This window comes from Chiloscyllium plagiosum, unplaced genomic scaffold, assembly GCF_037043375.1.
Source record: "Chiloscyllium plagiosum isolate Xiang-an unplaced genomic scaffold, Cpla_swu_hap1 HiC_scaffold_13, whole genome shotgun sequence".
Classification (NCBI taxonomy): Eukaryota; Metazoa; Chordata; class Chondrichthyes; order Orectolobiformes; family Hemiscylliidae; genus Chiloscyllium; species Chiloscyllium plagiosum.
The window spans coordinates 22,581,978-22,653,459 of record NW_028270151.1 but is presented as its reverse complement, the minus strand read 5'-3'; positions in this window follow the sequence as shown (position 1 = coordinate 22,653,459).

Below are 71,482 nucleotides of genomic sequence, written 5' to 3'. Positions count from 1 at the left end.
CCAGATTATCCCTCCCCGAGAGTCACACACCGAATTATTCCCAAACTCACTCCCAAAATCACACACTGAATCACTGCCAGACAATAGCTCCCAGAGAATAATTCACTTACAAAGAATCTCTCTAAGAATCATTTCCATAATCTCTCCCAAAATCACTCCAGAATCAATCCCAGAGAATCCTCCGAGAATCATTTCAAGGTCACTTCCAGCGAGCCCAGACAATTGGTGCCAAACCATTTCCAAAATCACTCCCAGAATTACTCCCAGATTCATTCCCAGAATTATTTGCAGAAACATTTCCAGTATCTCTCCCAGACTATCACTCCCAGTGATTCACGCCATAGATCATTTCCACAGTCATTCCCAAAATTGGTCTCACAGAATCACTCTGAGAATAACTCTGAATCTTCCCCAGAGAATTACTCCGGCAATAATTCCCAGAACCACTCCCAGTATAACTCCCAGAATCATGCGTAGAGAATCCCAGAATCAGTCGAGAATCACTCCCAGGTTATCCCTCCTGAAGTCACACAAAATTATTCCCAGAATCACTTGGTGGGCGGCACGGTGGCACAGCAGTTAGCACTGCTGCCTCACAGCGCCAGAGACCCTGGTTCAATTCCCGCCTCAGGCGACTGACTGTGTGGAGTTTGCACATTCTCCCCGTGTCTGCGTGGGTTTCCTCCGGGTGCTCCGGTTTCCTCCCACCATCCAAAAAGATGTGCAGGGTCAGGTGAATTGGCCATACTAAATTGCCTGTAGTGTTAGGTAAGGGGTAAATGTAGGGGTATGGGTGGGTTTCGCTTCGGCGGGTCGGTGTGGACTTGTTGGGCCGAGGGGCCTGTTTCCACACTGTAATCTAATCTAATCTAATCTAATCTATCACTTCAGATTCACTGCCAATAGTAAATACTAGAGAATCATTGTGAGGCTTATTCCCAGGAAATTGCTATCAAAGTATCATTTCCAGTGAATCACTCCCAGAATCATTCCCAGACATTCACTGCCATATAATCTCTCCCAATAATATCTCCCAGGATCACTTCAGAGAATCCCTCCATAATAATCTTGCTGACATTCATTCCCAGAATCACTCCCATAATCACTCCCAAAGAATCACTCCCAGAATTATTTCAAAAGCATCACCTCCAGTAACACTCTCAGATACATTCCCATTGAATCACTCTCACCATCATTGTCCGAATCAGTCCCAATATCATTCCCAGAGTCACTCTCTAAATCACTTTCACAATCGTTGAGGAGACTGTTATTGGACAAATAATCAAGAAACCCAGGCTAATGTACTGACGAACATTTATTCAAATCCCACCATACAATTAAAAATTAAGAATCTGAAATGAATGTGAGTCTGACCCCTAAAGGGAAGGAAATCTGTGCTCCTTACCAGATCTGGTCTACATGGGACTCAGATTCACAGAAATGTGGTTGATTCTCAACTGACCTCTGAGTAATCAATGCTGGCCTCGGCAGCAAAGCTCCCATCCCATGATCAAATTGAAAAAATAACCTTTCATAATCACTCATAGTATAATTGCCAGGGACAGACTCCCAGAAAATCACTCTGAAAGAGCCCTCATCCCAGATACTGATCACTCAATACACAATCCACCGCAGGTAGAGAATCATTCCAGACAATCAATCCGATTTAATCACTTGTAGATAGGGAATCACATTTCCCCACCTTCCCCGTGCAGTTTTCCAGGCCGGATACAAAGGGAATTCAGCTGATGAAGCATAGAGTCCGATGCTTTGGAATTTTCTAACTGCTCTCAATTCTCTGGTAGAAATTTGTGTTGAACTTACGAAAACAACATTTCATCACAATAATTCAAATCACCGGGCTCATGCAATTAATTCGGAAGGAAGGCTTTCTCCTACCTGCAGTATTTTGGAGAGATGACTAAGCTGCAGATGGGAGTGGATTCATGGCACAGATAGAGCACCTTACAGCTACCGAATTAGCACAAGCTTGCATCATTGAGATATCAAACTAAAGCCAGAGAGTCGTACAGCATGGAAACAAACTCTTCAGTCCAACTAGACCACGTCCCCTAATTAAACTCCTGAACATTAAGATATCCTTCAGTGATTGTTGTGAGCACAACAGCAAAAAGGAAAGCCAAACAAACTATAAAAATTGCGCTGCCAAAATATTCGAATATTAGCAATTGGCTATGCAGACAGCCAGTGACTTGCCAGGTTTGTTGGCTGAGATCTTTGATTATTTTCCTCAACACGGCTAATTTCACGCTGCTTTTTTTCAATGAAGGATAAAGTTAATTCGCTCAACAATGCCACAGCTGGACTTAAGTATACCCCTCGTCGCATGTGTTCAGTGAGCTGATCATCGACACCCTTGAGGGTCTTAAAACCTGTCTTCATTCTCCAGTGCCCTGCAGAGTGCAGTTGCTGGTAAGGCCCTTCCTTAATTATGAACATATGCTGCCACCTTGTTTGATTCACTCACAGGCAAGGTGTTCGGAACTAAGGTGGTGTGAGCTAAGGGGCAAACTGGGAGGAGGCAGTTTGCGGAGGGGTTGCGGGGGGTGTTGGGAGGGTGGTTGGAGAGATAAGGTGGGGCCGAATTTACATTTACAAAGCCCCAGGGCTGCTTACGGGCCTTGGCTTCAGCCCATTGTCAGCAAACAGCATGTTGTTTTGGGAACAGCTTGCTAATGACATTGCCTTTCAGAAGTCGAGATGTTGTGGTTGTGACTGGCACAAGCCGCTGAAGTCGCATGGTCAGGCTGCCCTGAATAATTGGCATCGCTCTTTATTTTCGCAGGAGGGGATCAAGTGAGGTAAAGATACACCTTGATATGTGGCGCACGCGGTGATTGGCCAGCACATGGGCTAGTGAACAGATGTCTCACTTCTTAATAGCCGATGTTCAATGGAGAAGGTCTTCTTTCGTTCGATTATCATGGGGTTAATTGGGAGAGTTGGGCTGTAGAGAATAAGTGGGTGCAGAGGAGAGGGTAGAGTTGGGGTTCCTCTTTGTGACTGAGCCCACTGTGATAAAGGAGCCTCAGAAAAGCATAATATAATTAATGAGTGGAAAAAATTAAAGTGGACAATAGTTGTCAGGAAACATGTGTGGCGGGGCACCTGTACTTATGAGGAACAGGCTATTTACTGAGACATTTGAGAACGGTTCATTTGAAAGGAATGTCTTGGCAGCTGTCAGCAATGTGGTGCAACAGGTGATCGCCCACAATGCAGGATGTTTGCTGAAAACATGGGGATTCGAAACCACTAACGACAGCTAAAGCTCCCCCCACCTCCCTCTCCTCACTGCCAACATGCGCCACCCCTCCAGTCATTAATCTGCAACACAGATATACAGGACAACAAAGGTAGAAAATACTGGGAGGGAGACTGGGAAGAAAGCTTGCCAGAAAATCAGCGGAGCTGAGGACATTCCATTTTCCAATTTACCGGAGATTACGTTTGCACAATCTTTACCTCTTTTGGAAAGGAACTGCATTCACACAGAATCCTTCACAGCCTCAAAAACACCTCAAAGCAGCTCACAGCTGAAGGCAGCTCATGGAAATGCTGTTATTGGTGTCATGCAGTCATCCCATTGGTGCACAGCAAGCCCCCACAGTATAGCAATGTGGTGATGACCACGCCATCTCTGGGCATTACTGGGCAAGCCAGCTTTTATTGCCCAATCCTTGCTATCCTTCAGGACATGGTGGTGAGTTACCTCCTTCAACCGCTGCAGTCCATGTGGTGAAGGGACAACCATGAGGGATGGAGTTCCAGGACCTTGACCCAGCTGCACTGAAGGAAACGCCATACACTTCCAAGTCAGGATGGTGGAAGACTTGGAGAGGAAGTTGCAGTCGGTGGTTCCTAGTATCTTCTGCCCTTGTCCTTCCAGATAGTTTTGGGTGTGGGTTTGGAGGAGCTTTAGTAAGGAGATCAATCGTTATGGGGAGAAGACAGGAAATGTGGTTGAGGATCATATCAGCCCTGATCGAGTGGCGGAGCAGACTCGATGGGCCAAATGGCCTAATTCTGCTCCTTTCTCATCTGCTTTTAAGGAGCCATGGTGTTTTACAGCAATGCATCCTGTAGATGGTACACGCCAATGCCACTGTGCATTTGTGGTTGAGGGAGTGAGCACTTGAGTTGTTGGATGTGGTGCCAGTCAAAGTCATGGCTTTGTTCTGGATGATCTGACGTTTCTGGATTGTTATTGGAGCAGCGGTTGCCCAGACAGTCGGAAATGTACTGCATCATTCCCCCAACTTGTGCCTTGTAAATGATGGTCAAATGTGAGGAGAATAGAATTCCCAGCCTTTAAGCTGCTGTTGTAACCATCATATGCAAGATGGCAGGTCAAGTTCAGTTCCTGGTCAATGGGAACCTCCATGATGTTGAGAGTGGGATACTCAGTGATATTAATGTCATTCAATAGCCAAGGGACAATGTTAATTTTTCTGTTTTGTTGGTTGTAATTATTGTGGTATAAATGCTACTTGAAACGTGTCAGCCAATACTGAATGTTCTCCAGGTCTATTGGAAGTGACTGGTGGAATTCAGACTGGTGGAATAGTGATCATTACCCCCGATAGACAGGGGGATCTGACAGTGAGCCAGAGAGGATGATGATTCCCACTGGCAGTGGGATGATGAAAGGGGATGAAGATAGATTCAATATTAATTTTCGATAAAATTTGGAGGCGATGAACCACTAAGGCATGGAAGACAAGACAGATTAATTGCCAACCCCTTTTAGTTCGTGTAGTCATGTCCTGTTCCTGCCAGCTCCTGCTCTCTCCCCATGCCCCTGCTCTCTCCCCATGCCCCGGCTCTCTCCCCATGCCCCGGCTCTCTACTCATGTCCCTGCTCGCTCCTACTGTGCTCCTTCTCTCTCTCCCAATGCTCCTGCACGCTCTCCCTGTGCTCCTGCTCTCTCTCCCTGTGCTCCTGCTCTCCCAATGCTCCCAATGTGGGCGGCAGGGTGGCAGAGTGGTTAGCACTGCTGCCTCACAGCGCCAGAGACCCGGGTTCAATTCCCGCCTCAGGCGACTGACTGTGTGGAGTTTGCACGTTCTCCCTGTGTCTGCGTAGGTTTCCTCCGGGTGCTCCGGTTTCCTCCCACTGTCCAAAGATGTGCAGGGCCAGGTGAATTGGCCATACTAAATTGCCCGTAGTGTTAGGTAAGGGGTAAATGTAGCGGTATGGGTGGGTTGCGCTTCGGCGGGTCAGTGTGGACTTGTTGGGCAGAAGGGCCTGTTTCCACACTGTAATGTAATCTAATCACTCTTTCCCTGTGCTCCTGCTCTCTCCCCACGCTCCTGCTCTCTCTCTCCCTATGCTCCTGCTCTCTCCCTGTGCTCCTGCTCTCTCTCCCTGTGCTCCTGCTCTCTCTCCCTGTGCTCCTGCTCTCTCCCAATACTCTGGCATCCTCTCCAAATGCTCCTGCTCTCACCCCACGCTCCTGCTCTCTCTCCCTGTGCTCCTGTTCTCTCTCCCCAGGCTCCTGCTCTCTCTCCCTGTGCTCCTGCTCTCTCTCCCTGTGCTCCTGTTCTCTCTCCCCATGCTCCTGCTCTCTCCCAATACTCTGGGATCCTCTCCAAATGCTTCTGCTCTCTCCCCACGCTCCTGCTCTCTCCCTGTGCTCCTGCTCTCTCCCTGTGCTCCTGCTCTCTCTCCCTGTGCTCCTGTTCTCTCTCCCCAGGCTCCTGCTCTCTCTCCCTGTGCTCCTGCTCTCTCTCCCTGTGCTCCTGTTCTCTCTCCCCATGCTCCTGCACTCTCTCCCCCTGCTCCTGCTCTCTCTCCCTGTGCTCCTGCTCTCTCTCCCTGTGCTCCTGCTCTCTCTCCCAATGCTCCTGGCCACTCCCCATGCTCTTGCTCTCTTTCCCCATGCTCCTGATCTTTCTCCCTATACTCCTGCTCTCTCCCCATGCTCCTGCTCTCTCTCCCTATATTCCTGCTCTCTCCCCCTGCTCCTGCACTCTCTCCCTATGCTCCTGCTCTCTCCCTGTGCACCTGCTCTCTCTCCCTGTGCTCCTGCTCTCTCTCCCTGTGCTCCTGTTCTCTCTCCCCAGGCTCCTGCTCTCTCTCCCCGTGTTCCTGCTCTCTCTCCCTGTTCTCCAACTCTCTCCCTATTCTCCTGGTCTCTCTCCGCGTGATGCTGCTCTCTCCCCATGCACCTGCTCTCTGCCTGTGCTCCTGCTCTCTCCCCATGCTCCTGCTCTCTCTCCCCGTGCTCTCGCTCTCTCCCCATGCTCCTGCTCTCTCCCCATTCTTCTGCTCTCTCACCATGTTCCTGCTCTGTCTCCCCATGTTCCTGCTCTCTCTCCCCATTATCTTGCTCTCTTGCCGCATGCTCCACCTTTCTCCCCATGCTCCTGCTCTCTCTCCCATGCTCCTGGCTTCTCTCCCCATGCTACTCCTATCTCTCCCTATTCTCCTGGTCTTGTCCCATGCTCCTGCTATCTCCCCGTTCTTCCACTCTCTCTCCCCATGCTCCCACTCTCTCCCCATCCTCCTGCTTGCTCTCCTGGTTCTCCACCTCTCTCACTGATCTCCTGCATTCTCTCCCCATGCTACTGCTCTCTCTCCCTGTGCTCCTGCTCTCTCTCCCTGTGCTCCTGTTCTCTCTCCCCATGCTCCTGCACTCTCTCCCCCTGCTCCTGCTCTCTCTCCCTGTGCTCCTGCTCTCTCTCCCTGTGCTCCTGCTCTCTCTCCCAATGCTCCTGGCCACTCCCCATGCTCTTGCTCTCTTTCCCCATGCTCCTGATCTTTCTCCCTATACTCCTGCTCTCTCCCCATGCTCCTGCTCTCTCTCCCTATATTCCTGCTCTCTCCCCCTGCTCCTGCACTCTCTCCCTATGCTCCTGCTCTCTCTCTGTGCACCTGCTCTCTCTCCCTGTGCTCCTGCTCTCTCTCCCTATGCTCCTGCTCTCTCCCTGTGCACCTGCTCTCTCTCCCTATGCTCCTGCTCTCTCCCTGTGCACCTGCTCTCTCTCCCCGTGTTCCTGCTCTCTCTCCCTGTTCTCCAACTCTCTCCCTATTCTCCTGGTCTCTCTCCGCGTGATGCTGCTCTCTCCCCATGCACCTGCTCTCTGCCTGTGCTCCTGCTCTCTCCCCATGCTCCTGCTCTCTCTCCCCGTGCTCTCGCTCTCTCCCCATGCTCCTGCTCTCTCCCCATTCTTCTGCTCTCTCACCATGTTCCTGCTCTGTCTCCCCATGTTCCTGCTCTCTCTCCCCATTATCTTGCTCTCTTGCCGCATGCTCCACCTTTCTCCCCATGCTCCTGCTCTCTCTCCCATGCTCCTGGCTTCTCTCCCCATGCTACTCCTATCTCTCCCTATTCTCCTGGTCTTGTCCCATGCTCCTGCTATCTCCCCGTTCTTCCACTCTCTCTCCCCATGCTCCCACTCTCTCCCCATCCTCCTGCTTGCTCTCCTGGTTCTCCACCTCTCTCACTGATCTCCTGCATTCTCTCCCCATGCTACTGCTCTCTCTCACCGTGTTCCTACTCTCTCCCTGTGCTCCTGCTCTCTCTACCTATGCTCCTGCTCTCTCCCCATACTCCTGCTCTCTCACCCCATGCTCCTGCTCTCTCTCCCAATGCTCCTGCTCTCTCTCCCTGTGCTCCTGCTCTCCCAATGCTCCCAATGTGGGCGACATAGTGGCACAGTGGTTAGCACTGCTGCCTCACAGCGCCAGAGACCCGGGTTCAATTCCCGACTCAGGCGACCGACTGTGTGGAGTTTGCACGTTCTCCCCGTGTCTGCGTGGGTTTCCTCCGGATGCTCCGGTTTCCTCCCACTGTCCAAAGATGTGCAGGTCAGGTGAATTGGCCACGCTAAATTGTCCGTAGTGTTAGGTAAGGGGTAAATGTAGGGGTATGGGTGGGTTGCGCTTCGTTGGGTCGGTGTGGACTTGTTGGGCCGAAGGGCCTGTTTCCACACTGTAATGTAATGTAATCACTCTTTCCCCGTGCTCCTGCACTCTCTCCCCACGCTCCTGCTCTCTCTCCATGTGTTCCTGCTCTCTCTCCCTGTGCTCCTGTTCTCTCTCCCCACGCTCCTGCTCTCTCTCACTGTGCTCCTGCTCTCTCTCCCTGTGCTCCTGCACACTCTCCCCATGCTCCTGCTCTCTCCCTGTGCTCCTGCTCTCTCTCCCCATGCTCCTGTTCTCTCTCCCCACGCTCCTGCTCTCTCTTCCTGTGCTCCTGCTCTCTCCCCATGCTCCAGCTCTCTCTTCCCATGCTCTTGCTCTCTCCCCAAACTCCTGCTCTCCCCATGCTACTGCTCTCTCCCCATGTTCCTACACTCACCCCATGCTCCTGCTCTCTCTTCCCAAGCCCCTGCTCTCTCCCCATGCTCCTGCACTCTCCCCATGCCCCAACTCTCTCTTCCCAAGCTCCTGATCTCTCTCCAAGCTCCAGCTCTCTCCCCATGCTCCTGCTCTCTCCCCATGCTCCTGCTCTCCGCACATGCTCCTCCACTGTCTTCCCATGTTCCTGCTCTCTCTCCCAATTCTCCTGGTTTCTCTTCCATGCCCCTCCTCTCTCTCCCCATGCTCCTGCTCTCTCTCCCCATGCTCCTGCTCTATCTCCCCTTCCTCCTGCTCTCTCCCTGAGCTCCCAATCTCTCTCCACGTGTTCCTGCTCTCAGCCCATGCTCCTGGTCTCTCTCCCCGTGCTGGTACTCTCTTTGTCCCTGTGTTCCTGCTCTCTCTCCCCATACTCCTGCTCTCTCCCCATACTCCTGCTCTCTCTCCCCATGCTCCTGCTCACTCCCCATGCTCCTGCACTCTCCCCATGCTCCTTCTCTCTCTTCCCAAGCCCCTGCTCTCCCCATGCTCCTGCTCACTCCCCATGCTCCTGCTCTCTCCCCATGCTCCTGTTGTCTCTTCCCAAGCTCCTGCTCTCTCTCCCCCATCTCCTGCTCTCTCTTCCCATGCTCCTGCTCTCTCTTCCCAAGCTCCTCCTCTCTCCCCAAGCTCCTGCTCTCTCCCCATGCTCCTGCTCTCCCCACATGCACCTGCTCTCTCTCCCCATTCTCCTGCTCTCTCTCCCTATGGTCCTGCTCTCTCTCCCTGTGTTCCTCCTCTCTCCCCATACTCCTGCTCTCTCTCCCAATGTTCCTGCTCTCTCTTCCCAAGCACCTGCTCTCTCCCCACGCTCCGACACTCTCCCCATGCTCCAGCTCTCTCTTCCCAAGCTCCTGATTTCTCCCCATGCTCCTGCTGTCTCCCCATGCTCCTGTTCTCTCCCCATACTCCTGCTCTCCCCACATGCTCCTCCTCTCACTTCCCATGTTCCTGCTCTCTCTCCCAATTCTCCTGGCTTCTCTCCCATGTCCATCCTCTCTCTCCCCATGCTCCTGCTCTCTCTCCCCATGGTCCTGCGCTCTCTCCCCTTCCCTCTGCTCTCTCTCTCTCCCCAAGTTCCTGCTCTCTCTCCACATGCTCCTGCTCTCAGCCCGTGCTCCTGGTCTCTCTCCCTGTTCTCCAATATGCTCCCTGTTTTCCTGCTCCCTCTCCCCATGCTGCTCCTCTCTTTGTCCCGGTGTTCCTGCTCTCTCCCCATTCTCCTGCTCTCTCCCCATACTCCTGCTCTCTCTCCCCATGCTCCTGCTCTCTTTCCCCAGGCTCCTGTTCTCTCTCCCCATGCTCCTGCTCTCTCTCCCCACGCACCTGCTCACTCTCCATGCTCCTGCACTCTCCCCATGCTCCTTCTCTCTCTTCCCAAGCCCCTGCTCTCCCCATGCTCCTGCTCACTCCCCATGTTCCTGCTCACTCCCCATGCTCCTGCTCTCTTTTCCCAAGCTCCTGCTCTCTCTCCCCATGCTCCTGCCCTCCCCACATGCACCTGCTCTCTCTTCCCAAGCTCCTGCTCTCTCCCCATGCTCCTACACTCTCCCCATGCTCCTGCTCTCCCCACATGCACCTGCTCTCTCTCCCCATTCTCCTGCTCTCTCTCCCCATGCTCCTGCTCTCTTTCCCCAGGCTCCTGCTCTCTCTCCCCATACTCCTGCTCTCTCTCCCCACGCTCCTGCTCTCTTTCCCCACCCTCCTGTTCTCTCTCCCCATGCTCCTGCCCACTCCGCATGCTCCTGCACTCTCCCCATGCTCCTTCTCTCTCTCTCCCCAAGTTCCTGCTCTCCCCATGCTCCTGCTCACTCCTCATGCTCCTGCTCTCTCTCCCCATGCTCCTGCTCACTCCCCATGCTCCTGCACTCTCCCCATGCTCCTTCTCTCTCTTCCCAAGATCCTGCTCTCCCCATGCTCCTGCTCACTCCCCATGTTCCTGCTCACTCCCCATGCTCCTGCTCTCTCTTCCCAAGCTCCTGCTCTCTCTCCCCCATCTCCTGCTCTCTCTTCCCATGATCCTGCTCTCTCTCCCGATGCTTCTGCTCTCTCTCCCTGTTCTCCTGGTCTCTCTCCCCGTGCTGCTGCTGTCTTGTCCTGCTCTTTCTCCCCATGCTCCTGCTCTCTCTCCTCATTCTCCTGCTCACTCTCCCCATACGCCTGCTCTCTCCCCAAACTCCTGCTCTCTCTTCCCAAGCTCCTGCACACTCCCCATGCACCTGCACTCTCCCCATGCTCCAGCTCTTTCTTCCCAAGCTCCTGCTCTCTCCCCATGCTCCTGCTCTCTCTCCCCATGCTCCTGCACTCTCCCCATGCTCCTGCTCTCTCTTCCCAAGCTCCTCCTCTCTCCCCAAGCTCCTGCTCTCTCCCCATGCTCCTGCTCTCCCCACATGCACCTGCTCTCTCTCCCCATTCTCCTGCTCTCTCTCCCCATTCTCCTACTCACTCTCCCCATTCTCCTGCTCACTCTCCCCATTCTCCTGCTCTCTCTCCCCATGCTGCTGCTCTCTCCCCATGCTCCTGCTCACTCTCCCCATGCTCCTGCTCTCTCCCCATGCTCCTGCTCTCTCTTCCCAAGCTTCTGCTCTCTCCACATGCTCCTGCACTCTCCCCATGCTCCTGCTCTCTCCCCATGCTCCTGCTTTCTCTCCCCATGCTCCTACTCTCACCCCATGCTCCTGCTCTCTCTTCCCAAGCACCTGCTCTCTCCCCATTCTCCTTCTCTCTCTTCCCAAGCTCCTGCACACTCCCCATGCTCCTGTTCTCTCCACATGCTCCTGCTCTCTCCCCATGCTCCTGCTCTCTCTTCCCAAGCTGCTGTACACTCCCCATGCTCCTACACTCTCCCCATGCTCCTGCTCTCTCTCCCAAGCTCCTGCTCTCTCCCCAAGCTCCTGTACTCTCTTCCCAAGCTGCTGTACACTCCCCATGCTCCTACACTCTCCCCATGCTCCTGCTCTCTCTCCCAAGCTCCTGCTCTCTCCCCAAGCTCCTGTACTCTCCCCATGCTCCTGCCCTCCCCACATGCACCTGCTCTCTCTTCCCAAGCTCCTGCTCTCTCCCCATGCTCCTACACTCTCCCCATGCTCCTGCTCTCTCTTCCCAAGCTCCTCCTCTCTCCCCAAGCTCCTGCTCTCTCCCCATGCTCCTGCTCTCCCCACATGCACCTGCTCTCTCTCCCCATGCTCCTGCTCTCTTTCCCCAGGCTCCTGCTCTCTCTCCCCATACTCCTGCTCTCTCTCCCCACGCTCCTGCTCTCTTTCCCCACCCTCCTGTTCTCTCTCCCCATGCTCCTGCCCACTCCGCATGCTCCTGCACTCTCCCCATGCTCCTTCTCTCTCTTCCCAAGCTCCTGCTCTCCCCATGCTCCTGCTCACTCCTCATGCTCCTGCTCTCTCTCCCCATGCTCCTGCTCACTCCCCATGCTCCTGCACTCTCCCCATGCTCCTTCTCTCTCTTCCCAAGATCCTGCTCTCCCTATGCTCCTGCTCACTCCCCATGTTCCTGCTCACTCCCCATGCTCCTGCTCTCTCTTCCCAAGCTCCTGCTCTCTCTCCCCCATCTCCTGCTCTCTCTTCCCATGATCCTGCTCTCTCTCCCGATGCTTCTGCTCTCTCTCCCTGTTCTCCTGGTCTCTCTCCCCGTGCTGCTGCTGTCTTGTCCTGTGCTACTGCTCTTTCTCCCCATGCTCCTGCTCTCTCTCCTCATTCTCCTGCTCACTCTCCCCATACGCCTGCTCTCTCCCCAAACTCCTGCTCTCTCTTCCCAAGCTCCTGCACACTCCCCATGCACCTGCACTCTCCCCATGCTCCAGCTCTTTCTTCCCAAGCTCCTGCTCTCTCCCCATGCTCCTGCTCTCTCTCCCCATGCTCCTGCACTCTCCCCATGCTCCTGCTCTCTCTTCCCAAGCTCCTCCTCTCTCCCCAAGCTCCTGCTCTCTCCCCATGCTCCTGCTCTCCCCACATGCACCTGCTCTCTCTCCCCATTCTCCTGCTCTCTCTCCCCATGCTCCTGCTCTCTCTCCCCATTCTCCTACTCACTCTCCCCATTCTCCTGCTCACTCTCCCCATTCTCCTGCTCTCTCTCCCCATGCTGCTGCTCTCTGCCCATGCTCCTGCTCACTCTCCCCATGCTCCTGCTCTCTCCCCATGCTCCTGCTCTCTCTTCCCAAGCTTCTGCTCTCTCCACATGCTCCTGCACTCTCCCCATGCTCCTGCTCTCTCCCCATGCTCCTGCTTTCTCTCCCCATGCTCCTGCTCTCACCCCATGCTCCTGCTCTCTCTTCCCAAGCACCTGCTCTCTCCACATTCTCCTTCTCTCTCTTCCCAAGCTCCTGCACACTCCCCATGCTCCTGTTCTCTCCACATGCTCCTGCTCTCTCCCCATGCACCTGCTCTCTCTTCCCAAGCTGCTGTACACTCCCCATGCTCCTACACTCTCCCCATGCTCCTGCTCTCTCTCCCCAAGCTCCTGCTCTCTCCCCAAGCTCCTGTACTCTCCCCATGCTCCTGCCCTCCCCACATGCACCTGCTCTCTCTTCCCAAGCTCCTGCTCTCTCCCCATGCTCCTACACTCTCCCCATGCTCCTGCTCTCTCTTCCCAAGCTCCTCCTCTCTCCCCAAGCTCCTGCTCTCTCCCCATGCTCCTGCTCTCCCCACATGCACCTGCTCTCTCTCCCCATTCTCCTGCTCTCTCTCCCTATGATCCTGCTCTCTCTCCCTGTATTCCTCCTCTCTCCGCATACTCCTGCTCTTTCTCCCAATGCTCCTGCTCTCTCTCCCCACGCTCCTGCTCTCTTTCCCCAGGCTCCTGCGCTCTCTCCCCATACTCCTGATCTCTCTCCCCACGCTCCTGCTCTCTTTCCCCAGGCTCCTGTTCTCTCTCCCCATGTTCCTGCTCTCTTTCCCCAGGCTCCTGTTCTCTCTCCCCATGCTCCTGCTCTCTTTCCCCAGGCTCCTGTTCTCTCTCCCCATTCTCCTGCTCTCTCTCCCCATTCTCCTACTCACTCTCCCCATTCTCCTGCTCACTCTCCCCATTCTCCTGCTCCCTCTCCCCATGCTGCTGCTCTCTCCCCATGCTCCTGCTCACTCTCCCCATGCTCCTGCTCTCTCCCCATGCTCCTGCTCTCTCTTCCCAAGCTCCTGCTCTCTCCCCATGCTCCTGCACTCTCCCCATGCTCCTGCTCTCTCCCCATGCTACTGCTTTCTCTCCCCATGCTCCTGCTCTCTCTTCCCAAGCACCTGCTCTCTCCCCATGCTCCTTCTCTCTCTTCCCAAGATCCTTCTCTCCCCATGCTCCTGTTCTCTCCACATGCTCCTGCTCTCTCCCCATGCTCCTGCTCTCTCTTCCCAAGCTCCTGCTCTCTCCCCATGCTCCTACACTCTCCCCATGCTCCTGCTCTCTCTCCCCAAGCTCCTGCTCTCTCCCCAAGCTCCTGTACTCTCCCCATGCTCCTGCCCTCCCCACATGCACCTGCTCTCTCTTCCCAAGCTCCTGCTCTCTCCCCATGCTCCTACACTCTCCCCATGCTCCTGCTCTCTCTTCCCAAGCTCCTCCTCTCTCCCCAAGCTCCTGCTCTCTCCCCATGCTCCTGCTCTCCCCACATGCACCTGCTCTCTCTCCCCATTCTCCTGCTCTCTCTCCCTGTGTTCCTCCTCTCTCCCCATACTCCTGCTCTCTCTCCCAATGCTCCTGCTCTCTCTCCCCACGCTCCTGCTCTCTTTCCCCAGGCTCCTGCTCTCTCTCCCCATACTCCTGCTCTCTCTCCCCACGCTCCTGCTCTTTCCCCACGCTCCTGTTCTCACTCCCCACACTCCTGCTCTCTTTCCCAACCCTCCTGTTCTCTCTCCCCATGCTCCTGCCCACTCCGCATGCTCCTGCACTCTCCCCATGCTCCTTCTCTCTCTTCCCAAGCTCCTGCTCTCCCCATGCTCCTGCTCACTCCTCATGTTCCTGCTCTCTCTCCCCATGCTCCTGCTCACTCCCCATGCTCCTGCACTCTCCCCATGCTCCTTCTCTCTCTTCCCAAGATCCTGCTCTCCCCATGCTCCTGCTCACTCCCCATGCTCCTGCTCACTCCCCATGCTCCTGCTCTCTCTTCCCAAGCTCCTGCTCTCTCTCCCCCATCTCCTGCTCTCTCTTCCCATGATCCTGCTCTCTCACCCGATGCTTCTGCTCTCTCTCCCTGTTCTCCTGCTCTCTCTCCCCGTGCTGCTGCTGTCTTGTCCTGTGCTACTGCTCTTTCTCCCCATGCTCCTGCTCTCTCTCCTCATTCTCCTGCTCACTCTCCCCATACTCCTGCTCTCTCCCCATGCTCCTGCTCTCTCTTCCCAAGCTCCTGCACACTCCCCATGCTCCTGCTCTCTCTCCTCATGCTCCTGCACTCTCCCCATGCTCCTGCTGTCTCTTCCCAAGCTCCTGCTCTCTCCCCATGCTCCTGATCTCTCCACATGCTCCTGCTCTCTCACCATGCTCTTGCTCTCTCTTCCCAAGCTCCTGCTCTCTCCCCATGCTCCTACACTCTCCCCATGCTCCTGCTCTCTCTTCCCAAGCTCCTCCTTTCTCCCCAAGCTCCTGCTCTCTCCCCATGCTCCTGCTCTCCCCACATGCACCTGCTCTCTCTCCCCATTCTCCTGCTCTCTCTCCCTATGATCCTGCTCTCTCTCCCTGTGTTCCTCCTCTCTCCCCATACTCCTGCTCTCTCTCCCAATGCTCCTGCTCTCTCTCCCCATACTCCTGCTCTCTTTCCCCAGGCTCCTGCGCTCTCTCCCCATACTCCTGTTCTCTCTCCCCACACTCCTGCTCTCTTTCCCCACACTCCTGCTCTCTCTCCCCATGCTCCTGCTCTCTTTCCCCAGGCTCCTGTTCTCTCTCCCCATGCTCCTGCTCTCTCCCCATGCTCCTGCTCTCTCTTCCCAAGCTCCTCCTCTCTCCCCAAGCTCCTGCTCTCTCCCCATGCTCCTGCTCTCCCCACATGCACCTGCTCTCTCTCCCCATTCTCTTGCTCTCTCTCCCTATGATCCTGCTCTCTCTCCCTGTGTTCCTCCTCTCTCCCCATACTCCTGCTTTCTCTCCCCATGCTCTTGCTCTCTCCCCATGCTCCTGCTCTCTCTTCCCAAGCACCTGCTCTCTCCCCATTCTCCTTCTCTCTCTTCCTAAGATCCTTCTCTCCCTTCCTAAGATCCTTCTCTCCCCATGCTCCTGATCTCTCCACATGCTCCTGCTCTCTCACCATGCTCTTGCTCTCTCTTCCCAAGCTCCTGCTCTCTCCCCATGCGCCTGCACTCTCCCCATGCTCCAGCTATTTCTTCCCAAGCTCCTGCGCCCTCCCCATGCTCCTGCTCTCTCTCCCCATGCTCCTGCTCTCTCTTCCCATGCTCCTGCTCTCTCTTCCCAAGCTCCTGCTCTCTCCCCATGCTCCTGATCTCTCTACTTGCTCCTGCACTCTCCCCATGCTCCTGCTCTCTCTCCCCATGCTCCTGCACTCTCCCCATGCTCCTGCTCTCTCTTCCCAAGCTCCTGCTCTCTCCCCATGCTCCTACACTCTCCCCATGCTCCTGCTCTCTCTTCCCAAGCTCCTCCTCTCTCCCCAAGCTCCTGCTCTCTCCCCATGCTCCTGCTCTCCCCACATGCACCTGCTCTCTCTCCCCATTCTCCTGCTCTCTCTCCCTATGATCCTGCTCTCTCCCCCTGTGTTCCTCCTCTCTCCCCATACTCCTGCTCTCTCTCCCAATGCTCCTGCTCTCTCTCCCCACGCTCCTGCTCTCTCTCCCCACACTCCTGCTCTCTCTCCCCATGCTCCTGCTCTCTTTCCCCACACTCCTGCTCTCTCTCCCCATGCTCCTGCTCTCTTTCCCCACGCTCCTGCACTCTCTCCCCATGCTCCTGCTCTCTTTCCCCACGCTCCTGCTCTCTTTCCCCAGGCTCCTGTTCTCTCACCCCATGCTCCTGCTCTCTCCCCACAATCACCTGCTCTCTCTCCCCATTCTCCTGCTCTCTCTCCCTATGATCCTGCTCTCTCTCCCTGTGTTCCTCCTCTCTCCCCATACTCCTGCTCTCTCTCCCAATGCTCCTGCTCTCTCTCCCCACGCTCCTGCTCTCTCTCCCCACGCTCCTGCTCTCTCTCCCCACGCTCCTGCTCTCTTTCCCCATACTCCTGCTCTCTCTCCCCACACTCCTGCTCTCTCTCCCCATACTTCTGCTCTCTCTCCCCATACTCCTGCTCTCTCTCCCCATACTCCTGCTCTCTTTCCCCATGCTCCTGTTCTCTCTCCCCATGCTCCTGCTCTCTCTCCCCACGCTCCTGCTCTCTTTCCCCAGGCTCCTGTTCTCTCTCCCCATGCTCCTGCTCTCTCTCCCCATACTCCTGTTCTCTTTCCCCACGCTCCTGCTCTCGCTCCCCACGCTCCTGCTCTCTTTCCCCAGGCTCCTGTTCTCTCTCCCCATGCTCCTGCTCTCTTTCCCCAGGCTCCTGTTCTCTCTCCCCATACTCCTGCTCTCTCTCCCCAAGCTCCTGCTCTCTCTCCCCATACTCCTGCTCTCTCTCCCCAAGCTCCTGCTCTCTCTCCCCATACTCCTGCTCTCTCTCCCCACGCTCCTGCTCTCTCTCCCCACGCTCCTGCTCTCTCTCCCCACGCTCCTGCTCTCTTTCCCCAGGTTCCTGTTCTCTCTCCCCATGCTCCTGCTCTCTCTCCCCATACTCCTGCTCTCTCTCCCCACGCTCCTGCTCTCTTTCCCCAGGCTCCTGTTCTCTCTCCCCATGCTCCTGCTCTCTCTCCCCATACTCCTGCTCTCTCTCCCCACGCTCCTGCTCTCTTTCCCCAGGTTCCTGTTCTCTCTCCCCACGCTCCTGCTCTCTTTCCCCAGGCTCCTGTTCTCTCTCCCCATGCTCCTGCTCTCTCTCCCCATACTCCTGCTCTCTCTCCCCATACTCCTGCTCTCTTTTCCCAGGATCCTGTTCTCTCTCCCCTTGCTCCTTCTCTCTTTCCCCATGCTCCTGTTCTCTCTCCCCATACTCCTGCTCTCTCTCCCCATACTCCTGCTCTCTCTCCCCACGCTCCTGCTCTCTTTCCCCAGGCTACTGTTCTCTCTCCCCATGCTCCTGTTCTCTCTCCCCATGCTCCTGCTCTCTCTCCCCATACTCCTGCTCTCTCTCCCCACGCTCCTGCTCTCTTTTCCCAGGCTCCTGTTCTCTCTCCCCATGCTCCTGCTCTCTCTCTCCCCATGCTCCTGCTCTTTCTTCCCATGCTCCTGCTCTTTCTTCCCACGCTCCTGTTATTTCTCCCCATACTCCTGTTCTCTCTCCCCATACTCCTGCTCTTTCTCCCCACGCTCCTGTTCTCTCTCCCCATGCTCCTGTTCTCTCTCCCCATGCTCCTGTTCTCTCTCCCCATGCTCTTGTTCTCTCTCCCCATGCTCCTGCTCTTTCTCCCCACGCTCCTGTTCTCTCTCCCCATGCTCCTGTTCTCTCTCCCCATGCTCTTGTTCTCTCTCCCCATGCTCCTGCTCTTTCTCCCCACGATCCTGTTCTCTCTGCCCATGCTCCTACTCACTCTCCCCATTCTCCTGCTCTCTCCCCATGCTCCCGCTTACTCCTCGTGTTCCTGCTCTCTTCCCATGCACCTGCTCTCTCTCCCCGTGCACCTGATATCTCTCCCCGTGCTCCTGATATCTCTCCCCGTGCTCCTGATATCCCTCCCCGTGCTCCTGCTCTTTCTCCCCACGCTCCTGTTGTCTCTCCCCATGCTCCTGATCTGTCTCCCCATTCTCCTACTCACTCTCCCCATTCTCCTGGTCACTCTCCCCATTCTCCTGCTCACTCTCCCCATGCTCCTGCTCTCTCCCCATGCTCCTGCACTCTCCCCATGCCCCAGCTCTCTCTTCCCATGCTCCTGCTCTCCCTTCCCATGCTCCTGCTCTCTCTCCCCATGCTCCTGCTCTCTCTTTACAAGCTCCTGCTCTCTCCCCATGCTCCTGCTCTCTCCCCATGCTCCTGCTCTCTCTTTACAAGCTCCTGCTCTCTACCCATGCTCCTGCTCTCTCCCCATACTCCTGCTCTCTCTCCCCATGCTCCTGCTCTCTCTCCCCTTGCTCCTGCTCTCTCTCCCCATGCTCCTGCTCTCTCCCCATGCTCCTGCTCTCTCCCCATGCTCCTGCTCTCTCTCCCCATGCTCCTGCTCTCTCTCCCCTTGCTCCTGCTCTCTCTCCCCATGCTCCTGCTCTCTCCCCATGCTCCTGCTCTCTCTCCCCATGCTCCTGCTCTCTCTCCCCATGCTCCTGCTCTCTCTCCCTGAGCTCCTGCTCTCTCTCCCCATGCTCCTGCTCTCTCCCCATGCTCCTGCTCTCTCTCCCCATGCTCCTGCTCTCTCTTCCCATGCTCCTGCTCTCTCTTTACAAGCTCCTGCTCTCTCCCCATGCTCCTGCTCTCTCTCCCCATGCTCCTGCTCTCTCTCTCCATGCTCCTGCTCGCTCTCCCCATGCTCCTGCTCTCTCTTCCCAAGCTCCTGCTCTCTCCCCATGCTCATGCTCCCTTGCCCTGTGCTGTTGCTCTCTCCCTGTGCTCCTGCTCTCTCCGCATTCTCCTGCTCTCTCTCCCCCTCGTTGTTGCTCTCTCCCCATGCTCCTGCTGTCTATCCCAATGCTCCTCCTCTATCTCACCCCTTATTCCTGCTCTCTCCCCATGCTCCTGCTCTATCCCCATGCTCCTGCTCTATCCCCATACTCCTGCTCTCTCCCCATGTCCTTGCTCTCGCTCCCCATGCTCCTGCTCTCTCTCTCCCCGTGTTCCTGCTCTCTCTCCCTGTGCTCCTGCTCTTTCTCCCCATGCACCTGCTCTCTCTCCCCGTGCTCCTGCTCTCTCTCCCCGTGCTCCTGCTCTCTCCCTGAGCTCCCACTCTCTCTCCAAGTGTTCCTGCTCTCTCTCCCCGTTCTCCAATATGCTCCTTGTTCTCCTGCTCTCTCTCCCCGTGCTGCTACTCTCTTTGTCTCGGTGTTCCTGCTGTCTCTCCGCATACTCCTGCTATCTCTCCCCACGCTCCTCCTCAATCACCCCATGCTCCTGCTCTCTCTTTACAAGCTCCTGCTCTCTCCCCATGCTCCTGCTCTCTACCCATGCTCCTGCTCTCTCCCCATACTCCTGCTCTCTCTCTCCATGCTCCTGCTCTCTCCCCATGCTCCTGCTCTCTCTTTACAAGCTCCTGCTCTCTCCCCATGCCCCTGCTCTCTCCCCATACTCCTGCTCTCTCCCCATCCTCCGGCTCTCTCTCCCCATGCTCCTGCTCTCTCCCCATGCTCCTGCTCTCTCTCCTCATGCTCCTGCTCTCTCTTCCCATGCTCCTGCTCTCTCTTTACAAGCTCCTGCTCTCTCCCCATGCTCCTGCTCTCTCCCCATGCTCCTGCTCTATCCCCATGCTCCTGCTCTCTCCCCATGTCCTTGCTCTCGCTCCCAATGCTCCTGCTTTCTCTTCCCCAGTGTTCCTGCTCTCTCCCCATGCTCCTGCTCTCTCTCTCCCCGTGTTCCTGCTCTCTCTCCCTGTGCTCCTGCTCTTTCTCCCCATGCTCCTGCTCTCTCTCCCCATGCTCCTGCTCTCTCTCCCCGTGCTCCTGCCCTCTCAGCCCTTCCTCCTGCTCTCTCTCTCACCAAGCTCCTGCTCTCTCCCTGAGCTCCCACTCTCTCTCCAAGTGTTCCTGCTCTCTCTCCCCGTTCTCCAATATGCTCCTTGTTCTCCTGCTCTCTCCCCGTGCTGCTTCTCTCTTTGTCCCTGTGTTCCTGCTCTCTCTCCCCATACCCCTGCTCTCTCCACATACTCCTGCTCTCTCTCCCTGTGTTCCTGCTCTCTCCCCATACTCCTGTTCTCTCTCCCCATGCTCCTGCTCTATCTCCCCAGGCTCCTGCTCTCTCTCCCCATACTCCTGCTCTCTCCCCCCATGCTCCTGCTCTCTCCCTGAGCTCCCACTCTCTCTCCACATGCTCGTGCTCTCAGCCCGTGCTCCTGGTCTCTCTCCCTGTTCTCCAATATGCTCCCTGTTCTCCTGCTCTCTCTCCCCGTGCTGCTACTCTCTTTGTCTCGGTGTTCCTGCTGTCTCTCCCCATACTACTGCTCTCCCCATACTCCTGCTCTCTCCACAAACTCCTGCTCTCCCTCCCCATACTCTGGCTCTCTCTGCCCACGCTCCTGCTCTCTCTCCCCATACTCCTGCTCTCTCTGCCCACACTCCTTCTCTCTCTCCCCAGGCTCCTGCTCTCTCTCCCCTTGCTCCTGTTCTCTCTCCCCATGCTCCTGCTCAATCCCCATGCTCCTGCTCTCTCTCCCCATGCTCCTGCTCTCTCTCCCCATGCTCCTGCTCTCTCTCCCTGAGCTCCTGCTCTCTCTCCCCATGCTCCTGCTCTCTCCCCATGCTCCTGCTCTCTCTCCCCATGCTCCTGCTCTCTCTTCCCATGCTCCTGCTCTCTCTTTACAAGCTCCTGCTCTCTCCCCATGCTCCTGCTCTCTCTCCCCATGCTCCTGCTCTCTCTCTCCATGCTCCTGCTCGCTCTCCCCATGCTCCTGCTCTCTCTTCCCAAGCTCCTGCTCTCTCCCCATGCTCATGCTCCCTTGCCCTGTGCTGTTGCTCTCTCCCTGTGCTCCTGCTCTCTCCGCATTCTCCTGCTCTCTCTCCCCCTCGTTGTTGCTCTCTCCCCATGCTCCTGCTGTCTATCCCAATGCTCCTCCTCTATCTCACCCCTTATTCCTGCTCTCTCCCCATGCTCCTGCTCTATCCCCATGCTCCTGCTCTATCCCCATACTCCTGCTCTCTCCCCATGTCCTTGCTCTCGCTCCCCATGCTCCTGCTCTCTCTCTCCCCGTGTTCCTGCTCTCTCTCCCTGTGCTCCTGCTCTTTCTCCCCATGCACCTGCTCTCTCTCCCCGTGCTCCTGCTCTCTCTCCCCGTGCTCCTGCTCTCTCCCTGAGCTCCCACTCTCTCTCCAAGTGTTCCTGCTCTCTCTCCCCGTTCTCCAATATGCTCCTTGTTCTCCTGCTCTCTCTCCCCGTGCTGCTACTCTCTTTGTCTCGGTGTTCCTGCTGTCTCTCCGCATACTCCTGCTATCTCTCCCCACGCTCCTCCTCAATCACCCCATGCTCCTGCTCTCTCTTTACAAGCTCCTGCTCTCTCCCCATGCTCCTGCTCTCTACCCATGCTCCTGCTCTCTCCCCATACTCCTGCTCTCTCTCTCCATGCTCCTGCTCTCTCCCCATGCTCCTGCTCTCTCTTTACAAGCTCCTGCTCTCTCCCCATGCTCCTGCTCTCTCCCCATACTCCTGCTCTCTCCCCATCCTCCGGCTCTCTCTCCCCATGCTCCTGCTCTCTCCCCATGCTCCTGCTCTCTCTCCTCATGCTCCTGCTCTCTCTTCCCATGCTCCTGCTCTCTCTTTACAAGCTCCTGCTCTCTCCCCATGCTCCTGCTCTCTCCCCATGCTCCTGCTCTATCCCCATGCTCCTGCTCTCTCCCCATGTCCTTGCTCTCGCTCCCAATGCTCCTGCTTTCTCTTCCCCAGTGTTCCTGCTCTCTCCCCATGCTCCTGCTCTCTCTCTCCCCGTGTTCCTGCTCTCTCTCCCTGTGCTCCTGCTCTTTCTCCCCATGCTCCTGCTCTCTCTCCCCATGCTCCTGCTCTCTCTCCCCGTGCTCCTGCCCTCTCAGCCCTTCCTCCTGCTCTCTCTCTCACCAAGCTCCTGCTCTCTCCCTGAGCTCCCACTCTCTCTCCAAGTGTTCCTGCTCTCTCTCCCCGTTCTCCAATATGCTCCTTGTTCTCCTGCTCTCTCCCCGTGCTGCTTCTCTCTTTGTCCCTGTGTTCCTGCTCTCTCTCCCCATACCCCTGCTCTCTCCACATACTCCTGCTCTCTCTCCCTGTGTTCCTGCTCTCTCCCCATACTCCTGTTCTCTCTCCCCATGCTCCTGCTCTATCTCCCCAGGCTCCTGCTCTCTCTCCCCATACTCCTGCTCTCTCCCCCCATGCTCCTGCTCTCTCCCTGAGCTCCCACTCTCTCTCCACATGCTCGTGCTCTCAGCCCGTGCTCCTGGTCTCTCTCCCTGTTCTCCAATATGCTCCCTGTTCTCCTGCTCTCTCTCCCCGTGCTGCTACTCTCTTTGTCTCGGTGTTCCTGCTGTCTCTCCCCATACTACTGCTCTCCCCATACTCCTGCTCTCTCCACAAACTCCTGCTCTCCCTCCCCATACTCTGGCTCTCTCTGCCCACGCTCCTGCTCTCTCTCCCCATACTCCTGCTCTCTCTGCCCACACTCCTTCTCTCTCTCCCCAGGCTCCTGCTCTCTCTCCCCTTGCTCCTGTTCTCTCTCCCCATGCTCCTGCTCAATCCCCATGCTCCTGCTCTCTCTCCCCATGCTCCTGCTCTCTCTCCCCATGCTCCTGCTCTCTCTCCCCATGTCCTTGCTCTCTCTCCCCATGCTCCCACACTCTCTCCCTGTGCTCCTGCTCTCTCCCCATGCTCCTGCTCTCTCTCCCTCTGCTCCTGCTCTCCCCATGCTCCTGCTCTCTCCCCATGCACCTGTTCTCTCCCCGTGTTCCTGCTCTCTCCCCTTGCACCTGCTCTCTCCCCATGCTCCTGCTCTCTCTCTCCCCATGTCCTTTTTCTCTCTCCCCATGTCCTTGCTCTCTCTCCCCATGCTCCCACACTCTCTCCCTGTGCTCCTGCTCTCTCCCCATGCTCCTGCTCTCTCTCCCTCTGCTCCTGCTCTCCCCATGCTCCTGCTCTCTCCCCATGCACCTGTTCTCTCCCCGTGTTCCTGCTCTCTCCCCATGCTCCTGCTCTCTCACCCCTTCATCCTGCTCTCTCTCTCCCTGTTCCTGCTCTCTCCTTGCTCCTGCTCTCTTCCCATGTTCCTGCTCAATCCCCATGCTCCAGCGCTCTCCCCATGCTCCTGCTCTCTCTCCCCATGACCTTGTTCTCTCTCCCCATGTCCTTGCTCTCTCTCCCCATGCTCCTGCTCTCTCTCCCTATGCTCCTGCTCTCCCCATGCTCCTGCTCTCTCCCCTTGCACCTCTTCTCTCCCCATGCTCCTGCTCTCTCCCCCCACGCTCCTGCTCTCTCCGCTTGCTCCTGCTCTCTCTCCCTGCTCCTGCTCTCTCTCCCCATGCGCCTGCATTCTCCCCATGCACCAGCTCTCTATTCCCAAGCTCCTGATCTCTCCCCATGCTCCTGCTCTCTCCCCATGCTCCTGCTCTCCCCACATGCTCCTCCATTGTCTTCCCATGTTCCTGCTCTCTCTCCCAATTCTCCTGGTTTCTCTCTCTCCCCATGCTCCTTCTCTCTCTCCCCACACTCCTGCTCTCTCTTCCCAAGCCCCTGCTTGCTCATGCTCCCTCGCCCTGTGCTGTTGCTCTCTCCCTGTGCTCATGCTCTCTCCGCAATCTCCTGCTCTCTCTTCCCTTGTTCTTGTTCTCTCCCCATGCTCCTGCTCTCTCTCTCCCTATATTCCTGCTCTCTCTCCCTTTGCTCCTGCTCTACTCCCCATGCTCCTGCTCTCTCTCCCCATGCTCCTGCTCTCTCTCCCCATGCTCCTGCACTCTCTTCCCAAGCTCTTGCTCTCTCCCCATGCTCCTGCTCTCTCCCCATGTTCCTCATCTCTCCCCGTGCTCCTGCTCTCTCTTCCCAAGCTCCTGCTCTCCCCCCCATGCTCCTTCTCTCTCTTTCCATGTTCCTGTTCTCTCTCCCAATTCTCCTGGTTTCTCTCCCCCTGCTCCTGCTCTCTCCCCTTCCTCCTGCTCTCTCTCTCTCCCCGTGTTCCTGCTCTCTGTCCCATGCTCCAGCTCTCTCACCCCATGCTCCTGCTCTCTCTCCCCATTCTCCTGCTGTCTAACCCATTACTCCTGCTCTCTCCCCATGCTCCTGCTCTCTCCCCATGCTCCTGCTCTCTCACCCCATTCTCCTGCTCTCTCCCCATGCTCCGGCTCTCTCTCCCCCTGCTCCAGCTCTCTCCCCTTTCTCCTGCTCTCTCTCTCTCTCCCCGTGTTCCTGCTCTCTCTCCCTGTTCTCCAACTCTCTCCCTATTCTCCTGGTCTCTCTCCGCGTGATGCTGCTCTCTTCCCATGCACCTGCTCTCTGCCTGTGCACCTGCTCTCTCTCCCCATGCTCCTGCTCTCTCTCCTTGTGTTCCAGCTCTCTCCCATACTCCTGCTCTCTCCCCCCATGCTCCTGCTCTCACTCCCAATGCTCCTGCTCTCTCTCCCTGTTCTCCTGGTCTCTCTCCCCGTGCTACTGCTCTCTTGTCCTGTGCAACTGCTCTTTCTCCCCATGCTCCTGCTCTCTCTCCCCATGCTCCTTCTCTCTCCCCACACTCCTGCTCTCTCTTCCCAAGCTCCTGCTCTCTCTCTGTGCTCATGCTCTCTCCGCATTCTCCTGCTCCCTCTCCCCTTCTTCTTGTTCTCTCCCCATGATCCTGCTTTCTCTCCGTACTCCTGCTCTCTCCCCATGCTCCTGTCTATCTCCCCCTGCTCCTGCTCTCTCCCCTTCCTCCTGCTCTCTCTCTCTCCCCGTGTTCCTGCTCTCTGTCCCATGCTCCTGCTCTCTCACCCCATGCTCCTGCTCTCTCTCCCCATTCTCCTGCTGTCTCACCCCATACTCCTGCTCTCTCTCCCCCTGCTCCTGCTCTCTCTCCCCATGGTCCTGCTCTCTCCCCATGTTCCTGCTCTCTCCCAATGCTCCTGGCCACTCCCCATGCTCTTGCTCTCTTTCCCCATGCTCCTGATCTTTCTCCATATACTCCTGCTCTCTCCCCATGCTCCTGCTCTCTCTCCCTATACTCCTGCTCTCTCCCCATGCTCCTGCTCTCTCTCTCCCTATATTCCTGCTCTCCCCCCCTGCTCCTGCTCTCTCTCCCTGTTCTCCAACTCACTCCCTATTCTCCTGGTCTCTCTCCCCATGATGTTGCCCTCTCCCCATGCTACTGCTCTCTCTTCCCAAGCTCTTGCTCTCTCCCCATGCTCCTGCTCTCTCCCCATGTTCCTCATCTCTCCCCGTGCTCCTGCTCTCTCTTCCCAAGCTCCTGCTCTCCCCCCCATGCTCCTTCTCTCTCTTTCCATGTTCCTGTTCTCTCTCCCAATTCTCCTGGTTTCTCTCCCCCTGCTCCTGCTCTCTCCCCTTCCTCCTGCTCTCTCTCTCTCCCCGTGTTCCTGCTCTCTGTCCCATGCTCCAGCTCTCTCACCCCATGCTCCTGCTCTCTCTCCCCATTCTCCTGCTGTCTAACCCATTACTCCTGCTCTCTCCCCATGCTCCTGCTCTCTCCCCATGCTCCTGCTCTCTCACCCCATTCTCCTGCTCTCTCCCCATGCTCCGGCTCTCTCTCCCCCTGCTCCAGCTCTCTCCCCTTTCTCCTGCTCTCTCTCTCTCTCCCCGTGTTCCTGCTCTCTCTCCCTGTTCTCCAACTCTCTCCCTATTCTCCTGGTCTCTCTCCACGTGATGCTGCTCTCTTCCCATGCACCTGCTCTCTGCCTGTGCTCCTGCTCTCTCTCCCCATGCTCCTGCTCTCTCTCCTTGTGTTCCAGCTCTCTCCCCATACTCCTGCTCTCACTCCCAATGCTCCTGCTCTCTCTCCCTGTTCTCCTGGTCTCTCTCCCCGTGCTACTGCTCTCTTGTCCTGTGCAACTGCTCTTTCTCCCCATGCTCCTGCTCTCTCTCCCCATGCTCCTTCTCTCTCCCCACACTCCTGCTCTCTCTTCCCAAGCTCCTGCTCTCTCTCTGTGCTCATGCTCTCTCCGCATTCTCCTGCTCCCTCTCCCCTTCTTCTTGTTCTCTCCCCATGATCCTGCTTTCTCTCCGTACTCCTGCTCTCTCCCCATGCTCCTGTCTATCTCCCCCTGCTCCTGCTCTCTCCCCTTCCTCCTGCTCTCTCTCTCTCCCCGTGTTCCTGCTCTCTGTCCCATGCTCCTGCTCTCTCACCCCATGCTCCTGCTCTCTCTCCCCATTCTCCTGCTGTCTCACCCCATACTCCTGCTCTCTCTCCCCCTGCTCCTGCTCTCTCTCCCCATGGTCCTGCTCTCTCCCCATGTTCCTGCTCTCTCCCAATGCTCCTGGCCACTCCCCATGCTCTTGCTCTCTTTCCCCATGCTCCTGATCTTTCTCCATATACTCCTGCTCTCTCCCCATGCTCCTGCTCTCTCTCCCTATACTCCTGCTCTCTCCCCATGCTCCTGCTCTCTCTCTCCCTATATTCCTGCTCTCTCCCCCTGCTCCTGCTCTCTCTCCCTGTTCTCCAACTCACTCCCTATTCTCCTGGTCTCTCTCCCCATGATGTTGCCCTCTCCCCATGCTCCTGCTCTCTCTTCCCAAGCTCTTGCTCTCTCCCCATGCTCCTGCTCTCTCCCCATGTTCCTCCTCTCTCCCCATGCTCCTGCTCTCTCTTCCCAAGCTCCTGCTCTCCCACCCCCATGCTCCTTCTCTCTCTTTCCATGTTCCTGCTCTCTCTCCCAATTCTCCTGGTTTCTCTCCCCCTGCTCCTGCTCTCTCCCCTTCCTCCTGCTCTCTCTCTCTCCCCGTGTTCCTGCTCTCTGTCCCATGCTCCAGCTCTCTCACCCCATGCTCCTGCTCTCTCTCCCCATTCTCCTGCTGTCTCACCCCATACTCCTGCTCTCTCCCCATGCACCTGCTCTCTCCCCATGCTCCTGCTCTCTCACCCCATTCTCCTGCTCTCTCCTCATGCTCTGGCTCTCTCTCCCCCTGCTCCAGCTCTCTCCCCTTTCTCCTGCTCTCTCTCTCTCCCCGTGTTCCTGCTCTCTCTCCCTGTTCTCCAACTCTCTCCCTATTCTCCTGGTCTCTCTCCGCGTGATGCTGCTCTCTTCCCATGCACCTGCTCTCTGCCTGTGCTCCTGCTCTCTCTTCCCAAGCTCCTGCTCTCTCTCTGTGCTCATGCTCTCTCCGCATTCTCCTGCTCCCTCTCGCCTTCTTCTTGTTCTCTCCCCATGATCCTGCTTTCTCTCCGTACTCCTGCTCTCTCCCCATTCTCCTGTCTATCTCCCCCTGCTCCTGCTCTCTCCCCTTCCTCCTGCTCTCTCTCTCTCCCCGTGTTCCTGCTCTCTGTCCCATGCTCCTGCTCTCTCACCCCATGCTCCTGCTCTCTCTCCCCATTCTCCTGCTGTCTCACCACATACTCCTGCTCTCTCTCCCCCTGCTCCTGCTCTCTCTCCCCATAGTCCTGCTCTCTCTCCCCATGTTCCTGCTCTCTCCCCATACTCCTGCTCTCTCCCATACTCCTGCTCTCTCCCCATGCTCCTGCTCTCTCACCCCATATTCCTGCTCTCTCTCCCCATGTCCTTTTTCTCTCTCCCCATGTCCTTGCTCTCTCTCCCCATGCTCCCGTTCTCTCTCCCCTTGCACCACTTCTCTCCCCATGCTCCTGCTGTCTCTCTCCCCATGCTCCTGCTCTCTCCCCAACGCACCTGCTCTCTCTCTCTACCCGTGCTCCTGCTCTCTCTCCCCATGCTCCTGCACTCTCCCCATGCACCAGCTCTCTCTTCCCAAGCTCCTGATCTCTCCCCAAGCTCCTGCACTCTCCCCATGCTCCTGCTCTCTCCCTATGCTCCTGCTCTCTCTCCCTGTGTTCCTGCTCTCTCCCTGTGCTCCTGCTCTCTCCCCCCATGCTCCTGCTCTCTCCCAATGCTCCTGGCCACACCCCATGCTCTTGCTCTCTTTCCCCATGCTCCTGATCTTTCTCCCTATACTCCTGCTCTCTCCCCATGCTCCTGCTCTCTCTCCCTGTATTCCTGCTCTCTCCCCCTGCTCCTGCTCTCTCTCCCTGTTCTCCAACTCTCTCCCTATTCTCCTGGTCTCTCTCCCCATGATGTTGCCCTCTCCCCATGCACCTGCTCTCTCCCCATACTCCTGCTCTCTCTCCGCATACTCCTGTTCTCTCTCCCCATGTTCCTGCTCTCTCCCCATACTCCTGCTCTCTCCCCACGCTCCTGCTCTCTCTCCCCATGCTCCTGCTCTCTCTCCCCATGCTCCTGCTCTCTCCCCATACTCCTGCTCTCTCCCCACGCTCCTGCTCTCTCTCCCCATGCTCCTGCTCTCTCTCCCCATGCTCCTGCTCTCTCCCCACGCTCCTGCTCCCTCTCCCCACGCTCCTGCTCTCTCTTCCCATGCTCCTGCTCTCTCTCCCCATGCTCCTGCTCTCTCGCCCCACGCTCCTGCGCTCTCTCCCCATTCTCCTGCTCTCTCTCCCCATGCTCCTGCTCTCTCTCCATGCTCCTCCTCTCTCTCCCTGTGCTACTGCTCTCTCTCCCTATGCTCCTATTCTCTCCCCGTGTTCATGCTCTCTCCCTATGCTCCTGCTCTCTCTCTCTCCCCGCGCTCCTGCTCTCTTTCCCTGTGCTCCTATTCTCTCTCCGTGTTCCTGCTCTCTCCCCATGTTCCTGCTCAATCCCCATGCTCCTGCTCTCTCTTCCTATACTCCTGCACTCTCCCCACGCTCCTGCTCTCTCCCCTTGCTCCTGCTCTCTCTTCCCAAGCTCCTGCTCTGTCCCCAAACTCCTGCTCTCCCCCTATGCTCCTCCTCTCTATTCACATGTTCCTGCTCTCTCTCCCAATTCTCCTGGTTTCTCTCCCTTGCCCATCCTCTCTCTCCCCGTGCTCCTGCTCTCTCTCCCTGTGCTCCTGCTCTCTCCCCATGCTCCTGTCTATCTCCCCCTGCTCCTGCTCTCTCCCCGTGCTCCTGCTCTCTCTCCCTGTGCTCCTGCTCTCTCTCCCCATGCTCTTGCTCTCTTTCCCAATGCTCCTGCTCTCTCTCCCTGTTCTCCAACTCTCTCCCTATTCTCCTGGTCTCTCTCCGCGTGATGCTGCTCTCTCCCCATGCACCTGCTCTCTGCCTGTGCTCCTGCTCTCTCCCCATGCTCCTGCTCTCTCTCCCCGTGCTCTCGCTCTCTCCCCATGCTCCTGCTCTCTCCCCATTCTTCTGCTCTCTCCCCATGCACCTGCTCTCTGCCTGTGCTCCTGCTCTCTCTCCCGATGCTCCTGCTCTCTCTCCCCGTGCTCCTGCTCTCTCTCCCTTTGCTCCTGCTCTACTCCCCATGCTCCTGCTCTCTCTCCCCATGCTCCTGCTCTCTCTCCCCATGCTCCTGCACTCTCTTCCCAAGCTCTTGCTCTCTCCCCATGCTCCTGCTCTCTCCCCATGTTCCTCATCTCTCCCCGTGCTCCTGCTCTCTCTTCCCAAGCTCCTGCTCTCCCCCCCATGCTCCTTCTCTCTCTTTCCATGTTCCTGCTCTCTCTCCCAATTCTCCTGGTTTCTCTCCCCCTGCTCCTGCTCTCTCCCCTTCCTCCTGCTCTCTCTCTCTCCCCGTGTTCCTGCTCTCTGTCCCATGCTCCAGCTCTCTCACCCCATGCTCCTGCTCTCTCTCCCCATTCTCCTGCTGTCTCACCCCATACTCCTGCTCTCTCCCCATGCTCCTGCTCTCTCCCCATGCTCCTGCTCTCTCACCCCATTCTCCTGCTCTCTCCCCATGCTCCGGCTCTCTCTCCCCCTGCTCCAGCTCTCTCCCCTTTCTCCTGCTCTCTCTCTCTCCCCGTGTTCCTGCTCTCTCTCCCTGTTCTCCAACTCTCTCCCTATTCTCCTGGTCTCTCTCCACGTGATGCTGCTCTCTTCCCATGCACCTGCTCTCTGCCTGTGCTCCTGCTCTCTCTCCCCATGCTCCTGCTCTCTCTCCTTGTGTTCCAGCTCTCTCCCATACTCCTGCTCTCTCTCCCCATGCTCCTGCTCTCTCTCCCGATGCTCCTGCTCTCTCTCCCTGTTCTCCTGGTCTCTCTCCCCGTGCTGCTGCTCTCTTGTCCTGTGCAACTGCTCTTTCTCCCCATGCTCCTGCTCTCTCTCCCAATGCTCCTTCTCTCTCCCCACACTCCTGCTCTCTCTTCCCAAGCTCCTGCTCTCTCTCTGTGCTCATGCTCTCTCCGCATTCTCCTGCTCCCTCTCCCCTTCTTCTTGTTCTCTCCCCATGATCCTGCTTTCTCTCCGTACTCCTGCTCTCTCCCCATGCTCCTGTCTATCTCCCCCTGCTCCTGCTCTCTCCCCTTCCTCCTGCTCTCTCTCTCTCCCCGTGTTCCTGCTCTCTGTCCCATGCTCCTGCTTTCTCTCCCCCAGTGTTCCTGCTCTCTCTCCCCATACTCCTGCTCTCTCCCCATGCTCCTGCTCTACATCCTCCCATGCTCCTGCTCTCTCCCCATTCTTCTGCTTTCTCTCCCCATGCTCCTGCTCTCTCCCCATGCTCCTGCTCTCTCTTCCCATGCTACTGCTCTCTCCCCCTGTGTTGCTGCTTTTTCTTCCCCCTACTCCTGCTCTCTCCCTATGCTCCTGCTCTCTCTTCCCATGATCCTGCTCTCTCTCTGTACTCCTGCCCTCTCCCCATGCTCCTGCTCACTCCCCATGCTCCTGCTCTCTCCCGATGCTCCTGCTCTCTCCCCATGCTCCTGCTGTCTCCCCATGCTCCTGCTTCTCTCCCTATGCTCCTGCTCTCTCCCCATGTTCCCACTGTCTTTGTGTTCTCCTATTCTCTTCCTTTTCTCCACATCTCTCCTGTTCTCCTCTCTCCCTGTGCTTCCACTCTCCCTCCCTCTCCTCCTGCTCTCTCTTCCCATTCTCCTGTTCTCCAACTCTCTCTCTGTTCCCCTGCTCTCTCCTCATGTTTCTGCTCTTTCCCCATTCTCCTGCTCTTTCCTTGTGCTCCCATGCTTTCCCCATGCTGCTGCCTACTCCCTCTGCTTTTGACATGAACAGACTGAAGATACAGTAAGAAGTGTATATACCACCGCACTGAGTAAATATCTGCTTCCATGAAATAAGTACTAAGTTCATCTTTAGGGATGTTGACCATGAAAGTATTGTCACCAGTAAAAGCCCGTTCGGTTCCGAACATCCTTTGGGGACAGAAATCAGCAACTATTAGCTGGTCTGGCCTGTAAGTCACTCTAGACCCACAGTAACCTGGATGACTATAACTGCTCTCAGAGATGACTGAGCAAGCCAGTCAGTTCAAGCGATAATGAGGGACTGACAATAAATTGAGTTTCAAGTGATGCCCAATCAATGACAGAAAATAAAATCGTTATGTCTCCAGTCACTGTGGTCTTATCAGACGATAGGGCTGTTCTCTCATTAGATAGATAGAGACAGTTGGTGGTGATTTAACCTGAGGGCCTCCAGACCTCAGGCAAGCGGAGGGGTTGAGAAGGAGGGTCTTTTGTGGTAACCTCAGCTGATGATGAGAATTAAGCCTGCACTGTTGGCATCACTCTGCTTTGCAAACCAACTGTCCAGCCAACTGAGCACAACGCAAAGCTTGGAATTGTTGATTACTGAGGACAGTGGAAGCTCAGTCATTGAGTGTGTTCAAGACAGACATGGACAGATTTCTAGATATGAATGGCACTGTGATTTGTAAGGAGAGCCTGGGATAATAGTGTTGAAGGAGGTGATTATGCAATAATTTCAAGGGGCTGAGTGGCCTATTCTTCGATTGTGATTTTATGTTCATATAAATGGAGGGGAAGAGTTGTGAAGGGGGAACATGATTTACAATTGAAAAGAGGTCCTTCAACCAGAAACGTTTGAGAACCACTGTTTAAACCCGTTGCACCATTTAATACACAGGGTTTTATTTTAGCATGCCTTCGAAAATGTTAGAATTAAGTTATATAAGGTTAAATAAAGATTTATCCACAGTTAAATCAAAAATATGACAAGAATAGACCCAAAGAGAATTGCCAGAAGATTGCCACATCGCTAACCAGCAATAAAGTTGCACATGTTTAACATATTTACCACGGGCAAATGCTCACTGACTCATCTGGCACCCTCACTGGAGTGTTATCAAATATTACACCTTTCTATCGAACCACAGATAGAGTTGAACAGCTGACCAGGGACATAGTTTAAGGAGGATAGAGAAAGAAAGAGAGCTGGAGAGCTATAGGGACGGTTGAGATATTGATATTTTTAAGGGGAAGCCAGAAAGACTCATGTTGACAAAATGAATGGATGGCTATATTAATGGGGTTAGATCTCATAGAATTAGAGAATCCCGATAGTGTGAAAGCAGGTCATTCAGCTCATCAACCAACCCTTTAGAGACCCACCTCTCCACTCTATCCTTTTAAAGTTGCATTTCACATGGCTATTCCACCTAACCTGCACGGCCCTAGATCGGTAGCCTCATCCATATATCTGTCTTTGGCTCACACCCCTTAATACTTTCACTTAACAAAAAAAGATCCATCTTAGGCTTAAAGTTAACAATTGATCCAGCATCTTTGCCATTTGTGGAAGACAGTTCCAAATATCTACAACCTTTTGTGTATAGAAGTGCTTCCAAATATCTCCTCTGAATGGCCAGGCCCGAATAGCCCCATGTTGTAGAAGCCCCAACCTGAGGAAACAGTTGTCTTTATATACACTGCCTTTCCCTGAGGAAACAGTTATCTTTATATACACTGCCTTTCCCTGAGGAAACAGTTGTCTTTATATACACTGCCTTTCCCTGAGGAAACAGTTATCTTTATATACACTGCCTTTCCCTGAGGAAACAGTTGTCTTTATATACACTGCCTTTCCCTGAGGAAACAGTTGTCTTTATATACACTGCCTTTCCCTGAGGAAACAGTTATCTTTATATACACTGCCTTTCCCTGCCCATATCTTTGATCAGATCACACCTTCTAAATTCCAGAGAAAACAGGCCTAATTTGTGTAATGATTGCTCATAAGTTGACCCCTGAACTCTAGGTATCATTCTTGTCAACCTTCATTCCACTCCTCCAAGGCCAATATATCCTTCTGAGGGTGTGGCACCCAGGTCTGCTCATAATACTTCAAGTGGAGTCTAACCAGAGTTTTGTGTAACTGCAGCGCAGCGTCTGCATTCTTGTGCTCCAATCTTCCAGATATAAAGACCAACATGAACTTCTATTTTTGCAATGACCTCTAATGTGGTACCTTTTTGAATGCCTGACAATCCAAGTACTGTACGTCTATGGGTTCCCCTTTATCCACACTATATGCTACACTTTCAAAGCAATCTAATAAATTTGTTAAACATGATTTCCGTTTCATGATTACCGTGAGTTTTTACTAAGTGCCCAGCTGTAACCATCGTTTCAACTGATTTAATACCTTCCCCATGACACATGCTTTGTTTTGATCTGGTGAGACCACATCTAAACATGGTTTTGGGCTCCTTATTTTAAAAAAAAGTAAATATTTGAAAGTTCCCTTCAAAGCTTCCAGGATAATAGAGTGTTAGCTAATGTGAAAAAGTGGGACAGGTTAACCTTTTATCTATTGGAGTTCAGAAGAATGAGAGGTGATCTTATTGAGGTATATATGATCCTGAGGGGACTTGACAGAGTTAATGCTGAGAGGATGGTTGGCCTTGTGGAAGAGACAAGGATCACAGGACACGGTTTGACACCTAGGAATTTCCATTTAAGACGGCTCAGGAGACTTTTTGTTCTCTCAGACGATTGTGAATCTTTGGAAATCTGTTCTCCAATGAGCTGTGGATAATGGTCATTGAATATTTTTAAGGCAGGGTAGACAGATTCTGAACTAACAAGAGAGTCACAGGTTTTTCAGGGTGTAAACGAGAACCAATCACGATCTTATTGATTAAATGTGTGGGCCTGAGGTGCTGAAGAATCTGCTTCTGATCCTAATTCTTCAGTTCACAGGTATGTTGCCATTGTTGCTTAGGATACCAGAAATAGAATGACAATATGGATTCAAAGCTTTCAATGGAGGGGCTCAGTGTTACTGGGGGTAGGGGGTAGGTGATGGTAGATCAGGATATACATGATGGCAAGGAGATAATTGGAGGTGAGATTTATTTTCAACACTACATAACCTGATGGAGGAGCAGCGCTCTGAAAGCTTGTGATTTCAAATAAATCTGTTGGACTATAACTTGGTGTCATGTGACTTCTGACCTTGCCGACCCCGGTCCAACACCGACATCTGCACACCATCTTTGTTGAATTAAAGTTGCTGTTACAACATCGGAGACAGACAGCAGTTTGGAGAGTCCTACAAGCAGCAATGTGACAAGGACCAGACACATCACGATACCAGAAAGAACTCCACTGATCTTCTTGAAAATCAGGGCTTTGGGGTCTCTTAAAGTCTCCTTGAGGAGCCAGAGCTTATTGTCTCATCCAGAAGATGGTGTGTCCAATAATGTGACACTTTGTCAGTGCCACACTGGAAGTGGCAGACTAGTGTGCAGGGTTCAAAAACTACAGCTTTCTGACTCAGTGAGGAGAGACCTACTCATCGTGATTCTATTCGATGTTATATTAATGTTAGGAATGCATTACATAACACAAAATTCCCTTCAACTGAAATCTAGATAATAATTTCACTCTCTTTTGCAAATGGTGGATTGATATTTAGAATTCAAATCCATACACTGCTGCAGAACAAAGGACATTTAATATTCGATCAGATTATCATTGAAAGCACAACTCCCCTCTATCCTTTATTAAAACCACTAACTTGCTGATTTTCTTGTTGTGTGAGCTCATTCGCGTCAAGGATGGTCAAGCTGAGGAACGGCACCTGAGGAATTCCCAGCATCAACAGGTTATGTATGTTCCCTGTCCCATTAAATCATGGAGAACAAGGTCAGCTTAGGGTTAGATACAGAGTAGAGCCCCATCTACACTGTCCCCATCGAATACTCCCAGGACAGGGTCAACATGAGTTAGATACAGAGTAAAGCCCCACCTACATTGTCCCCATCGAATACTCCCAGGACAGGGACGACACAGGTTAGGTACAGAGTAAAGCCCCACCTACACTGTCCCCATCGAATACTCACAGGACAGGGACAACACCGATTAGTTACAGAATAAAGCCCCATCTACACATTCCCCCTGTGTCTGCATGGTTTCCTCCAGGTGCTCCAGTTTCCTCCCACAATCCAAAAGATGTGCAGGTCAGGTGAATAGGCCATGCTAAATTGCATGGTGCATTAGTCAGGGGTAAATGTAGGGGAATGGGGCTAGGTGGGTTACTCTTCAGACGGTCAGTGTGGACTTGTTTCCATACTGTAGGGCCTGTTTCCATAGTGCAGGGAATCTAATCGCCATTGTTCCCATCAAATATTTCCATGACAGGGACAGATGGGTTAGATACAGAGTTAAATACCCCATGCATTATCTCCATCCAACACAAGCCAGATACCCTAAACACACAATGTAATGTGATCAAGGAGGCAACAGTGAGGACTGCAGATGCTGGAAACCAGAGTTTAGGTTAGAGTGGTGCTGGAAAAGCACAGCAGGTCAGGCAGGATCCGAGGAGCAGGAAAATTGATGTTTCGGGCAAAAGCCCTTTATCAGAAATGTTCATCAGGAACATTCCTGATGAAGGGCTTTTGCCCGAAACGTCAATTTTCCTTCTCCTCAGATGCTGCCCAACCTTGTGCTTTTCCAGCACCACTCTAATCTAAACCCCAATGTCATGTGATCAACTCGACTCCATCGTCTTACCTGTCTGATGTATCTTGTTAATCAGTACCAAATTACAAGCCATTTTTCCACCATGCACTGCCTAAATACTGCCCAAACTCATTCCAGGTAGGACCAGCTATCTTGGGTTGCATTGGCAAAACTGAATTCAGAACGACCTCTGTCCGACTGAGTGCGTCCTAAGAGCTCACAACAGGCAAACTGACTTTATCATGAAAAGGAGAACTCCTTATTGGAATTTTCAAGAAGTCAGTGAAATGGGAGAGCCACATTTTGTAAATGAGCACATATAATGGTGATGAGACGAAATCTTAGAAATTTATTACTGATAGGCAGCAGTCAGTCGGCCCTTGGTGGCTCAGTGGTTAGCACTGTCACCTTACAGCACCAGGGACCTGGGTTCAATTCCAGCCTCAGGCAACTGTCTGTGTGCATTTTGCATGTTCTCCCCATGTCTGCATGGGTGCGCACCAGGTGCTCCTGTTTCCTCCCATAGTCCAGAGATGTGTACGTTGGGTGGATTGACCATGCTAAATTGCCCATAGTGTCCAGAGATGTGTAGGCGAGATAGATTAGCCATGGGAAATGCAGGGTTACAGAGATAGGATGGGGGCCGGGGAATGTGTCTGGATGGGGTGCTCTTTGGAAGGTCGGTGCAGACTCGACGGGTTGAATGGTCTCTTTCTGCTCTGTAGCGATTCTATGACATCAGCCCTCAATTCCATTTTCCGGCCTTTGCTCCATGTTCCTTGATAGTGATTACCCAACAATCTGAGAACTACAGTTCCGTCCCAACAGTCCCAACATTTTTGGTTTGGTGGGGGTGAGGCGGTGGGGGGGGGGGGGGTGGTGGGGGGGTTGGGGAGTGGGGGGGATGTGGATGGATCTTGAGGCACGAGGTTATGGGATGGGATGGAGAGAGAATTCCAAACTTCCGCGACATTGGCTGTTCCCTAATTTGACTTCCAAATTCTGATTTCCAAGTGAGCACCACCACCACCAGCCCCCCAACCCCGTCAAAGGAAATAGTTCCTCTCCTGTTATCTTCTGGAATCATTTCAAACCTTCCTCCTCCCATGGCACCCTCACAGTTTCTGCAATATTGCCTCCCGGGATACTCAGAGCTCAGATGGTGCTGTCCGTTACCACACTCTGATTGCCTGTGCAATGCTAACCCCAGCCACCAATCGCCAACCAACTCCGATGGTGACTCAGCTCCGGTAATTAATATTGAATGTTGAGTGGGAGTTCTGCTCGAATGGAGCTGTAATTTTGCAAACTCTTTTATCTGGGTATCTCAGAAACGTGGAGCCGTGCATGTCTGGGACTGACACATTTCTCAAATACCCAACAGCCACAGATTCTGAAAAATGAGGCTTCAACAAACCACAAGCCTTGTTGTATAAATTATCTGCTCTCTAGTTCCTGCTCCTCTGGTCTGGCATGCTGCAGTCTGGGGGATTTAAAAAGCTCCAGTATTCTCCTGGTCAGTCCGTCACTTTCTCTCGTCCATGATCTATCCATGCAAGAAAATAGTTTCTCCACGCAACGGGTAGTTCAGGTCTAGAATGCACTGTCCAAACATGTGGTGGAGGCAGGTTCAATTGAAACATTCAAGAAGGCATTGAATGATTATTTGGATAGAAAGAATGTGCAAAGTTATGGGGAAAAAAGCAAGAAGTGCTGTTTTCCAGGAGGCTGTGGGGTGACCTTATAGAGGTTTATAAGATCATGGGGGGCATGGATAGGATAAATAGACAAAGTCTTTTCCCTGGGGTGGGGGAGTCCAGAACTAGAGGGCATAGGTTTAGCGTGAGAGGGGAAAGATATAAAAGATACCTACGGGGCAACCTTTTCACGCAGAGGGTGGTATGTGTATGGAATGAGCTGCCAGAGAATGTAGTGGAGGCTGGTACAATTGGAACATTTAAAAGGCATCTGGATGGGTATATGAATAGGAAGGATTTGGAGAGATATGGGTCAGGTGCTGGCAGGTGGGACTGGATTGAGTTGGGATATCTGGTCGGCATGGACGAGTTGGACTGAAGGGTCTGTAGCGGGTTTTGAGAAGATTTGTAGCTCAGGTTGAGGTTTTGGATGTAGGTTTGCTTGCTGAGCTGGAAGGTTCATTTCCAGATGTTTCGTTACCTTATGAGGTAACATCCTCAGTGGGCCTCAGGCGAAGCAATGCTGAAAATTCCTGCTTTCTATTTATATGTTTGGGTTTCTTTGGGTTTGGGATGTCATTTCTTGTAGTAATGTTATTTCCTGTGGTGAACTTCCTGTTCCTTTCCTCAGGGGGTGCTAGATAGGATCTAACTCGATGTGTTTATTGATAGAGTTCCAGTTGGAATGCCATGCTTCTAGGAATTCATGCGCGTGTGTTTATATGCAGTACATTTCTATGACTCTAGAACTCTAAGTTGGCAGTATGTAACGTGCTCATTAGGAGAGTCAATGCAGACAGGATAGGCTGAACAATCTGCTGTTCTGTACCGTTTCTGTGATTTTATGATTCTACAATAAAATTTGAGTCATGATGTCTGATATATCTAACACTGTATTTAGATCATGTCTCTGTTAGCTACCCTCCCATGCACACTGCACCTGACTGGTAACAGTTTATATTTAGATTTCCCAAAGTTCCCCTTTTCCCTTTCTTGCCACTCCTTTGTGCCTACATCCTTGAAATCTCTGTGTTCTTCTGACTCTGTCCGTTTGTTCCTCCCAGTTTTAATTTCTCCACACACCCTAAAATTTCTCTCTTCAGGAAATAGCTAATCCCTAATTAATCCCATTGACACCATCTGCACCAAGGTTATCCTGGACTCATCGGGTCTACGTCCACTATTTGTTTGAAAACTGTTCCCCTGTTTTCTTTTCTCATTCCTAACTTTCTAACTGATCCACCCTGGAATTACCTCACTGTAATTAAAATGAGGTGATCAATCTCCCTCCTATTCGAGAGAAATTTAACCCAGTCATCCCCAAATTTCCTTTTTTTTTGGTCACCTTCCCCCCATGTGAGAGGTCAGGGACCCTCAAGGACCTTAAAATGGTTCCTCACATCATCAATAGTAGGTGGCAGTTGAAAGAAAGCAAAACTTGCATTTGCCTAGCACCTTTCGCACTGACTCAACATCCTACCTAACCGTTGGATCATGGTCAATATCTTAATATAAGAAACAGAGCAGCTAATCTACACACAGCTAGCTTTCACAAACAGCAATGAGCCAATCCCACACTCAGAAGACTGTCTCTGAGCTGCCCACTGGAGTGGCAGCCAACATGGTTCAGAGCTACTAGACGGGCAGAAACTCTGCTGACATTACCAGCAAACACCCACAGAACAACTCAATAGATAAAAATCTGAGCAACTGCTTTGTTCATTGACAGGATAACCTGGAGACTGAGCTGAGGCCCTTCCACGTGCAATTGTTACACGTCAAAAAGTGCTTGAGTCACATCAAACGGTGCTTTGTCTGTCTGTGCCCCACTCTCACTCTTCATCCATGCCAGCTTAATGCCACTCAGACCATGTAGCAGGATGTGGGTATTGTCTGTTTGTAAACACGGTCTTATTCCCAGATGGCCAGAGGTCGATGGTTGGATCAACATGCTGCTTGATTTCTTCACCTAATTACAAGCCACATCCCTGAGGGGCTTCCGATTGGCTGCGGGAGCAGGTTCACTCCCGGAATCGCGTGGGTAACCATTAATTGAAATAAACAATATTTTTAAAAACTGGCTTGGTAAATGCAGTGCTCGCTTTGAAGGCTGAGTGTTGGGCAGTGTGGAGATGGTGAGAGATTGTAAATCTTGCAGAGACCCCCTGCTTTACAGGTAGGAGGGGGACTGAGGGGTTTGCATCCTGAGCTCTTTGTGTTTGTTTAATAGGAGACTAATGAATCAGTTAGACACTAGTCATTGCACACTCAACGTGAGCTTGAGTTCTCAGTCTGTCAAGAGACATTTAACCCTTTCTATTATGCTGTGAACCTCACAGCAAAGTAACGCAAAAGCAGATTGTGCACCCCCTTCCCTTCATGTTAAACCCTTGTCACTTTAACTGTACACCAGGATTTTTTAAAAGGCCAAATTGTCCCCAAATCTAACGATATACATTTCGCTGGTAATTCCACCAGCATTTGTTTTTTTGGCAAACGTGATTATATTTGGGGAAAAAGAGAAAGAAATGAAGAAAGTATTTTTTTTCTTACAATGGCTTTCACATCTTCAAAGCATGCCAAAGCCCAGGTAGGTATAGAGAATGCTGGATGACAAAAGAAATTGAGGGTTTGTTTAAGAAAAAGAAGGAAGCATATGACAGGTATAGACAGGATAGATCGAGTGAATCCTTAGAAGAGTATAAAGGAAGTAGGGAAATCAGGAGGGCAAAAAGGGGAGATGAGATAGCTTTGGCAAATATAGTTAAGGAGAATCCAAAGGATTTTTACAAATACATTAAGGACAAAAGGGTAACTAGGGAGAGAATAGGGTCCCTCAAAGATCAGCAAAGCGGCCTTTGTGTAGAGCCGCAGAAAATGGGGGAGATACTAAATGAGTATTTGCATCAGAATTTACTGTGGAAAAGGATATGGAAGATATAGACTGTAGGGAAATAGATGGTGACATCTTGCAAAATGTCCATATTACAGAGGAGGAAGTTCTGGATGGCTTGAAATGCGTAAAGGTGGATAAATCCCCAGGATCTGATCAGGACCTTAGAACTCTGTGGGAAGCTCTGTGATTACTGGGCCTCTTGCTGAGATAATTGTATCATCAATAGTCACAGGTGAGGTTGACTAACATGGTGCCACTGTTTAAGAAGGGTGGTAAGGACAAGCCAGGGAACTATAGACCAGTGAGCCTGACGTCAGTGGTGGGCAAGTTGCTGGAAGGAATCCTGAGGGACAGGAAGTACATGTATTTGGAAAGGCAAGGACTGATTAGGGATAGTCAACATGGCTTTGTGCATGGGAAATCATGTCTCACAAACTTGATTGAGTGTTTGAAGAAGTAACAAAGAGGATTGATGAGGGCAGAGCAGTAGATGTATCTATGTGGACTTCAGTAAGGCGTTTGACAAAGTTCCCCATGGGAGACTGATTAGCAAGGTTAGATCTCATGGAATACAGGGAGAACTAGCCATTTGGATACAGAACTGGCTCAAAGGTAGAAGACAGAGGGTGGTGGTGGAGGGTTGTTTTTCAGACTGGAGGCTTGTGATCTGTGGAGTGCCACAAGGATCAGTGCTGGGTCCACTACTTTTTGTCATTTACATAAATGATTTGGATGCGAGCATAAGAGGTACAGTTAGTAAGTTTGCAGATGACACCAAAATTGGAGGTGTAGTGGACAGCGAAGAGGGTTACCTCAGATTACAACAGGATCTTGACCAGATGAGCCAATGGGCTAAGAAATGGCAGATGGAGTTTAATTCAGATAAATGCGAGGTGCTGCATTTTGGGAAAGCAAATCTTAGCAGGACGTATACACTTAATGGTAAGGTCCTAGGGAGTGTTGCTGAACAAAGAGACCTTGGAGTGCAGGTTCATAGCTCCTTGAAAGTGGAGTCGCAGGTAGATAGGATAGTGAAGAAGGGATTTGGTATGCTTTCTATTATTGGTCAGAGTATTGAGTACAGGAGTTGGGAGGTCATGTTGCGGCTGTACAGGACATTGGTTAGGCTACTGTTGGAATATTGAGTGCAATTCTGGTCTCCTTCCTATCGGAAAGATGTTGTGCAACTTGAAAGGGTTCAGAAAAGATTTACAAGGATGTTGCCAGAGTTGGAGCATTTGAGCTATAGGGAGAGGCTGAACAGGCTGGGGCTCGTTTCCCTGGAGGGTCAGAGGCTGAGGGGTGACCTTATAGAGGTTAACAAAATTATGAGGGGCATGGATAGGATAAATAGACAAAGTCTTTATCCTGGGGTCAGGGGTTCTAGAACTAGAAGGCACAGGTTTAGGGTGATAGGGGAAAGATATAAAAGAGACATAAGGGCAACTTTTTCACACAGAGAGTTGTGCGTGTATGGAATGAACTGCCAGAGGAAGCGGTGGAGGCTGGTACAATTGCAACATTTAAGAGACATTTGGATGAGTATATGAATAGGAAGAATTGGCAGGGATATGGGCCAGGTACTGGCAGATGGGACTAGGTTGGGGTGGGATATCTGTTCGGCATGGACGAGTTGGACCGAAGGGTCTGTTTCCATGCTGTACATCTCCAGGACTCTATAAATACACAGGAACTGCAATGATTGTTATAATGTGGGATCACACCAGCCAATCTGCACACAGTGAACTCTCACAAACAACAAAGTGACAATCAGGAGATAGTCACCAGTGATGTTGAATGATGAATAATGGCTGGGCCACTGAGGCAAAAATAGCCCATGGGGTCTTTCAGAACTCCCTGAGAAGTCTCTTCCAAAAATTCAGTTCTCCCTCAGTCCTGTGCAAGTGCATCAGCCTAAATTTACTACTTACTTGTCAAAAGTGAGCTTTTGAAAATGTTTAAAGGTAACAAGTGAGACAAAATGGAGTTACAGCATTGCGTGTCACACCAGGGCCAAGAAACTAAAGGTTTGTTCTGGTCGTTCCTTTCGAACCTGAGATGTTTTCATTCAACTTTATAACCTCATTGGATGCCTTCTAACCCATCACACATTTGGTTAAAGGATAATGGCCCACTTTGTCAGGAATAATACGTAGGAAAGTCAACTAAATTAAAAAAGTGTCATCCACTTGGTCTGTCATGGGTTAGGGTTAGGGTTATCAAATTAACGTGAAATTAGCTTTGTAAGGGGAGAGAGCAGGGAGGATATATCTGAGTAAAGAATTGAATTTATTGTCACGTGTACCGAGGCACAGTGAAAATCTTTGTCTTGCGAGCAATACAGGCGGATCACAGAGTTAAGTAGCAAAGATAGTAAATAATAGCCAGGTTGGGATGTTTCTTTGAGAATGCCGGTGGCCTTTCCTTGACAGCAGGCCTGAGAGATGGATTCTATAGATGGGAGGTTGGCTTTGAGATTGTCCGGGCGGCACGGTGGCACAGTGGTTAGCACTGCTGCCTCACAGCGCCAGAGACCCGGGTTCAATTCCCGCCTCAGACGGCTGACTGTGTGGAGTTTGCACGTTCTCCCTGTGTTTTGTGGGTTTCCTCCGGGTGCTCCGGTTTCCTCCCACAGTCCAAAGATGTGCAGGTCAGGTGAATTGGCCGTGCTAAATTGTCCGTAATGTTAGGTTAGGGGTGAATGTAGGGGTATGGGTGGGTTGTGCTTCGGTGGGTCGGTGTGGACTTGTTGGGCCGAAGGGCCTGTTTCCACACTGTAAGTAATCTAATCTAATAGGTAAAACGGGCAAAAACAAAAACACAGGCACAGGTGAATGTTAACAGTTTGTGAGTCCATTCAGTATTCTAACACCAGTTGGGTAGAAACTGTTTTGAAACTGGCTGGTGCGTGTGTTCAGGTTTCTGTACCTTCTCCCTGATAGTAGAGGTTGTAGAAAAGCATTGCCAGGTTGGGATGTTTCTTTGAGAATGCTGGCGGCCTTTCCTTGACAGCAGGCCTGGTAGATGGATTCTATAGATGGGAGGTTGGCCTTTGATTGTCCGGGCCGAGTTCACCACTCTCTGTAACCTTCCCCGATCTTGAATGGTACAGTTGCCATGCCAGGTAGTGATACATCCAGGCAGAGTACTGTCGATATCACACCGATAAAAGTTGGCAAGGGTATTTGCCATTATGCCAAATTTCCTCAGCTGCCTGAGGAAGAAGAGAGGTTCTACTATTTCCACAGCAGAAATGTTTGCAGGTGGTTGAAGGAGAATAAAGGGTGATTAGTCCTCAGATAGAATGTGCAAAGTGATTAGAAACATTGAAAATAGGAGGAGTAGTGGTCCATTCAGACCATCAAGCCTGTCCCGCCATACCTGATGCTCTGTCGCAACACCATCTTCCACACTCTCCCCACATTCTCTGCTTTTGTACTGCCTTAACCTGAGGTTTGCAGAATAACTGAAAGGGTTAAATGTCTTTTACAGGCTGAGAATCCAAGCCCACGTTGAGTGAACAATGACTAGTGCCTAACTGATTCATTAAAGTCACCACAGTGCCAAAGGGCTGCTCTCTCATTAGAGTGAGATGGCTGGTCATGAGGGTCACCATACCTCAGGCACTGAGAAGGCAGGACCTTCACAGTAACTTCAGCTAGTGTGGGAATCAAACCCACCCTTTTGGTGTCACTCTGCCTCATAAACCAGACATCCAGTCAACCAAGCTAACTCACCGCCTACTGATTCATTAGTCTCCTATTAAACAAACAAACATTAAGAGCCAAAGACACAAATCCCTTATTTCTCCTTCTATCTAGAAAGCAGGGAGTCTCAGGAGAATCTACATTCTGTCCATCAGATTCTTATCAGAGTTTCTTCTCCACAACAATACATCTTTCTTCACCTAACCCCATCAATATATCGTTTAATTTATTCATTCACGGGATGGTGGCATCTTCAGTAAGGTCAGTATTTATTGACCATCCCTACACTTTCCAGGGTTGACTGGGCAGGATTGGCTCCAATTGTTTCCAAATCTGGTTCCTGTTTCGTAAGCCAAAGGAAATAGTGCAGAGACCTCTCACAATAGGCTGAAACAAATGATTTTTCTTGAGGCTATGTTGGCACAAATAAATGGCTTGCTCGGCCCATTTAAGGAAACATTTAAATGGCATCACATATATGCCAGCCTGGGCAAAGACAGCAGATTTCCTTTCCTAAAGTATGTTAGGCTTTTACAATATTCCAGGATTTGCAGTGGGCCTTAGTACAATTTTTTTTTATTCTAGATTTACTTAAGTGTTGGTATCTGTAAGTAGTGCATTCGCTTTTTCAATGTAGTCCCTTTGATTTAAAATGACAGAAAAGCGTCCTTTGTCTGCAGGTAGGATAACAATGTTTTTATCTTTTGTTCAGTCCTTCTAGTATTTTCCTTTCTTGCATATTGAATGCGTTTCCTTCCTGTTTCCTGCTTAATGTTGGTGTGACTGTCTGTCTGATGGTTTGCTGGGTTTCTTCTTTGAGTTCATTGTCTTTCAGTGTTGTTTCTAAAACTGCAAAGAAATCTTTCTTGTCCGCATCCTGTGAGTTGTCATTTAATCCTCCTACTAAGACGACCTTTTTCAGTGCCTGTTAAGGGTCAGTCAGATAAGGTTTTTATCCATGTTTCTGTGTTGTCTGTGTTGTTATTTTATGTAAGTTTGTCTATTTTTTTGCTGCAGGTTTAGTTTTTTTTTTCTTTTTCTGTGTTTGTTGCTGTCTAATGTCTATGCATTGTGTCTGTCCATTCATGGTCTGTTGCATTAGTGAGTAAAGTTTATTGGCATGACATTTCCCGGTTGTATTTATGAAGTCTGTTGTGGGCATCATCAAAGACATCTCGGAAATGACTGCCAGACTACTCAGACCTCTTGGCTTCTTGGTAGCCCACAAACCCACCAGCACAGTAAAACAGCAACTAATGAACTTGCAAGACCCAATACAGACTGCAAACAAAACTAATGTCATTTACAAAATAACGTGCAAGGACTGTAACAAACACTACATTGGACAAACAGGCAGAAAACTAGCCACCAGGATGAACATCAACTAGCCACAAAAAGATATGACCTACTCTCACTAGTATCTTTACATACAGATGAGGAAGGACACCACTTTGACTGGGACAACACATCCATCCTAGGACAAGCCAAATGCAGACATGTGTGAGAATTCCTAAAAGCATAGCATTCCAACTGGAACTCCATCAAAAAACACATTGACTTGGATCCCATTTACCACCCCCTGAGAAAAAGAATAGGAAATGACATCACCACAGGAAATGACATTGCCACAGGAAATGACGGATCCAACCCAAGGAAACATAAACACATAAATAAAAAGCTGGCGATATCACCAGTGCTTCATCCAGAGGCTCACTGATGATGTTATCTAGTATGGTGACGAAACATCTGAAAATGAACCTTCCAGCTCAGTGAGCAAACTTGCATTAGAACCTCAACGTGAGCTGCAAATCTTCTCAAAACCCCCCAATGTACATTTCTTTTAACTTAAAACTCTTTTGCCTGAGGCAGTATCTGTTCGCTCTAATCAAATTGGCCCCAAAAGCCTTCAAAGTTAGACTTTTTCGAGTCTGTGTCTTTTACGACCTCTCTGAAGAAAAACCAAGGACAATATAAACTTGTTAAAGGAGCAGCATCATCACATCATGGTACGTTCATGTGTGATCCAACACATGATTCTCAATGAGATGAAACATGGCTTAGTACACATTATATAACCATTCATCTAAAGTAATGAGAATTAACTTATTTGTTTTAAATTGCAGTATAAGACCCTTGTTAGACTTCAGCTGGAGAATTGTGTACAGTCATGGGTGCCATATTGTAGGAAGGATGTGAATGTATTATGAAATAACTCCACAGAGGTTGAATTTCCTGTCACCAATACACTCTTTATCTATGCATGAAGAGCCCTTGACACTGATTGAGCTTCCTCAGAGTGAACAGAACCTTTGACACTTGTGTTTATACCTGCCAGCCAAGGTTCTCTGATTGAACCAGGTTAACAACCCCAATCAGGGAACTCATATTCTATGAGGTCCAATTGGCTGACTTCATTACAATCTCTACATCTCTCCCCCTCTGAGTCTGAGGACATATGTTGGTTCATTTCTTTTGCAGCTTCTCTTGGGGTATTTTAGCATTGGGTCAGATTCATCCAACTCAACCTCCGATACGGGCAGCATGTACCCACCCCTTGCGCCCAGACCATCACAGAAGAAATTCATTCTTCATGCAGTAAAAGGCATCAAGGCAGTGACATCTGCTGTGTCCATCTCAGATTCCAAGGTATCTTCAACACCTGAAGGAAATGGAGAACCCACAGGATTCAGAACAGACAGAAAGGCTGTTGAGAAACCAGGCTTGTTTTGCTCCTGCGCCGTTTATGAGTTTGCAGCTTTTATATGGTCCACGTGCTTGTCCAGGACCGTCACAGCTATTTGACCTTTATACGTCATAGGACCCTGCCTCTTCCCAATCCAGGGCCATTCCAGTGGTTCCACAGAAATAAACTGTCCCTCTCACTTAGTGAAGTCTTGTGTCAGGTATTGGCATTCCTGATGCCATTCCACCCTCCCTTCAAGTCCAGGAAGATCAGATTTAACCTGGTTTGGCGTCATCTGCCCATTAGCAATGCTGCTGGAGCTATCCCTGTAGTTGCATGAGGACTGGTCCTATCATCAAATAGGAACTGGGACAGTTTGGTATTGAGTGGAGCTGTAGGCTGTTTCTTTAAGATTGCCTTCAATGTTTGGACTGCCCCTTCTGCCAGAGTATTGGGTAACGCAATGGTGTGGAGCTGTCCTTGTACATTGATTACCATTCAAATTTAAGAAATACTCAAATTCCCCACTGGTAAACAATGGCCTGTTATCTATGACCAACATTTCCATTGTATTGCAAAAGATGTGCCTAGTTTTTCTATCATCATCTCCATGTTTGACGAATGAACCCTATGCGTGTTCAGGCATTTTGAGTAGGCATCCACGATGACTAAGAACATTGGCCCAAGAAAGGATCTGCATAGTCGATATGTAACTGAGTCCAGGGTTTAGCCAGCTATTCCTACAAATGCGGAGCAGCAGCCATTCCTCCAAATGCGGTCCAGTTAGCACTCTGGGCACTGCTCCACCAATGTAGCTCTGTCTACATCTAATCCTGGCTACAAGACAAAACCTCTAACCAGCATCTTCATTTTGGAAACCCCTGGATGACCCTGGTGAGTTCAGCCAGTATCTGGTGGCGACCTTTACTCGGGACAATCACTTCAGCTCCCCAGAATAATATACTGTCTTCTACTGTAATCTAGTCTCTCTGGATCCAAAATGCTTTCATTTCTGGTTGTGACAGGCCTTTGGTTTTCCTCCTCACCACCAGCTGTTTCAGTTTTCCCAGGTCCAGATCTTTTTGTGCCAGCTGTGACTGGAAATGTGTCCAGAAAGTTTAAAACCATTATGGATTCTTCCAGTGACAGTATCATTGGTGGTGTATCTGCCAGTGAAAGGCAGCTTAATATATCCACACTTGCTACGCGGCCTCCTGCACAGTGTTCCAACTTGTAATTATACGCACTTAGTGTTAGAGCCCACTGCTGAATTTGGCCTGAGGCTATGGGCAGCACTGTCTTCTTTAAGTAGATCTAGCAGGGCTTTGTGGTCTATTATTAAATTTGTAGAGCTATGTCTCCACATATGACTGCCAAACTTTCTTTATCTATCTGGGCTTATTTTCTCCTCTGGATTAGCCAAAATCCTGGATGCATACACTATTGGGCATTCCTGTCCATTGAGCTACCTGATGCTATATGGAGAGATATTGCATGTCCATACCAGATCTCGCTTGGAATCAACATTTGAGACAATGATAGCTGTTTCATCACTTCCCTGAAAACTATGGCTTGGCTATGCAACCATTTCCTAGACTGAACCTTCCTTCAGAGTTGATGCAAAGATGCTGGGCTGGAGGCTAGGTTATGTATGAACTAGCCGTAATAATTCAGAGGTCTGGAACAGATGTTGGAGCTGAGTCACCTTTGACTGCCCTGACTTTATCTTCCAACAGGTATAGCCCAATGTAGCTCCACCAATGTAGCTCTGTCTACATCTAATCCTGGCTACCAGACTCCGTAGCCCAATAGGTCACTTGGGGTGCCTGAAACTCATATTTTTCCTTGCTAAGACATATGCCTCCCTGGGAGAAACATCTCAGGATGATGTCCAAGTTCTCTAAGTGCTCCTTATTGGTCTTCCCAGTTATTAGCATGTCATTGAGATAAATGGCAACTAACAATAGACCTTGTAAAATGTTCTCCATCATCCACTGAAAAATGGCATAGGCTGACAATACCCAAAATGGCAGTCTCATATATTGGTAAAAACCTTTATGGTATTAATTGTAGCATACTGCTGGGAATCCTGTTCTAACCACAATTACAAGTACACACAGCCCACGTCTAGGGCAGCAACCCCTCCCCCTCCTCTGCCAGCTTTGTGTATGAGCCCTCTACACAAGGGACTAGGTATTTAACCAGCTGCAAAAAGTGGTTTACTGTTGGTTTAAAATCCTCACAAAGGCGAATCGGCCCATCAGGCTTCACAGTCGGTACAACTGGTGCCGTCCATTCTGCAAACTAGACTAATTTGATGACTCCTTCACTTTCCAGCCTCCTGATTTCTGCCTCTAATTTTGCCCGTAAGGCAAATGTCCCTGGGCAGGCCTTGCAGAATTGTGGAATCACTTCCTGGTCAACATGTAGGTCCTCTGATAGGCCCTAGAGCTTCCTGAGAAACCTCCAGGACTCCACTCAGGCAGCCATTTTCTTACCGAAAAAAGTTGAGCCAATCAAGGTAAATCTTTCTCAATCAATTTTGTCCCATCAAGCTTTAGGCTGTGCCTTTTACTACAATCCGTGGTAACTGAACTCTTATGTTTCTCAGACGAGAGCAGAACTAAAGTTGTACCCTTAATCATTAAAAGTTCCCAGTGTAGGTTCTCCATCTAGCTGAGGTCTTACACAAAGCTAAATGTTGGAGTCCAGAGTGAATTTTGTTAAAGCCTGATTCTGTGATCACTGAAAGCACCACACTGGTATTGACCTCCATTAGAACCGGATGCTTATTTAACCAGATGTTTATTTTGATTGGTTCTGAATTGGATGTTACTGGGCAATCTAACTCTTCCAAACCAAATGTAGGTGGACCTTCCAGAATATGCAGTCTCCTGGATACCGGCCTATGAGTTTCGTTACTCAATTTAGGTCAAGTGGGACTCTTCTGCTGTCTCGAGTCTGCATACCAGTAGCAACTACAATAGTTTCCCAGTGCAGATCCTAAAGAAATTTTAACCATTTGGCTGACGGTAGCTTTGTTTTGAGGTTTTGCTGTCAACTGATCAAGAGTCCCTCTGTTCAGGATATATCCTGAGTGAGGCAATGCAATTTTCTTCGCTCACATGGTGTTTCCTAAGCTCAGTCAGACTGATAACGGTGTCCACTTCCATCCTGCAATTCATTTGTTTCACTTGCCACATGTTCCAATGATAAAACCAGTTGTGGAGTCTGTTTGAAGTCCAGTTGGGCTTCATCTGGTAGGTCCTTTTGCATGGTTACGTCATTTACTCCACATATAAAGTGGGATCTCATCATCTTATTAAGGGTTAAACCAAAGTCACATGCCTTTGCCAGTCGTATTAACCTAGTTAAAAACCCAGAAAGGGATTCCCTAAAATGGTTCTCAAATTGCCAAGTAAAACCAATAGCATCTCAGAATTAGAGGAGGCCTGGGGTCATAATATTCCTTAACTAAATCCATGAACTCTTGAAAAGTTCTAGTACCTGGGAAAGTTAGCCTCCTAATAACCGAAAAAGCTGTGCGTTTGCAAGTGGTCAGGAGAATTACTCATTGCTTTTCATCTGCCCCAATGTCATTTGCCCAAAAAAAAACACATTCTTTCCACTTTCTTGGCCCAGTCTTCGTCAGCAAGGTCGACTGAGTCAAGATTCCCGAATAATGGCATGATGCCAGAAATGCATAACCCAACTCAAGCCTCATTCCTGATAAAGGGTTTATGCCCAAAGTATGAATTTTCCTGCTCCTCGGAAGCTGCCTGACCTGCTGAGCTTTTCCAACAACACACTCTCGACCCAACTCAAAGATGACTGTCGCGAGTGAATTTCTTCAGGAACGTGCTTTCCCTTCATTGCCTCTGAGGGGACCAGTATACCATCACCAACTCACCCTGTATTTACAGATGGAGAGTCTTAGACACTGATCCAGCTCCCTCAGAGCCAGATCTCGGAGTGAACAGGATGTCTAACACTTGGAACTCATAGTCTATGAGGTCTATCTGGCTGACCTTGTTACATATTGGGGAGAGTGCAGAAGTGGTTTGCAAGATTGGTTCCAGGGATGAAGAAATTCAGCTATAAGGATAGACTGAAGAAGTCGGGATTGTTCTCCTTTGAGAGCAGACAGCTAAGAGGAGGATCTGATCAACAGTTTCAGAAATATGAGTAGCCTGGAACGAATAGATAGGGAGAAACTATTGCAGTTTAAAAAAAGAAAAAAGAGAGGGCATAGTTTTAAAGTGATTTGCCAAAGAAGCAAAGTTGATATAAGAAAAAGATTTTTCACTCAGTGAGTAGTTGGAGCACAGAATGCACTTCCTGGAAATGTGGTGGAGGCAAGTTCAATTCAGGCATTTAAGAGAGCTTTGGATGATTCTTTAGATAAAAAATAATCAACAAGGTTATGGGGAAAAGACAGAAGATTCTTCTGTTTGTCAGTTAACTTTTTGAGATGCCAAAATCTTAGAATTCTGAAAGGATTGTGGTCACCTTGACTGGATCAGACTTGATTTCAGGTTAGACGACATAAGTGAAGCATTGGATCACTGTTGTAACATTGAAAACATCCCATCACACACTGTAAAACCTGGTTACATTTTGCCTGGTCCAACAGAAATAATAGGGTGGTCCCTGGAGAATGTCTTCTACTTCAGAGGAGTCAAGTGAGAACCTTCAAAGCATATCAAAAAGAGCTAAAGGGAATGCAGCAAGAAATGTTTGGTCCTCTGACCGGTCTGATGGACAACCCCTCTCAACTGTCAAAACATGTGGGTTTGGAGCCACAGTGTGAAAGTGGTGGCCAACTCCATGAAATCAGTTGCTGCCTAAATCATCCGATGGTTGACGTATCAGTGCCTGTTGAGTTGAAGCAGAAGCCCCGTATGTCTGAGCGAATGCTCAGGTTTGGGAAATTGGAAGAGTAACAGAAACAGCTGGAAAATCTCGGCAGGATTGGCAGCATCGGCAGAGAGAGAAACAATTAACATTCTGTGTCCAACAGCTCCGCCAAAGACTAGCATGGGCATATTGCATTGAATGGCCGCTTTTGGTGCTATGAATCTATACTGTATTAAATGCATTAAGAATCAACAGTTCTCAGATTGTGAGTTCATATTTCTACTTGCTATCTGGACTCAACCATGAGCTAGGTTTCTTATTCTATATCCTATTCGTTACCAATATTACTTACTTCCATTTCCTAATATTGCTGTCAGCTCAAAACTCTTTGGCTAATATTCTAATTTGTATCAAAATCTCATTCTGCCAACACCCCTGAGCTCACTGGCTAATATTGGCTCCTGGTCTAGCAATGCTTCAAATTTGAAATTCCCAACATTGTCTCTCCTTGGCCTCTTTAGCTCCATAAACTTCGTCCAGCCCTAAAACAGTCCCAAAATACTGCACTCCTCCAAGTCTGAGTGCATCTCTAATTTCCATCACTTCTTCCACCACTCGCGCCATGCCTTCAGTTATCTCGTCCCTTGGTGTTAGAAGTCTCTCCCTGAAGCCCTCTGTCCCTTTCACTCCTTTAAAGAGGCTCCTTAAAACTGACCTCTTTGACTAACATCTTGATCTCTTGTTCCCTTGTGTGGCTCAATGTCAAGTGGTATTTGCTAACATTCTGTGAAGTTTTACAATGAGAGGTGTTCAGAGGATGGGTATTGTGGTAGCTGTTTATCAATGCATGGAGCATTTATAAGGAGTTCAGTAGTTAATGTGGAGAGTTTCTCACATTGTATTTGAAACTCCAGAGAAGGAAAGGATGGGTGTTTTTGAAAAAGCCAAGAGCGTGAAGCGGCCAAAGAGGCTGGTAGCTCATTAATGGGGGATGACCAGGACAGCAGATGGGTCTGCGTGGGGAGCGCTGTTGGAATTAACAACTCCGATGACCCCAGGTGAGCTCATCGTGAGCTGGGCAGCAGCTTTCAGCTCAACCCCACCATTATCTTGCAGGGAAGAGAAAGAGAAAGGAGTGATTTGAAAAGTCAAAGTGCCCAGATGGCTAGTTTGGAGTTAATCAGCCAAACAACAGCAGGCAGTGAGAATCAGTTCGCTCCGAAATATTAGCAACCCTGAGGCATATCAGTCTCCACAGGAGAAAGGATAAACACAAGGTGCAAATACCGCAAGGAATGTAGCAGGAAAGTTTGCCGCGAGGAATGCTGGACACTCTTAAAGCCTGCCTTTTGCCTCAGAGGGAATCGTAATCTCACACAGTTAAACTGTCTGTGAGTTTCAAACATCCCCTCTATCTCTGGGGGAGCTATGTAAGATGAATGTGCCCTCACCCTTTCAGAAGTCCAACCTCATGATTAATTTTATTCCTCTTGAATATTAAAGTTATAGATTCAGGGGAAACTTGAGATAGATTCCAAGATTTGGAACATGGGATATAACCGAAGACAAAATTGGAATCTATCCTCAAGTTTCCCCTAAATCTATAACTGCTAATATTCAAGAGGAGTAAAATTAATCATGAGGTTGGAGTCTATAACATATATTAGTGGGGGATCAGTAAGAGGTCTCTATTACACTCAGGTTTTTTTTAAATTTCGCAGCCAATCAAAAGCTCAGAAACTGAGACAAATTATTTTGTGAGGAAGCATACTCGATGTCACTGCAAACAATTTATTAAAGTAAGCATTTGTTTGTTTTTTTTAATTGTGAAGTCGGTATGACAGGATGTTACAAAAAAAAACAAATGACAAAGAGGTGAATCAATGTGCTTCTGGTTCCTGAGACCAGGGAGACTTGCCTTCGAGGGAGTGCGACAAAGGTTCACAAAACTGATTGCTAAGCTGAGGAGAATTATGTCAAGATGATGGTGTAATAGTCGAGTTACTTGGAGCAGCAGAACTCTGTGATAAAACTCCAGAGACAGAGGCTCAATTCCCACTATGGCAAAAACCTAGAATAAAGCTGACCTCCTAGTGACTGTGTAACCATGACTGTTTTAAAAATCCAATCTCGTTCATCAATGTCCTTTAGGGGGGAACAAAGAAATTTGCCATCTTTACACTGTCTGGCCTACATGTGACTCCAGCCACCTCCAAAATAGCTTAGCAAACCATTTAATTCTCAGGATAAATGTTAGCCTAACCAGCAATACCCACATTCTTCCTATGAACTTTTAAAAATAGACACAAATCCTCTCAAATTTAAAAAAGAGAGAGGTGACTTTTTGAAATATTCCTTGAGGAGCATGACAGGACAGAAGCAGGTAAATTAATTTGTCTCGCTGGGGAATCTAAAACATGGAGGAACAACCTCAAGATAAGAGGTGGATAATTTCGGACTGAAAGTTTCTTCAGTTGAAGGATTGAGCATCTTCAGAATTCTCTGCCCAGGAATTCTGAGTGCACAGCCATTGAGTATACTCAAGGTTCTGTTTGAGGGAATTGTGGTCTCTCGGAGAATTAAACGCCATGAGAATACAACGGGAAAAGTGCAGCTGAGATCGAACATCAGCCATGATGTTGTTGAATGGTTGGAGTAGGTTCGAGAGGCCGAATGGTGTTCTGCCGTTTTGATTTCTTATATTTTTGCCTAAATATTAGAAGGAAATTAAATTTGAAGTTTGAGATTGAAAGAAGAGGAGGATAATTTTGAGACAATGGGAAAGAATATTTGAGCAACCGTCAGTGCTATGAGTGGCAATTTAAGAGGAAAATAGAGCCTATTGTTCCAGATGTTTGGAGGTTATGCAATGCAGCACACTCCAGAGTTAGATCAGACAGTAATTGAAGAGCAAAGGTCAAAGATTAACAAATTGTAAAACATCTAAGGAGATTATGAACTAGTGAGCAAACACTGATTTTGTACTTATGTGCAATAACCAGCAACTTTGATGTTTTAAGAGGATAGCAGATATCAAACATAACCAATGGCTGTTTTAGACTGTAGCATGGAGAGAGCAAAGACACCAGGAAAGTTATAATAGAGATGCGAGGAGGCAGTGGTTAGAGACGGTAGATGGACAATCTATCCAATGATAATGTTGACCAGAGAAAAAGTTAGAAGGTGCTGTTTTATGTGCTGTGTCTGAGATGGATAAACATTTCACAGAGTGTAAAGGCAAAACAAAGTGTTTGGTGTCAAAAGCCCCTCGGGAGCTGGTGTAGATGTCAGCCTACCTTTGTAGGTGACAGCTCAACTGTATTTCCTCACACCGATAGAGGAGACAGTTAGCTGTGGCTCCATTGCCTATGTGGGCCACATTGTCCTGCAAGAGAGATTGAACTGGATCAGTGAGCGTGATACTAAGCACTTGGGGGTGTGGTGGCTGCAGTTGAATAGCTGGCAAGCTGTGGGACATGAATGTGCCAAGTGTGCGAGGGCAAAGTGAGGTAATGTTTGTGTGAGGTTTGCATCATGATTGATAGAGATTGTTGGTACAGGCACAATTATGCCAGTGAGCAGGTTAAAATGGGTGACAAAATGACTAAAAGTTGAAGTATTTTTACCATGAAACTAAATTAAACATCAGCCCTGGGTCATCGTGAAATTATTTTGCATCAGGGAGAAAATGGAAGGCTTGATCTGCTATTGTTGGATGTATAAGCATCTGTGGAATGCGTTCCCTACAGATCAATAGAATCTGGTCTCCTGTTGCAAAATGCTTAATCTCTGCGCACTGCCTGATCTCTTAATTACACTTTAAAAGCATTCAATCCATTCATCTTCAGGAACATTGTGTTTTGGCACTGCATTCTTTTTTTCCTGTTTTTTGTTAATGACAAATATGCATTCAATTTCTGTCCAGGTTTTCTGCAATCTATTTGTATTTAATTAAGAATTCATTGAGTGATTCTTTGAGTCAGTATCGACTAGGGTCAATCACGCACACCCTGACCACGTAACCTTCCTACCATTGGACAGCTGTCATCTGAATTATTGAACTGCTCTACCTGCAATTTAAATTGAAACCTCACCAGCAGAAACAATGTCAGGCCTGATTGGAACTTTATACACATGGTTGGGTTTTGTATGAGTTAAAATCAGACCTGGTACTTCAGTGAGAAATTGATCAATCTATGGATAAGGGCCCGACAGAGACAATGGAAGAAAATGCTACTGATTCATCCAAATGTGGATTTCTTCCAGAAAATTAGCTTTAGTGATGCAGTGTGGCATTACTTTAAGAAATGACATGCAGTGGGTGCAGGGAGGATCAGGTGATCTATGGATTACAATTTCCCTTTCCATTATGGACTGGAAGCGATTATAATTAAAGATTTTCACCCTCACATTTCTAGACAGCAATGGAATCTGATCAAGCTGATTGTCTCAGGGCAGTTTATTCCTGATGATGTAGCAGTTGCACTTTTTGATAAGCCTCGACTTTGCAGAGAGGTGCAGCTGAGTGGGGATGGTGGTGGTGTGGAGATGGTGGGTGAGGGAGGGAACCATCCATTCATTATATTCATCAGAACTTCACTCAACGGTTTGAATTGGTGTTGGGTGGAACTAAATGTACAACCCCATGAGCTAGTGCTAGTTGGAGGGTTAATGTTGAAGTTAATAGGGCTGATAATTTGACATGTGGAAATTAAGTGGGTTTGTCAACACCAGCGGTTCCATCTTTTAATAAGCAGTTATACCAAACCTTGTCTTTCCATTCACATGGATACACAGGAGTCCATGTTGTTCTTTAAAAGCTGATTGAGCGAGAACAGCAGAGGGATATGGGATTGCAGGCACATAAATTACTAAAAGTGATGACACACTTTAAGAATATTTTTTAAAAACTCACTCACGTTTAATTGTAGATAGACTGAACTGAATGAGAGCGATGTTATATTAAACCATTACATAACTTTGATTAGATTTCTTTCACAGGACCATGTACAGGGTCTCCAAATCACAAAACAGACATAAAAGAACAAGAGTCAATGAAAAATATTTACAAGAATAGTTCCAAAATTGGCATTATTATTCTGATAAGGAAAGATTAAACAGGCTATGATTGAGGCAGTCTACATGGATTAAATCTAGATTCAGTCCTCCATGTTGATGTCTCAGGTATGCTGCCTACCATAAGGTTTCAGTGTTCCAGAGGCTGCTCACTTAGACTAGACAATCACTAGCGAACTTTGAGGTGAAACTTTCAAATAATACCAAGATGGACAGCAAGATCTTCTTTAAATATATAAAAAGGAAGAGAGAGAGAGAGAGCCCAAAGTTAACATAGCCCCCTTATAGAGGAGCAAATAATAGGAAACCAGGAGATGGCAGAGGAGTTGGATAAGTACTTTGCATCTGTCTTTACAGTAGAAGACATTAGTACCGTCCTAAAATCAGAAATAGTCAAGGAACAAAAGGAGGAAAGGAAATAAATAAAATAGCGATCATGAGAGAACCTGATGAGATAAATCCCCTGGCCTGGATAGGATATTAAAATAAATACCTACAGAGATAGTGGATGGGCTATTCATAATCTTCCCAAGTATCATTAGCTTCTAGAAAGCTCCAAGAAGATTGTAAATCTGTTAACATAATACCCTTATTGAAAAGGGAAGGAGACAAAACAAAAGCTAACTATTGGCCAGTTGGCTTAACATTGATTATTGGGAATTATGTTAGCGTCAGTTGTAAATGATATAATAACAGAGCATTTAGTATTACTTAAGATGATTGAGCAGAGTCAGAAAGGATTTACAAAAGGCATATGACGCCTGACAAATTTATTGAATTTTTGGAGGATGTAACAAGGATAGATAAAGGGGAAGTAGTGGATGTAGTTTATTTGGATTTTCAGAAGTTACTTGTTAAGGTGGTACATGTTAGGATACTTAGTTAGAACCCATGGTGTTGGAGGTGGTATATTAGCATGGATAGAGGATTAGATAACTAACAGATGACAGAGAATTGCAACAAGATGGTGCACTTTCAGGATAGCAGCCTGTAACTAGGGGTGTGCCGCAGTGTTCAGTACTGGGGCCATAATATTTACAGCTGTTTACATGCCATCATGCACAATATTGATTTTGCATTAAAACTCTCTTTTCTGTTCTCTTTCGACACTTCTCAGACCCGGGATAACATGTGACTGCTGATGTCAGAGTTGCATCATCATCTCGTGAATGTATGCATTCAATCAGGCTAAAGGCTTTGGGCTCTTTTAATTAAAAGTGAAGTCGAAGGGATGACCTGGTTGTGGTCTCTAAGATTATGAAAGAATTTCATTGGGGTGAAATTAGATTAGATTACATACAGTGTGGAAACAGGCCCTTCGGCCCAACAAGTCCACACCGCCCCGCCGAAGCGCAACCCACCCATACCCCTACATTTACCCCTTACCTAACACTACGGGCAATTTAGCATGGCCAATTCACCTGACCTGCACATCTTTGGACTGTGGGAGGAAACCGGAGCACCCGGAGGAAACCCACGCAGACACGGGGAGAACGTGCAAACTCCACACAGTCAGTCGCCTGAGGCGGGAATTGAACCCGGGTCTCTGGCGCTGTGAGGCAGCAATGCTAACCACTGTGCCACCGTGCCGCCCACAGAAATAGAGAACATTTTTCCACGTGTGTGTGTGTGTGTGTGTGTGTGTCGGTGGGGTGGGGCAGTATGGAGCTATAGGTGACATTCACAGGGTAGTCCCTAGCAACTCCACCAAAAGAAGGGGTCTTGTGACAGAGTGGTAGTGTCCCTGCCTCTGAGTCAAGAGATCTGGGTTCAAGTCCCACTGCTCTCGAGGTGTTTGTTAGCACCTGATTAGGAAAATATCTAAGTCTATTGGAGTTCAGGAGAACTTTCTTCATCCAGAAACTCTGTGATACAATGTGATTGAATAGCTTTGATAAGGGAAAGCTAATAAGTATGTGGGAAAGTTATAGAAGGATATGTGAATGTAGTTTTGGAAGGGGGTTATATAAATTGTAAACATCAGAGCTAGGTAGGCCGCTTTTGAAATATTGTGTGTTGTTCTGGTCTCCCTCCTATCGGAATGATGGTGTGAAACTTAAGAGGATTCAGAAAAGATTGATAAGGATGTTGCCAGGATTGGAGGGTTTGAACTATAGGGAGAGGCTGAATACGCTGGGGCTATTTTCCCTGAAGCATCAGAAGTTGAGGGCTGACCTGATAGAGGTTTACAAAATTATGAGGGGTATGGATAGTGTAAATAGACAAGGTATTTTCCCTGGGGTGGAGGTGTCAAGAACTAGTGGGCATAGGTTAGGGTGAGAGGGGAAAGATTTAAAAGGGACTTAAGGTGCAACTTTTTCAGGCAGAGGGTGGTGTGTGTATGGAATGAGCTGCCAGAGGAAGTGGTGGAGGCTAGTACAATTCCAACACTTAAAAGGCATCTGGATGGGTATATGAACAGGAAGGGTTTAAAGGGATATGGGCCAAGTGCTGGCAAATGGGACTAGATTAGGTTGGGATATCTGGTCGGCATGGACGAGTTGCACCGAAGGGTCAGTTTCCGTGTTGTACATCTCTGTGACTCTGTGACTCTATGACTAGTCAGTTGGGTTTAATGGCCTGTTTCTGTGTTGCTCATCCTACATAAGGGGAATGGATTTGCTTTTGACTAACTAAACTTTTGAAACAAAGTGTTGAGATAAGCAGTACAGGCTTTAGATGATGTGCAAAACATTAGAGGCTTTATGTATTGACAGGCCAAAGTTAAAACGTTTGATTTTGACAATGTTTTTGAAGATGGGGCAAGTAGAAAGGCACAGTTAAGGAAGGGAGTCCCAGAGAATAGACAGCAGGTGACACTGCACAATGTTAGTGTGCTCTCCTTCCTCTGTAAGTTATGGACCTCAGAGAAAAATACAGGAGCCAACATGTCACAATATTGGTTGATATCTGCACTGGACCCGAACTGTTCACTCTGCTTTCTCTCCACAAATGCTGTCAGACTTACTGAGTTTCAGCAGCCATCTCTACTTTTAATTTGAAATGTCTTGTCTTAGTTAAGAATTAATGGAGAACCGCTCTCAGCAGGTATCCAATGAAGTGCGTGAATACAGTGCAGGAGATTTGGGAGGAGAGTTAAAAACTCCTTTAGAAAGTGTTTGATAGGAAAGTCTGTTAATAAATGTGAAAATACAGAACCATTTATTTAACCCTAAACCATACGTTTGCGTGTCCTCAACATGTGTTTTCCAGATTTTAATTGTGGAGAAATTAGGGAAGTTGCAATTATTTTCTCTTGAAGCAACTAAGATTAAAGGGTGATTTAATACAGTTGTTTAAGATCATGAAAGAAAAACAAAAAAAAATAACATCTATGTCGCTCTAGATGTTTCCAAGTGCTTTAGAGTTAATCTCTTTTGGCATGTAAGGAAGACAGCAGATCATTTCCACTGAGCAAACTGCCACAACATTGTGATAATCTGTTTTGTATTGCAATGTGGGATAAATATTGGCCAAACCCCCTGCTTTTCTCTGAAGTGGTACCATGGAATCTTTTACATGCACCTGAGAGAGCAGACAGTGCCTCAGATTCACAACAGCACCTCTGGCAGTGCAGCACTCCCTCAGTGCCCCACTGCACAGTCCGGTATGATTTTGCACACTGACCCTGGAGTGGGACTTGAAACTGGAGTCTTATGACACAGAGGCAAGTGTACCATGGCTGACAGTTCAATCATACAGGGCTTGAATTGTGGAAAGGGAGGATTGGTTTCCATTCATGAGTGGGTTAATAACCAGAGGGAGTAAGATCTAAGGAAATGGAAAAAGAACCAAATGGGAGCTTTTTTTTTTGCTTCCACAGCAAGCTGTTACAATCTAAAATGCACTCTCTAATGGAGTGATGGAAACATATTCATAAGTAAATTGGATAAACACTTGAAAGAGAAAAGAACTCCAGAAAAACAAGTTGGGGAAATGAGAAAAATTGCTTAACAGTTTCAATTTGCTGACATGATCAGGAAGGGGCCAAATAGCCTCCTCTCTGCTTTCAGGTTTCATTCTGTGATTGATTGGATTTTCTTTACACTGAAACTATTCTTAAATTACATTTTAATCTATCCATTTTTCAAGAATTGAACGCATATTGTTTTGAAGGAAATGCACATCTCAGGTTACCTGTTTACTGCTTTATTGACAATCTGTACTCCTGTGAGGCAAAAGGTTCAAATCCCTGCCCCACAGCAAGTCTGCAATCAAACCTGACACATCCGTGTGTGACTGCGCCTGTGTTTCATTTTTACATACAATAACCTTCAGGTGAGACCTTAAACTCAAGCTCTGTTTGTCTATTTTGGTGATTATTAATGACTACTTGACATATCCAAAAAAAGAGAACAGGACAGTAACCCCAAGGTACCGGTCAACAGTAGACCCACAAAGGATCACAAGCACATTTCATTCTTGGGGCCATCCCAAACCTTACGTAACCATGGGGAAAGGCTATTCAGTACTTCAAACCCATTTCACAAATGATCATGGCCAGGGTATTCCGATGTCCTGGATTCCCTTTAAATGTCCCGATACAGTTGACCAGTTCCTCCGTTCCTGTTACTCCACAAGGGCACCATTGATACATTTGCCCTTCAGAGACTCCTGTCACTCAGAAAGGTGACCCACACTTTTGGCCAGCAGGCAGACACTAACTCTGCCCACTCCTGGCATGGTCAGAGCCATTTTCCATTCATTGTCATGTTTAGGAATTGGAGGATTATGGAAGGTACTCAATACCATGAGTCCCAGGCTTGGCCTGTTCCTGAGGTGGATAAAGAGTGGAGCTGGAAACAGCACAGCAGGTCAAGCAGCATCAGAGGAGGAGGGGAGTCAATGTTTCAGGTCGGAACCTTTCATTAGGACTGGGGGATGGGAAGGGGGCTGCGAAATAAATACAGGGATGGGGGTGGGCCTGGGAGAAAAGTGGGTGGGATGGCGATAGGTGGATGCAGACAGGAGGTGGCTGTGATTGGTCATTGGGAAGGGTGGAGCAGATAGCTGGGAAGGAAGATGGTCAGGTTAAGGAGGCAGGATGAAGAGGGAGGACTGGGCCTGGAGTGAGGTGGGGAGTGGGGAGATTTGGAAGCTGGTGAATTCTATGTTAAGGCCTGATGGTTGTAAGCTCCCTAGGCGAAAGATGAGGTGTTCCTTAAGTTCCTCACCCAATCTCTATGAACCTCCATGTCCCATTCTACCTTTCACTCCCGGCATAGCCCATTTCTACTGAAACCCAATGTTGCCACCCATCATCTCGAATTTTGACACCAACTCTCACCCTTACTCCCTGAGCCCCATCACTACATTTCGGTCCTGCACACCATTGTGATACACAGTCCCCTAGCCGAGAGCATGGTAGTGGTGACCATTTCTTCCTCTAGCCTTCTCATGTCCTCCCATGCACTAGACAAAAACAAACAAAAGAACTGCAGATGCTGGAAATCCAAAACAAAACAGAACTTGCTGGAAAATCTCACCAGGTCTGGCAGCATCTGTGGAGAGAAAGCAGAGTGAATATTTCAGGTTCGGTGAACCTTCCTCAGAACTGATGGTAGCTAGAAAAAGGATGATTTTTATACAGAAGATGAAGTGGGGGAGGGGGAAGAGTAAACTATAGGTATAGATACAGCCCAAAGAAAGACAGACAAATTTGGAAAGACAAAGGAGTGTGTAAAGGTCAGTCTGGGGGATCGAATGTTACTGTTAGTGACTGACATTGGGTCGTGTGTGGTAACAGCTCATGTGATAGCAAGGCCTGGTGTGTGGGTGTGTGGGAAAGCATGGGGAAAGGTGCCCAAGCCCTAAAATTATTGAACTCGATATTAAGGCTGCAGAGTTCCCAAGCAGAAAATAAGGTGCTGTTCCTCCAGATTGCACTGAGCTTCACTGGAACACTGCAGCAAGCCTGAGACAGAGACACCGACCAGACAATAAGGTGATGTGTTGAAATGACAGATGATTGTAAGATTAGGGTCCTTTTTGTGGACAGAACATAGGTGTTCTGCAAAGTGGTTACCCAGTCTGTGCTTCATTTCCCAAGTGAAGAGGCGTCCACACTGTGAGGACCGAATGCAGTAGACTAGATTATGTGAACTGCAGTTAAAGCACTGTTTCACCTGGAAGGTATGCTGTGGTTCTGTTCGCCGAGCTGGAAGTTTTTGTTGCAAACGTTTCGGCCCCTGTCTAGGTGACATCCTCAGTGCTTGGGAGCCTCCTGTGAAGCGCTTCTGTGGTGTTTCCTCTGGCATTTATAGTGGCCTGTCCCTGCCGCTTCCGGTTGTCAGTTTCAGCTGTCCGCTGTAGTGGCCGGTATATTGGGGCCAGGTCTATGTGTTTGTTGATGGAGTTTGTGGATGAGTGCCAAGCTTCTAGGAATTCCCTGGCTGTTCTTTGTTTCGCTTGCCCTATAATGGTAGTGTTGTCCCAGTCAAATTCATGTTGCTTGTCGTCTGCGTGTGTGGCTACTAGGGATAGCTGGTCGTGTTGTTTCGTGGCTAGTTGATGTTCGTGGATGCGGATTGTTAGCTGTCTTCCTGTTTGTCCTATATAGTGTTTTGTGCAGTCCTTGCATGGGATTTTGTACACTACATTAGTTTTGCTCATGCTGGGTATCGGGTCCTTCGTTTTGGTGAGTTGTTGTCTGAGTGTGGCTGTTGGTTTGTGTGCTGTTATAAGTCCTAGTGGTCGCAGTAGTCTGGCTGTCATTTCAGAGATGTTCTTGGTATATGGTAGTGTGGCTAGTCCTTTGGGTTGCGGCATGTCCTCGTTCTGTTGTCTCTCCCTTAGGCATCTGTTGATGAAATTGCGAAGATATCCGTTTTTGGCGAATACCTTGTATAGGTATTCCTTTTCCTCTTTTTGCAGTTCTGGTGTGCTGCAGTGTGTTGTGGCCCTTTTGAATAGTGTCTTGATGCAACTTCGTTTGTGTGTATTGGGGTGGTTGCTTTCATAGTTCAGGACTTGGTCTGTGTGTGTGGCTTTCCTGTATACCTTAGTGGTGAATTCTCCGTTTGGTGTTCTCTGTACCCTCACGTCTAGGAATGGGACTTGGTTGTCCTTTTCTTTCTCTCTCGTGAATCGGATTCCTGTGAGTGTGGAGTTGATGATCCATGATGATGGAGTAATGCAAAGGTTAGAACAAACAGTCTTACCACAAATTCAACCCAAACTCTGGGTCAGATACGTTGATGACACCTTTGTAATCATTAAAAACACAGAAATAGAGAATACACACCGGATCATCAACTCCACACTCACAGGAATTCGATTTTGTCCAGTGTGTGCAGGAGGGCTTCCTGACACAGTATGTAGACAGGCCTACAAGGGGGGAAGCCACTTTAGATTTAGTACTGAGTAACGGGCCAGGCCAGGTTAGATTTGGAAGTAGGTGAGCACTTTGGAGACAACGTGCACAATTCTGTCAGGTTTACTTTAGTGATGGAAAGGGATAGGTGTACTCCACCGAGCAAGAGTTACAGTTGGGGGAAGGGAAATTACGATGCAATTAGGAAAGATTTAGGAAGCGTAGAATGGGGAAGGAAACTGCAGGGGATGAGCACATTAAAAATGTGGAGCTTATTCAAGGAAAAGCTCCTGTGTGTCCTAGATAAGTATGTACCTGTCAGGCAGGGTGGAAGATATAGAACACGTGAGCCATGGTTTACAAAGGAAGTGGAATCCCTGGTCAAGAAGAAGAAGGCTTATGTTAGGACAAAGTTAAAAATCACACAACACCAGGTTATAGTCCAACAGGTTTAATTGGAAGTACACTAGCTTTCGGAGCGACCCTCCTTCATCAGGTGGTAGTGGAGGGCTCAATCCTAACACAGAATTTATAGCAAAAATTTAGTGTGATGTAACTGAAATTATATATTGAAAAATTGATTGTCTGTTAAGCCTTTCATCTGTTAGAATACAGTGAAAGGCTTAACAGACAATCAATTTTTCAATGTATAATTTCAGTTACATCATACTGTAAATTTTTGCTATAAATTCTGTGTTAGGATTGAGCCCTCCACTACCACCTGATGAAGGAGGGTCGCTCCGAAAGCTAGTGTGCTTCCAATTAAACCTGTTGGACTATAACCTGGTGTTGTGTGATTTTTAACTTTGTACACCCCAGTCCAACATCGGCATCTCCAAATCATGTTAGGACAAAATGTGAAAACTCAGTTAGGGCGCTTGAGGGTTATAAGGAAGTCAGGAAAGACCTAAAAAGAGAGCTCAGAAGAGCCAGGAGGAGACATGAGAAGTTGTTGGCAGATAGGATCAGGGTAAACCCTAAGGCTTTCCATAGGTATGTCAGGAATAAAAGATTGACGAGAGTAAAATTAGGGCCAATCAAGGATAATAGTGGGAAGCTGTGTGTGGGGTCAGAGGAGATAGGGGAAGCACTAAATAAATATTTTTCGACAGTGTTCACTATAGAAAATGAAAATGTTAGCAAGGAAGATACAGAGATACTTGCATCTAGACTAGAAGAGATTGAGATTCACAAGGAAGAGGTATTAGAAATACTGCAGAGTGTGAAAATAGGCAAGTCCCCTGGGCCGGATGGGATTTATCCTGGGATCCTCTGGGAAGCAAGGGAAGAAATTGCCGAGCCTTTGGCATTCATCTTCAAATCATCATTGTCTACAGGAATAGTGCCTGAGGACTGGAGGATAGCAAATGTGGTTCCCTTGTTCAAAAAGGGGAGTAGAGACAACCCTGGTAATTACAGACCAGTGAGTCTCACTTCAGTTGTTGGTAAAGTGTTGGAAAAGGTTATAAGAGATAGGATTTATAATCATCTAGAAACGAATAATCTGATCAGGGACAGTCAGCACGGTTTTGTGAAGGGTAGGTCGTGCCTAACGAATCTTATTGAGTTTTTTGACAAAGTGACCAAACAGGTAGATGAGAGTAAACCGGTTGATGTGGTGTATATGGATTTCAGCAAGGCGTTCGATAAGGTTCCCCACAGTAGGCTATTGTACAAAATGCAGAGGAATGGGATTGTGGGAGACATAGCAGTTTGGATCAGTAATTGGCTTGCTGAAAGAAAACAGAGGGTAGTAGTTGATGGAACATGTTCATCTTGGTGTCCAGTTACTAGCGGCGTACCGCAAAGGTCAGTGTTGGGTCCACTGCTGTTCGTCATTTTTATAAATGACCTGGATGAGGGCTTAAAAGGGTGGGTTAGTAAATTTGTGGATGACACTAAGGTCAGTGGAGTTGTGGATAGTGACAAAGGATGTAGTAGGTTGCAGAGAGACATAGATAGGATGCAGAGCTGGGCTGAGAGGTGGTAAATGGAGTTTAATGTGGACAAGTGTGAGGTGATACACTTTGGACGGAGTAATCGGAATGCAAAGTAATGGGCTAATGGTAAGATTCTTGGAAGTGCAGATGAGCAGAGAGATCTCGGTGTCCATATACACAGATCCCTGAAAGTTGCCACCCAGGTTGACAGGGTTGTTAAGAAGGCATACAGTGTTTTGGCCTTCATTAATAGAGGGATTGAGTCCCGGAACCAGGAGGTTATGCTGCAGCTGTACAAAGCTCTGGTATTGCCACACTTGGAGTATTGTGTACAGTCCTGGTCACCGCATTATAAGAAGGATGTGGAAGCTTTGGAAAGGGTGCAGAGGAGATTTACTAGGATGTTGCCTGGTATGGAAGGAATGTCTTACGAGGAAAGGCTGAGGGCCTTGAGGCTGTTCTCATTAGAGGGAAGAAGGTTGAGAGGTGACTTAATAGAGACATACAAGATAATCAGAGGGTTAGATAGGGTGGACAGGGAGAGCCTTTTTCCAAGTATGGGAACGGCAAACACGAGAGGACATAACTTTAAAGTGAGGGGAGATAGGTATAAGACAGATGTCAGAGGTAGTTTCTTTACTCAGAGAGTAGTAAGGGTATGGAATGCTTTCCCTGCAACGGTAGTAGATTCGTCAAGTTTAAGTGCATTTAAGTCATCATTGGACAGGCGTATGCACGTATATGGAATAGTGTAGGTGGGTTGGGCTTCAGATTAGTATGACAGGGCGGTGCAACATCGAGGGCTGAAGGGCCTGTACAGTGCTGTAATGTTTATGTTCTATGTTCGAATATCCCAGGTTACTTGCTTCAATCCCCAGCACTGAATGCACTCCTACCCAACCCTGTAATGCCCCTACCGCAATAAAGCACCTGACACACATCCCTCCCCCTCGACATTCAGGACAGTCCATGACTCACTCGCCGGACTGCAGGGAGATGCACATTCCTGAGCCTGACCACCACAAATGGGTGACCAACAAAATTTTTAAGATCCTGACTGTGCACAGACAATGCCCTTATCTAACTGTACCAAGACCCATTGACTAAAGACTATGACCCTTTGATTTTTAGACATGGCCATTTGGTCAATACACATGCAGTGTGTTCACTAAATACACTCCCGGAAAACGATGTACGTGTGAGATTGATGTAGCACACTGCCATACTGTTACACATCCAACCGTTGATTGGTGAGGGCTGCCAACAATGACAAGCTGCCTGATTTTATGCCTGCACTAAACAGCAATGTGAGGAATAAGTACCATGGACCTTTAAAGTACAGTGGAGGGTGCAGAGGACAAAATGGCAAGGCAGCACGGGAATCCTGTGACCGTCCAGGCAGGCACAAAGTGAATGAGTGCTGAGAAAGCAAGGGAGCAGTACTGAGATGCAGACTGTCTGGTCCATGAGCTGGGTGCCTGTTCCAATGTGCAAAGTGTCCACACAGCAGTATTGCACTGAAACATGCGGTTGTCCAAAACACAGCATGATAATGTTGAATTACAGTGAGTGAATTGGAGATGTGCCAATGCAGAGAAGCTGGCATGTATCAGATGCCAGTGTGTATGGAGGTGAGGTGCATGCAGCCACAGTCGAAGGAGTGTGCCCTGAGATGTTGATGTCAGGTGTCCAAGATGGAGATCTGGTGGAGCAAGCTGCAGTCTCCAGGTACCCACTCTGACTTTCATGGCAGGGATTCTCAGCATCTAGTTCCTATTCAGTTGGTGGCAGAATGGAACAGTACAGATTATTGAGATGAGATAAGATAATAACGTCAGTGATAATTGCTGTTCATAGACCTTTCACCAGCTCACTAGTGAGAATCTCATCTCAGCATCCAGGATGTGGTTGGAGAATGCACCCTTTCCATCTTGATGTTGAGAAAGTCCTCACTCAACATCTCGATTTTTCCAAAGTTCACCACAGTCCATATTGTTCAGTGTTTGGGAAGATTCTGCACATAAAAACTAGTGATATGTATGCATAGCTTTCAAGATATAAAATATATAACAGTGACTTTCCAAACATAGACTGGGACTGCTATAGTGTTAAGGGTTGCAATGGAGAGGAATTTGTTAAGTGTGTACAAGAATATTTTCTGATTCAGTGTGTGGATGTACCTACTAGAGAAGGTGCAAAACTTGACCTACTCTTGGGAAATAAGGCAGGGCAGGTTACTGAGGTGTCAGTGGGGGAGCACTTTGGGGCCAGCAACCGTAATTCCATTAGATTTAAAATAGTAATGGAAAAAGATAGATCAGATCTAAACGTTGAAGTTCTAAATTGGAGAAAGGCCAATTTTGACAGTATTAGACAAGAACTGTCAAAAGCTGATTGGGGGCAGATGTTCGCAGGTAAAGGGACAGCTGGAAAATGGGAAGCCTTCAGGAATGAGATTACGAGAGTCTAGAGATAGTATATTCCTGTTCAGGTGAAAGGAAAGGCTGGTAGGTATAGGGAATACTGGATGGCTAAAGAAATTGAGGGTTTGGTTAAGAAAAAGAAGGAAGCATATGTAAGGTATAGACAGGATAGATCAAGTGAATCTTGAGAAGAGTATAAAGGCAGTAGGAGTATACGTAAGAGAGAAATCAGGAGGACAAAAAGGGGATATGAGATAGCTTTGGCAAATAGAATTAAGGAGAATCCAAATGGTCTTTTCAAATATATTGAGGACAAAAGGGTAACTAGGGAGAGAATAGAGCCCCTCAAAGATCAGCAAGGCAGCCTTTGTGTGGAGCCGCAGAAAATGGGGGAGATACTAAACGAGTATTTTGCATCAGTATTTACTGTGGAAAAGGATGTGGAAGATATAGACTGTAGAAAAATAGATGGTGACATCTTGCAAAATGTCCAGATTACAGAGGAGGAAGTGCTGGATATCTTGAAATGTATAAAGGTAAATAAATCCCCAGGACCTGATCAGGTGTACCTTAGAACTCTGTGGGAAGCTAGAGAAATGATTGCTGGGCCTCTTTCTGAGGTATTTATATCATCGATAATCACAGGTGAGGTGTCAAAAGACTGGAGGTTGGCTAACATGGTGCCACTGTTTAAGAAGGGTGGTAAGGGTAGGCCAGGGAACTATAGACCAGTGAGCCTGGTGTCAGTGGTGGGCAAGTTATTGGAGGGAATCCTGAGGGACAGGATATACATGTATTTGGAAAGGCAAGGACTGATTAGGGATAGTCAACATGGCTTTGTGCATGGGAAATCATGTCTCACAAACTTGATTGAGTTTTTTGAAGAAGTAACAAAGAGGATTGATGAGGGCAGAGCAGTAGATGTGATCTATATGGACTTCAGTAAGGCGTTTGACAAGGTTCCCCATGGGAGATTGATTAGCAAGGTTAGATCTCACGGAATACAGGGAGAACTAGCCGTTTGGATACAGAACTGGCTCAAAGGTAGAAGACAGAGGGTGGAGGTGGAGGGTTGTTTTTAAGACTGGAGGCTTGTGACCAATGGAGTGCCACAAAGATCGGTGCTGGGTCCACTACTTTTTTGTCATTTGGATGCGAGCATAAGACGTTCAGTTAGTAAGTTTGCAGAAGACACCAAAATTAGAGGTGTAGTGGACAGCAAAGAAGGTTACCTCAGATTACAACTGGATCTTGACCAGATGGGCCAATGGGCTGAGAAGTGGCAGATGGAGTTTAATTCAGTTAAATTCGAGGTGCTGCATTTTGGGAAAGCAAATCTTAGCAGGACTTATAAACTTAAGCAAATCTTAGCAGGACTTATAAACTTAATGGTAAGGTCCTAGGAATGTTGCTGAACAAAGAGACCTTGGAGTGCAGGTTCATAGCTCTTTGAAAGTGGAGTTGCAGGTAGATAGGATAGTGAAGAAGGCGTTTGGTATGCTTTCCTTTATTGGTCAGAGTGTTGAGTACAGGAGTTGGGAGGTCATGTTGCAACTGTACAGGACATTGGTTAGGCCACTGTTGGAATATTGCAAGCAATTCTGGTGTCCTTTCCTATCAGAAAGATGTTGTGAAACTTGAAAGGGTTCAAAAAAGATTTACAAGGATGTTGCCAGGGTTGGAGTATTTGCGCTATAGGGAGAGGTTGAGCAGGCTGGGGCTGTTTTCCCTGGAGCGTCGGAGGTTGAGGGGTGACCTTGTCGAGGTTTACAAAATTATGAGGGGCATGGATAGGATAAATAGACAAAGTCTTTTCCCTGGGGTTGGAGAGTCCAGAACTAGCGGGCATAGGTTTAGGGTGAGAGGGGAAAGATATAAAAGAGACCTAAGGACAACGTTTTCACACAGAGGGTGGTACATGTATGGAATGAGCTGCCAGAGGAAGTGGTGGTGGTTGGTACAATTGCAACATTTAAGAGACATTTGGATGGGTATATGAATAGGAAGGGTTTGGAGGGATATGGGCAGGGTGCTGGCAGGTGCGGCTAGATTGAGTTGGGATGTCTGGTCGGCATGGACATCTCTATGACTCTATGATGAAGTCATATCTTTGGTGATATCCCTTGAAAGAGAAACATTTATCTGGACAGCTATAGAAGCCCTACAGTTTGGAAGCAGGCCATTCAGCCCTTCAGAATACACCAACTCTCCAAAGAGCATCTCATCCAGACCTACCTCCCTGCATTTCCCATGGCCAATCCACTTAACCTACACATCCCCTGTATTTGCTTCAGAAGTGGCTTCCTGCATAGAAGTCTAGTCTCGTGGCGGGGTGGTCTCAGCCTTGTTTTCCTGCGAAACCCAAACCCAGGAGCCGTTAACTGAACTGCGATGAATTTCTAATTTATTTTTTATTTATGACGTCTATTGTTAATTTAGGCATTGTGGTATGGTGAATTCTAAAACATTTCGATGCTTTTCTTTTGTAAAAATACACGTGACAATTAATAGATTGCTATTCAATTGCTTTTATCTTCCACCTTGTCCACCATTCCCAATCTTGATTAGAAGGAATGACGTCTCCACTCGAGCCACATCTGATAGGCCCCTCACTGCTTTTCTCATGACAGTCAAGTGAAAGTCACAGTGAATGTTTCTAGTGTCCACCAACCAACTGCTGAGTCAGACTGTTGTGGGACACAGGTTTCTCCTACTCAAAAGTTCCTCTTGGTTTGGGTGTGCGGCTTGGCAAACAAGTGAGTCGCTAATTTAAAAGCTTATCTTGAGTGTTGGGGCCTGCCATTTTTGTTTCAGCAGCAGGAAGAGCGGGAGCATCGAAGAGGGGACTGACGGGAAGGTCAATTACCGATTTAAAACCTTACCTCATGCAGAGCGCACGATGAGCAGGAGAGGACACGGGACTGCTGAGGAAGTGAAGTAATATATTTGGATGGTTGCGTTACCCATAACATTACTTAGGTAGTGTCTCTCACCCATCCTTCCCCTCTAACCTAGAAAAAAGTTTCTGTGCCCCAGATTGGTAAGGTAACTAGTTTTTTT